The sequence below is a fragment of the Ranitomeya variabilis genome, chromosome 1 (genome assembly GCF_051348905.1).
Source record: "Ranitomeya variabilis isolate aRanVar5 chromosome 1, aRanVar5.hap1, whole genome shotgun sequence".
Lineage (NCBI taxonomy): Eukaryota > Metazoa > Chordata > Amphibia > Anura > Dendrobatidae > Ranitomeya > Ranitomeya variabilis.
Window position 1 is genome coordinate 695,172,910 of NC_135232.1, and position 72,089 is coordinate 695,244,998.

Here is a 72,089-nt window from a genome sequence, read left to right on the forward strand (position 1 = left end):
CCAGCTTAACACAGACATAGCTCTCCAGTCGAGGACTGGGTTATGAGATTGCAGCCATGGCAATCCCAGCACCAAAACATCATGTAGATTATACAGCACCAGAAAGCGAATAACCTCCTGGTGATCCGGATTAACACGCATAGTCACTTGTGTCCAGTATTGTGGTTTATTACTAGCCAATGGGGTGGAGTCAATCCCTTTCAGAGGTATCGGAGCCTCCAATGGCTCCAAATCATACCCACAGCGTTTGGCAAAGGACCAATCCATAAGACTCAAAGCAGCGCCAGAGTCGACATAGGCGTCCGCGGTAATAGATGACAAAGAACAAATCAGGGTCACAGATAGAATAAACTTAGACTGTAAAGTGCTAATTGAAACAGACTTGTCAGGCTTCTTAGTACGCTTAAAGCATGCTGATATAACATGAGTTGAATCACCACAATAGAAGCACAACCCATTTTTTCGTCTAAAATTCTGCCACTCGCTTCTGGACAGAATTCTATCACATTGCATATTTTCTGGCGTTTTCTCAGTAGACACCGCCAAATGGTGCACAGGTTTGCGCTCCCGCAGACGCCTATCGATCTGAATAGCCATCGTCATGGACTCATTCAGACTCGCAGGCACAGGGAACCCCACCATAACATCCTTAATGGCATCAGAGAGACCTTCTCTGAAAATCGCCGCCAGGGCGCACTCATTCCACTGAGTAAGCACAGACCATTTGCGGAATTTTTGGCAGTATATTTCAGCTTCATCTTGCCCCTGAGACAAGGACATCAAGGCCTTTTCCGCCTGAAGCTCTAAATGAGGTTCCTCATAAAGCAACCCCAAGGCCAGAAAAAACGCATCCACATTGAGCAACGCAGGATCCCCTGGTGCCAATGCAAAAGCCCAGTCTTGAGGGTCGCCCCGGAGCAAGGAAATTACAATCCTGACCTGCTGTGCAGGGTCTCCGGCAGAGCGAGACTTCAGGGACAAAAACAATTTGCAATTATTTTTAAAATTTTGAAAGTGAGATCTATTCCCCGAGAAGAATTCAGGCAAAGGAATTCTAGGCTCAGACATAGGTGCATGAACAACAAAATCTTGCAAATTTTGTACCTTTGTGGCGAGATTATTCAAACCTGTAGCTACACTCTGAAGATCCATTTGAAACAGGTGAACACAGAGCCATTCAAGGATTAGAAGGAGAGAAAGAGAGGAAGGCTGCAGTATAGGCAGACTAGCAAGTGATTCAATTAAGAGCACACTCAGAACTAGAGGGAAAAAAAAAAAAAAAAATTGTAGCAGACTTCTTTTTTCTCTCCTTTCTCAGCCAGTAATTTAACCCTTTTTTTTGGGCCGGTCAAACTGTCATGATTCTCAATGGCGAGAGAACATAGCCCAGCATATATGAGAACTAGCTCTTGGAAGATGGAAACTATACTGACCATGAACTAAACCTGCCGCACAACTAGAAGTGGCCGGGTAGCATGCCTACGTTTTTTATCCCTAGATGCCCAGCGCCAGCCGGAGAACTACCTAATCCTAGCAGAGGAAAAGACAGTCCTGACTCACCTCTAGAGAAATTTTCCCAAAAGGCAGACAGAGGCCCCCACATATATTGGCGGTGATTTTAGATGAAATGACAAACGTAGTATGAAAATAGGTTTAGCAAAATCGAGGTCCGCTTTACTAGATAGCAGGAAGACAGAAAGGGCACTTTCATGGTCAGCAGAAAACCCTATCAAAACACCATCCAGAAATTACTTTAAGACTCTAGCATTAACTCATAACACCAGAGTGGCAATTTCCGATCACAAGAGCTTTCCAGACACAGTAACGAAACAGCAGCTGTGAACAGGAACAAAATGCAAAAACACACAAGGACAAAAGTCCAACTTAGCTGGGAGTTGTCTAGTAGCAGGAACATGCACAGAAAGGCTTCTGATTACATTGTTGACCGGCAAGAAACTGACAGAGGAGCAAGGTTATATAGCGACTCCCACATCCTGATAGGAGCAGGTGAACAGAGGGGATGATGCACACAAGTTCAATTCCACAAGTGGCCACCGGGGGAGCCCAGAATCCAATTTCACAACAGCACACATTGTTAGGAGTTGAGTTCTCGCTGCTGCACAGGGGGAATCTTGAGCCGTGTCTGCTGCGGTCTCCCATTCTGCATCGGCCGCAGTGGAGCCTGCTCAGCGGAGACATCGGTCCCAGCGTCTCACTGAGTCTGATACTGTGCAAAGGGTTACTGCTGTCTCTCCAGGCTCTGCTATTGTACCCTGCACTGATCTGCGGTGAGCAGGCTTTTCTGGGACTAAGTCCTGCTTTGCACACACTGAGCATGCCCAGGGTAAGATCTCTCAGTGGAGATCAAGGGTCACATGCTCAGGTACTGCAGCAACTTCCATTGGTCCTCCAGGAAGGTCCTGTACCTGATCTAGTTCTGTTGCAGCCTTCCATTGGTCCTTCTTGGAAGGTCCTGTAGGTGCTGCAGCTATATAAGGTTCTCGTGACCGCACAGCCATGCGCTAGTGTCAAATATGTACGAGCTCAGCGCCAGTGTGGTCGTGTGTGTGGTCAGGGACCCGGCTGAAATAAGCCCCTAGAATGCTGGCACCTCCAGCGAGGAGTTTGGTGTATGCAGTCAGGGACCCGGCTGAAATAAGCCCCTAGAATGCTGGCACCTCTGGTGAGGAGTTTATGTGTGAATTCAGGGCTGGCTAATAGCCGATAGAATTCCGGCTCCACCGGAGAGGAGCTGCGTGTTGATTGGACTGAATGACCACTGTCGGCTCTACACAGTAGCTGTGTCCCCTGTGAGCTAAACAGGGCACAGCGTTCTCTTTACTATGGGCTCTGTGAAGTAACAGAGTTCGTTTATTCTAATTTGCTTCAACACCTTACTTAGCAGCAGGTTATTTCCTGCACGGTGGATCCGGGGTTGCGAACGCACCTATCCCATCTAATAAATATATTCAGTGCGTTCCGCCAACCCTAACAGTACACTAGCGCCAGGATCTGGCTAAGTAATGGCGGATGAACAGCGATTGCAGGGGTACATCCAGCTGCTGGAGGGCCGGTTGGCGTCTCTTGAGCGTGCAACCACGGCGGTGAATGTTACCGCAATAGCTGTTCAGGCTGCTAGCGTGGCTGCAGCAGCTTTACCCACTGCCACCTCTGTTCCGACTTTATCTCACCTCCCATTGCCTGAGAGATACTCTGGGGACAGATATTCCTGTAGGGGTTTTGTGAGCCAGTGTGGTATACACCTCGAGCTCCTGGCTGCATGTTTTCCCACAGAGCGGGCAAAGGTGGGATTCATAATCTCTCTCCTGTCGGACAGAGCGTTGGAGTGGGCTACGCCGCTGTGGGAGCGCAACGATCATGTGGTGCAGAGTGTTCCTCGGTTTCTGGACACTCTGAAACAGGTCTTTGTAGGACCTCAAGTCACCCATGATACAGCACTCCAACTGCTGGCTTTGACTCAGGGTTCAACCATGGTCAGCCATTTTGCCGTTCACTTCCGGACATTAGCGTCTGAGTTGGAATGGTCAGATAAAACCCTCATTCCTGTATTTTGGAGGGGGCTGGCTGACCATGTGAAGGACGCTTTGGCCACTAGGGAGATTCCCGACACACTGGAGGAGCTCATAGCTGTATCAACTCGCATAGACCTTCGTTTTCACAAGCAAAGGTTGGAGCGAGCCCAGTGTAGGCAGAGGTTTCGGCTGGCTCCCACCTTCGCCAGACCTTTGGAATCTCCAGTCCAGGAGTCCGAGTCACATGAGGCCATAGAGGTGACACGATGACACGAGCGGGATCCAAGTCCCAGTCCGCTCATGCACTTAAGGTCTGTCATGTTTGCCGGCAGTCAGGACATCTTGCCTCTAAGTGTCCTCAGCGGTCGGGGAAACGTCAGCGTCTAGTGGCAGTTGGAGGAGGTACACTAGACACGTCGACGTTTGCCTCTAAGTTGTCCTTCAACGGGACAATTACCATAGGCCCATCCTCTCTTATGGTAGAGCTATGCGTGGACTCTGGGGCGGAGGGTAATTTTATGTCATCCGCTTTCGCCCAGCATCACGCAATACCCCTGGTGATGCTCGCCAAACCAGTAACCGTTCAAGTGGTAAATGGGTCGACACTATCCTCACAGATTACCCACCAAACCATTCCTTTCACTCTTTCTGTGTCCCCATCACATCAGGAGATTATCTCCCTATGTGGATGTGTTCTCCAAAAGGGCTGCGGAGACCCTTCCGCCTCACCGCTCCTATGACTGTCCTATTGACCTCTTGCCTGGTGCTGAACCTCCCCAGGGTCGAGTCTATCCGTTATCTCTCCTGGAGATGGAGGTAATGTCTCAGTACATCCAAGAGAATCTGGCAAGAGGATTCATTAGGAAGTCAGTGTCACCTGCAGGGGCTGGGTTCTTCTTCGTACAGAAGAAGAGTGGAGACTTACGTCCATGTATAGACTACAGGGGTCTTAACGCCATCACCGTTAAGAACAAGTACCCATTACCCCTGATATCTGAGCTTTTTGATAGGCTACGGAGAGCAAGAGTATTTACAAAATTAGATCTGCGGGGTGCTTACAACCTGATTCGCATCCGTGAGGGGGACGAATGGAAGACGGCTTTTAACACCAGGGATGGGCACTATGAATATCTGGTGATCTCCTTTGGGCTCTGTAATGCCCCAGCCATTTTCCAAGACTTTGTGAACGACATCTTCAGGGATATGCTCACCACCTCGGTCGTAGTCTATCTAGATGATATTCTCATCTACTCTCCAGATGTTGACTGCCATCGGAGAGATGTTCGCAAAGTCTTCGACCTCTTCTGGGCAAACTCCCTCTACGCCAAGTTGGAGAAATGTGTGTTTGAGCAGGAGTCCTTGCCTTTCCTTGGTTACATCATCTCTGCCCAGGGTTTGGCAATGGATCCTGCCAAGCTACAGGCTGTGATGGACTGGCAGGAACCCCATTCACTTAAAGCGGAGCAGCGCTTTATGGGGTTCATTAATTACTATCGTCAGTTCATCCCACACTTCTCAACTTTAGTATCTCCCTTGGTTGTCCTCACCAAGAAGGGAGCAAATCCCAAGTTGTGGTCAGAGGATGTCCCCAAGGCCTTCCTCTCGGTTAAGTCACACTTCGCAAGCGCTCCCATTCTACATCGCCCCGATGTAGATAAACCATTTATCATGGAGGTGGATGCCTCATCCGTTGGTGCTGGAGCAGTCCTTTTCCAAAAGGATGCTCAAGGTCGGAAGCATCCATGCTTCTTCTTCTCCAAGACCTTCATACCGGCGGAGAGGAATTATTCCTTCGGGGACAGGGAGTTGCTAGCCATGAAGTTGGCTTTCTCAGAGTGGAGACATCTCTTGGAGGGAGCTCGCTTTCCCTTCCAGGTTTTCACTGACCACAAAAACTTGGTATATCTACAGACGGCCCAGCGGCTGAATTCTCACCAGGCTAGATGGTCCCTGTTCATCTCCCGGTTTCATTTTACTCTTCATTTTCTCTCCGGGGAGAAGAACTTTCGCGCCAACGCTCTCTCCCGCTCTGTAGTGTCATAGGAGGAGGAGGAGCCTCGGCTTATTGTCCCTTCTGAGAGCCTGAGAACTGTAGCTCCGGTTTTGCTAGAGTCTGTGCCCCCGGGCAAGACTTTCGTGCCAGCGAATTTGAGACCGGAGGTTCTCTTTTGGGCTCACTCGTCCAGAGTGGGTTGGCATTTTGGGACCAAAAGGACATCCGATCTTTTGGCGAGAACGTACTGGTGGCCGCATACGGCCCGTGATGTTGGGGACTATATTCGGGCGTGCGTTTCCTGTGCCCAGAATCGGTCTCCTCGGCAATGGCCTGCTGGGTTGCTTTACCCTCTACCGGTGGCAGACAGGCCTTGGGAAATGGTCGGGATGGACTTCGTGGTGGGCTTACCCAAGTCACGTAGCTGCACCGTTATCTGGGTTGTCACTGATCATTTCTCTAAGATGGTGCACTTGGTGCCGCTTCCACGGTTACCTTCTGCACGGGCCTTGGCGGCGTTATTCATAAAGCACATTTTCCGTTTACATGGAATGCCTGATAAAATTGTCAGCGACCGGGGTCCCCAGTTCGCGTCTCGGTTTTGGAGAGAGCTCTGCCGTTTACTCAGCATAGAGTTGAATCTCTCCTCATCCCGAGACAAATGGATTGGTAGAGAGGACCAACCAGTCTCTGGTGACATACTTGCGACATTTTGTCTCTGCTAGGCAGCATGATTGGGCATCTTTGCTACCTTGGGCGGAATTTGCTTTGAACAACGCCGTAGCCGATTCCACTGGGCAGACTCCTTTTCTCCTTAATTACGGCCAGCATCAGCGTGTCCCTGTGCCCATGCCTGTGTCATCCACCTATTCTAGGGTGGCAGACTGGGCGGTGGAGGCACATGACATCTGGGACCGCACACAGGATGCCATCCGGGCCTCCAAGGAGAGAATGAGGGTTTCTGCTGATACACACCGGCGCCCCACTCCGACCTTTGCTCCTGGAGACTTAGTGTGGCTCTCCGCCCATAACATCAGGCTGCGAGTTGAGTCCACTAAGTTTGCGCCTCGCTACATTGGCCCATTCAAGGTTCTGTAACAGGTCAACCCTGTGGTCTACCGTTTGGCTGAGCCTCCACGCCTTGGTATCACTGACACTTTTCACGTTTCCCTCTTAAAGCCCGTTCATTTGTCCCGGTTTTCTGAGTCATCTGCCGGGACATCGGGTTCATCCTCGGATGAGTTTGAGGTGAATGCTATCGTGGGGTGCAAGGTGGTATGTGGCAAGAAATGTTATCTGGTGGACTGGAGGGGTCACGGTCCAGAAGATAGAACCTGGGAACCTGTGGAGCACATTCGGGCTCCGCTGCTCATTGCAGCTTTTGAGTGTAGCGAGGCTCAGGGAGGGGGGGCCCTAGGAGGGGGGTGTAATGTAAGGAGTCGAGTTCCCGCTGCTGCACAGGGGGAATCTCGAGCCGTGTCTGCTGCGGTCTCCCATTCTGCATCGGCCGCAGTGGAGCCTGCTCAGCGGAGACGTTGGTCCCAGCGTCTCACTGAGTCTGATACTGTGCAAAGGGGTTACTGCTGTCTCTCCAGGCTCTGCTATTGTACCCTGCACTGATCTGCAGCAAGCAGGCTTTTCTGGGACTAAGTCCTGCTTTGCACACACTGAGCATGCCCAGGGTAAGATCTCTCAGTGGAGATCAAGGGTCACATGCTCAGGTACTGCAGCAACTTCCATTGGTCCTCCAGGAAGGTCCTGTACCTGATCTAGTTCTGTTGCAGCCTTCCATTGGTCCTTCTTGGAAGGTCCTGTAGGTGCTGCAGCTATATAAGGTTCTCGTGACCGCACGGCCATGCGCTAGTGTCAAATATGTACGAGCTCAGCGCCAGTGTGGTCGTGTGTGTGGTCAGGGACCCGGCTTAAATAAGCCCCTAGAATGTTGGCACCTCCGTCAAGGAGTTTTGTGTATGCAGTCAGGGACCCGGCTGAAATAAGCCCCTAGAATGCTGGCACCTCCGGCGAGGAGTTTATGTGTGAATTCAGGGCTGGCTAATAGATGATAGAATTCCGGCTCCACCGGAGAGGAGCTGCGTGTTGATTGGACTGCATGACCACTGTCGGCTCTACACAGTAGCTGTGTCCCCTGTGAGCTAAACAGGGCACAGCATTCTCTTTACTACGGGCTCTGTGAAGTAACAGAGTTCGTTTATTCTAATTTGCTTCGCCGCCTTACTTAGCAGCAGGTTTTTTCCTGCACGGTGGATCCCAGGTTGCGAACACACCTATCCCATCTAATAAATATATTCGGTGCGTTCCGCCAACCCTAACACACATGACCTGATTTTTCAGGCTTAAGTAGATCCTGTTCGTGATGCCAAGATTTTGGAGCGCCCCCACGTGTAGGGCCATGGGGTACTCAGTACCGGGTCCTTCGGTTCGGGGAATGTCACAGTGGCCCGACCTGGCCCGTGGCACTTCTGAGGGGTGTCCAATTAAAGGTGAAGTTTGTCTGGTGTTCGTGACGCCACCTGTGGTACTCGGTCAGGGTGACCGACGCTGCTCAGGGGGTCCGCTGGGGTGATGGAATGGCAGCTAGATGGTATACCTTCCCACAGGTGAAGTATGCCCCCAGGGCTTCCCAGATGTGTAGGTGGTGATGGTGGATGATGTAAGGTGCAATGAATAACGAGGACACAAAGGTTGCAGTCTCTTTACCTTTTACTGAAGACTTCAGCATCCACAGTCCAGAGTACCGTTCACAGGGCAGGCAGAATCCGGCCGGTCCAAAGGCACATCCAGAGTTACCTTATCCAGGTGGAAATCAGTAGCCTTCCTACTAGCGCCTGTGTGTTGTAGTACCTCCCTGCTGAGCACTACGGGATAGTCCTCACAACTTTCGTGGATGTTTCTGATGTTCTCTCTCTCTGTCCCCCAGATGGTATGGATAGGACAACCCGTATGATGGGGTAGGCCTGGAGCTTATTTATAGGGACTCTAGAGACGCCCCTCTCCCACAATTTGCCTCCGTGTCTTCTTAGGTATTAAGATCGGGCAACCAACTTGGAATTGACTGTCCTGCCGGTCTCTGAAGTAATACGTAGAGTCAATTACTCCCTCGGTGTTCCGGCCACCGGCTACGCGCCTCAGAAGGAGGCTGCCGATCTTGGGGCAGAACTCCTCCCGGTATTATCTCCTTGTGCTGTGACTTCGTTTCTCACTCTCTACAATACAATTCCTTTCCTGTCCTTTTTTAGGATGCTGCCGCAATGGGTGCAGGCGGAGCTCCGTAACGTTCTATCTCGTGCTTGGCCTCTGTCAGGATCCCACCCCTGACAGGTACCCTCTGTCTGCAGCTCAGATGTTCCTCCTTCTCCCCCTGTCTGCCTGACAGGTCCTCTCTGGGCCGAACCCAGGTAGCTTCTGACTGACTTCCTATCCAACCCACCAGTTTTACCCGTGTGTGAGGAGTGCCCTAATAGATAGAAGCAAGGCTCCCCCTGGTGGACTGGAGTGTGAAGTGTAGTGTGTGACTTGTGATACCTGGTCAGGTGAACTCCTTTAGTACCATCAGATGTAATATCACTCCCCCTGTTGGAAGAGCGACATTACTGCAACGACCAGGACTCTGGGGCACTGCAGAAACACCATAGGAAGCCCGTAAAAATGCAAACAAAAACTCAGCAAATCCACAAACATTTTTATACTTGCATTTTTGCTGCGGATTTGACTGACTCAATTGAAATCAATGTGTGGAAAACACTAAATATCCTCACACAGAATTGACGTGGTAGAAAAAAAAAGCACTGCAAATACTTAAGGAAATTTACTGATCAAGTGCACAACACTTCAGAACTAACATTGAATTAGCTTGCATAAGGATTCCATAGCGTTTTTGGCCCATTTCCGAGCGGAAAAAAAGATGCTAAAACGCATCAAAAACGCACATAGAGGCACATAGAGAAACTGTGCATCATGAACAATCCAAGGACTGTCCTATAGTAAACAGAAAAAAATTGACTTCTCTGAAATTGAGGAGCTTTCCTACCGACCATTCAGTTTTCATGGGGTGCTCCTGTGAAATGGACCTCAAAGAGATCAAGTTAATGAAAATGTGCCTAAAGTGGACATGCCCATGAGGTTTTGCAGTTGTCCCTGGAAAGATTACAGGAGGTAGTTAAGAAAAAGGACAACTCAAGCATTTATACTTAATTTATTTTTTTTTTCCATTGGAAATGCCCTTTGTACAGCATGTGTATCTAAAGAAATGATGATTTTGGTAATAATTATTATCTCTCATTACTACACTTTTACAACCATCCATACAATCATGACAAACACTCAACCGCCCACAACTTATACAGCTTAAGGATCTTAAATTGCTTTGCTGCTTAGCATTTAATTGACCATTTGCATGTTTTTAGCCTCTAATGATATGTATATTGCTACAACGGTCTGAGGTAAAGGAGCTAAAGCCTTTCCAACCTCAAACTGGTCATTGGGACGCAGCGATCGGACGGATCAATAATTAATCTTAACATTAAAAGGCATTTTCTTAGCTTGACAGAAAATAGATTGCTGGAGCCACAAAGAATTATGACTCTTTTAATCAATGGTAACTGTATAATTTCTGTCTATGATGTACACTTTCCCTGAACCGTCTGGATTTAGCCAAATATAGAGAGCAGCTCTCTGTGATGGATCACACACTGTGAAATGCTGCAATGATGACATTTAGCAGTGCGTTATTTAACTGGATATAGGTTTATTGGGCATGTAAACTCTTATGTATACTCCTAAAGAGGCATGTGAATTATAATTGAAGAAAATGTATATGTATATATAAATGTATATACTGTAAACAGAATATAGGGCCAGGAGTAGGAGGAAGGCACCACTGGAAAATGGGGCCAGTTCCATCATACTGTTTGTAACGCTGTGCTGCATCACCATGCTCTCGTTCAGTGAGCAAACTATGTCCCCTATGAACCCATCTACTGTATGCATCATGTGACGGCAATTAAATTGCACAGTTGACTTGCTCAGTGATTTTCCCATGACAAAAGTAGATTGGCTTGGTTGACTATTATCAGAATCCCTACAATGTGACTTTCGGCACCAAAATATATGAAATTGCATTATGAAACACAAAAGTGCACAAAAGATGCAATAGTCCATTACAAGCTCTTTCCAGAAGGAGAATAGCCCTCCAACAACTTTTTCCCTTTCTTCCATACCAGAATGCAAAAGCAGAGGTTGGACGTTGCATACACTCAGCCTAGACCTCCCAGTAGGGCAGCATATCATAAGTCCCCGTGACAAACAAACATGCACCAAGCTAGAAGATCATGCAAAGAAAAGCAAATGTGCTCTAAATGTGTGAAAGTGCCATATCCAGTGCAGTTCCCACACCCAGTCTGGTAAACCTACTGTACATTAAGTTATATGAACCAACCTGCTTACAAGCAGAAAGCATCAAAATAGTACTGATACTTATAAAAGCAAAAGTGGAACCCAGTGCCCAGAACAAGCAACTACTAATTTCAGTGAATTTGCTTATGTATAGACATGGGGAAAAGTCAACACTGAGACCAATTAAAAACTCTCCTATATTGTCCTATGTATGCCTGATGTCTTGATGGTGTCAATGGGGCAGATTCGTCCAAGCTTTTATGCCAATAAACAGGAGTAAAGCATCTTGAAAAGCCCAATTCTTTTGCATAATGTGGAATTGCACAAAAGTGTTATGACTTTTGCCATTTTCACATCAGTCTGAAGCAGCTCCACCAAAATGTAAAACGCTGGAGAAGAGAAGGGGCATAGATTCATCCACCCGTCAAATTCATTAAAAGGGCCAACATTTTCTTACACAAAAATGGTACTCCACTGCAGTAGTATTTCTGACGATGTGCACAGAGGTGTAGGGAGGCACATGCCACAGAAAAGATGTGCCAAATTCATTAAGTTGAGTGTGCCTCCACATGTGGTTGTCCTGAGGAAGAAGCCAGATTGACTTTGAAACGCGTTCACAATAAACCACTATTCCTCTATCTTGGTTCCTGGATCATGTTCTTTGGATTCCAGAGAACAGAATTGATCCACTTCCCTTGATTGTCTTGCTTTGCAATTTATTGTCTTCTGTGCAGCTCCCTCTATTACTTTTCATACCTTTACCAACATTGATACAACTATTTCATATTTCTTGCTCTCAAATTGTTCTTATGGCTGCTATTCTCACCAAGTAGATGTAACAAGGTGGCATGGGGTGGTAATCATAGCTGAGTCCACTAGGTCACAGGCAGTGAGCACCCCGGCCCCTTGCACATGAAATGACAGTTCTAATCCTAGCCCTGGTTCACGGTGGGTTACCTCAGTTCTGCGGCTGTTTTCCATGACAGGACAGTTTCCTCCAGATGAACCACACTTCACACTGTATAGGGCCCAACAGTTCAACTTGTATTTTAATGATGAGGAAGAAGAAATAAACAAGAGATTAATGATTCCTATTCTGTCCCTAGACACAGCAATGGCTGCAACAGCAAAATCCAAGACTCTCAATAAGCTCTCCAAAGCTCAAAGTCACTGGTGAGGCACACATTCAGTCCTGATGCCTGACAGTCCTGGCAGCCAGTATTCCCCCCAGCCCGGGGGTCCCTTCTGTCCCAGACAGGGATCCACTTATGCCCCAGATGGGGGCTCCTTCTGTCCCAGATGGGAATTCACTTATGCCCCAGATGGGGATCCACTTATGCCCTAGATGGGGGCTCCTTCTGTCCCAAGTGGGGACACACCTGTGCCACAGATGGGGACACACACCCTGCCTCAGGCTGTCCTGCCTGGGCTCTGAACAGGAAGCAGGAGCTTCCTGATCCCTTGAGGCTGCAAGTCCAGCCCCCTCAGTTAACTCTTTACTATCCCTAAACTACTAATACATACATTCCAATGATGCAACATTACGACAGGTCAAATACAGCACAGACATGACATCCCATTAATACATAAAGTAAACATTGCACATACATCAATGCAGAACCAATTGCAGGAGCACCGCATGGGGGAACCACATACAAATAAGGAGGGAGGGAGCAGCCGAGGGTCTCCACCACCTCCTTACACAGTGATGAGTGAAAATGCAAAAATTCAAATTCACCGAGAGGTTCAAATTAGTCTAGGAAATTAATTTCAATTGATTTTAGTAAATGCAAATTGAATGTGAGTTTTATGCTCTGGGTTCTTTCCAGACCTCAGATCATAATTCACATAGGTAATTAAAAAAAATAAAAGTTATTCTTAACTGGGCCACAGCTCCCTACCATACAGCTGAGATCTGTCTTCTGTGGTCCATACTTCACTGGATCATCTTCAACATCTTCCGCTGTTAGGTGTTGAAGATGGCAGGCAACAGGAGACAATGAAGATGGCCCAATGAAGACTGGAGCGAAGAAGACGGCCGAGCTGGAGTGAAGCTCTGTGGCAGGACAGGAGAATATAATTATTAATTTTTAAGCACTTTCCGGCCTTTAGTTATGCAGAAAAATTGCATCTTCTGTTCTGCTGGATTTCACTGAAGAAAACTGCAAATAATTTGCATTCATTTGAATACATTATTTTTAGAAGATTCAAAGTGAATTCAGTTCACTCATGTCCATCACTACTCACTTGTTGGTGATGCGTACAGTCACGCTTTCTTAGTGTCTTTGCTAACAAGGCTATAGGACTGTCATTTCCAGATTTGCTGTATCAAATTCTGGTTGTGTTGTAGTTTGATTTTTTTTTTTGCCCTTTGTTAATATATTTTCTTAAAATTGTTATTAAACTCCAAAATAGAAATTCATTTTCTTCTATTTTTTTTAAACAAAAGACATTTTTCTAGACACTGCGTGCGGTAAAGAAAAACAACATGTCTCTTGCAGCACTTTAGCAGCCATTAGTAGAAAAGAAGAGTAGACGAGAGAATTTTGAAGCATTTGGCAACACAATTTGTTTTGAAATAAATCCATTACAGATCGTGACTTTTATTTGGGGCTCGGCTGAAGCCACAACATGGCCCCGTTATTTACTTCTTTTACAAGGCGCCTGATGGTTAAGAGTGTTTGTTTTAGAAGACAATTTAATGCAGGACTCGTCGTTAAACAATGTGCAAAAGGTTCATTCTCTCAGAAATCACTTCACTTGATGTGTTTGTAGGTTATTCTATTTGTGAAAAAAATAAAAAACACAATATACATCTACAAAAAATGAATTCAGCAACTCTACGTTTCAAAATGAAGAATTTTTTTAATAGATATTGTTGTTCAATACCTACCAAAATGGGTCCAAATAACATCAACAAGTGACCAATGAAGTAGCAACCATCATGGCACCCAAAACTCAGTGATATAAAAAAAACACACCATGTGTGGACCACTACCATAAAAGAGCTGCAAAAAGCTTAAAAGGTTACTGCTGGCTATGATAGGAAAGTAACAGAACAAACAGAGCATGATAGCTTACTGTGTACGGGATAGCATAGCTAAAGACAGTCAGAGTCTCTTTGCTGACCTCTGTCCGCCTCTGAAAGTTCCTACCAACAAGCATGTGAGCTTCAGAATTGACTATGAAATAGAAAAAAATTGCCTGGTTTGATGAATCATGTTTTCTTTTACTTTTGGTGGATGGTTGGTGAATGTGTGTCATGTACCTGAAGAAGAGATGGCACCGGGATGCACTTAGCAAAGAAGACAAGCTGGCAGAGGCAGTCCAATGGGCAGATGAAAAACTACAATTGATGCAAGGGCTGTGATCGCACCCAGGTCCTGGAGCCTAAGTGGCCTTAAAGGCCTATAAGAAAACACTAGTACTATTAAAGACTTGTGACAATTGGTGGCCCAGAGGTTTTGCATTGGGGCTCAGAAGCTTTAAGTTACTTCATTCGCGATGCAAAGCATTTTACAGACCTAGTGTCCCCCCTTCATGGCAGTGGTGTTCCTCAATGGCAGTGGCTTCTTTCAGCAGGATAAAGCCCCAGCCATTCAGCAGCAGTCTGAGCAAGTGAGAAATAGTTAAAAGTGAGGACTTGTCCCCAAATTTCAAAGATCTCAATCCGTTTTATCATCTGTGGGATGTGCTGGACAATTAAGTGAATTCCATGGAGACCGCAACAATCAAATTACAAGATTTAAAGGATATGCTAACATCTTGGTGATAGACACCTTCAGAGGTCTTATAGAGTGTCTACGTGAGTCATAGATGTTTTGGTGGCACAAAGGGGGGACCTGCACAATAGATTTTTTTAACTTTACAGTACAACCTTGCCCATAGTTTATGTAGATTTCAAGCACAAAATGGTTATAAATAGTGTAACATTTTAGATTCTTGAATTAAAAAATACCAATCCCTAGAGACTATAAAAGGTAGGAGAAGACCACCTTGAAGGCAAATAATCATACACTCACCTAAGATCTTGTGACAATTAGTTTAATTTTATGAAATTGTAACCCCTTCTTTATTGTAAGCTCAATTGGAGCACCCCCACTGCCGCAGGGCCGAGGGGCACCCGGTACCGGGCCTCTGTGTCTCAGGTCTGGGGTTGTCACGGTGGCTAGGCCCGGTCCGTGACCCTGCTGAGGGGCGTCCAGTGAAAGTTGAGAATGTGAAGATGTTGTGATGTGGTGTAGGTCGCGGTGAATAACGAGGACAGCAGGTTGCAGTCTCTTTACCTCTTTACTGAAGGCTTCAGGATCCTCAGTCCAGAATACGGTTAACCGGGCTACCTGAGTCTGGCCGGTCCGATGGCACCTCCAGAGTTCCCTTTGCAGGTGGAAATCTGTGCCTACCTTCTAGCGCTTATGATGTTCTTCTTCGTCCCCCAGATGATATGGCTAGGACGCACCCGTATGACGGGTAGGCTCGGAGGTCTTCCGGGACCCTAGAGTCGCCCCTCTCCAAATGTTGCCCCCTGTGTCTGCTTAGGTGATTTTGGGTGAGACAGCCCGCCTATAACTGACTGTCCTGCCGTAGGTTTGAAGAAAGGCCTGGAGCTCAATACTTCCTCGGCGTTTCCGGCCACCGGCTATGCGCCTCAGTAGGATGTTGCCTCGTCTTACAGCACGACTCCTACTGGTGTTTCTCCTTGTTGCGTTGATCTCGTTTCTCACTCAGCACAATAAACCTCGCTTCTTGTCCTTTCTTGGGGTACCGCCGCAATGAAGTGCAGGCGCGGTCCCGTAACGTTCTTTCTGTTCGCTAGGCCTCTGTCAGGATCCCACTCCTGACAGGGACCCCCCTGAATCTTCCCCTGCAACACCCTCTGCCACAGGATGTTGCCTGGTTCCAACCCAGTCAGCTTCTGTCTAACTTCCTATCTAACCCCCAGTTTTACCAGATTGTGAGGAGTGGCCTAATACATAGCACCCTTAGCTCCCCCTGGAGGCCAGACTGTGAAGTGTATTGGTGTCTGTGATACCTGGTCAGGTGAACTCCTTCAGTGCCATCAGACGTACCATAGCCCCCCTTAGCAGCGGAGCATCAGTACTGCAACGACCAGGACTCTGGGGTGCTGCACTATGATATCCCAGCTATCCCCATATATTATCTATTCCATTCTCCAACTACCACGAGGTTAATGTGCCAAAGCTTAACTACAAAATAACCTCATTATCATTTCTATTATGGATCAATAGTCCATCGTTCTCTTTGAAAACCCAGATCCTTGAGATTTGCCTTCATTGTAATCCCAGCATTAGCTGCTGTAACATGAAAGTTCTCCAGTAAACCCCTGGCTCCTCTAAACATGAATGGCTCCAGTCCTCCAGACCCTTACAGTTTTGTAAACCATGAAAATGTGCTAGAGAAAAAGCTTGAGCTGGATATTGATTATCCTTTTGGCTTTTTTCTTGTGACATTTTCTCAGTTGACTCATCTATTCCTTTGGGTTTCTCTGTGGCATTAAGAATCTCTACGAGTCTGCACTAATAGCCGAGGCCTTCTCCCAGGTGATTCCTCTAGAATTGTTTGAAGTAGGCGATTGGAGCGTGGTCCACCAGCCCCCTTATGCTGGCATGTGGTCTCAAGCGGAGCATATGCTAACTGCTTGCTTAATTTGTATGTAATAAGAAAAACAGGATTTGTTTCAATTTGGGAATTTTGTCTAATTTATTGGACAAAACTATGCCATATCTGGAGATAGAAATACAAAAGACGCTGTTAGTGTTTTCCATAGGTTAGATGTTTGGTTATATTCTTTTATTGGCTAGAACATTACATAGGTGAATAAAAGACATTAGATACGAGAAAGATAAATAGATATTTAATAATTACTAGTTAAAGTTGTGACCATGTAGAAGAAGCTAAGGGGCACCAATTTTTTCACATTTTCTGATGGTATATCTGTCAAAAAAAATACAACTTCCTTCAGGATATTATTGGGTGGTGAAAAACTGCAAGTGTAATTTGTGTTTATGGAGTATTAGAAGGAAAAGCAGCACTCACCCATATCCTTAGGCAAAAAGTCCTTTATTTCATTGGTATGGACATCTTCTCAGCATTGTGCAGGTAAAAACAAAGGGATTACAGCAGGGGGGAGAGGGATGAGAAACATGGATTACGGCCGTATGGCGTCTGTCTGATGCTTTAACGGGTCCATTCTGACTTGCATCAACTTCCTTTTATAGGTAAGGGGACACAGTCATTGCATAACAAATTCTAAAAACATTTAAAAATGCAACGCTTTTCGGAATATATCTAATTTCTCATTTAACCCTAAAGGACCTTGGTCGTTTGTATCTAGTATCCATTTTGCTTCCTTTCTTAGAAGCAATCTATTGTGATCTCCTCCTTGTGCAGAATATTTCACATGCTCAATGCCTATATTAGATAAATTTGAGCTACTGTAGATAGATACTGTAGATATGAAATAGATAGACACAGGTAGTGGATAAAGTTGATTGCTTAGAGATATACATTATATTGCTAGATAAATTTGAAAGCATTCATACCCCGTGAACTTTTCCACATTCTTTTGTTTTACATCCTCAAACTTAAATGTATCTTATTAGGGTGCGTTCCCGCAAACCGCAGTACTAGTACGGCGCTGCTATTTCCAGTCATCACGCTGCATCGCGCGGTGATCTGGTGAGGATGGCTGCTGTTTCTGACAGCAGACCATCCCCGCACGTCACCACCAGGGGCTGATCTGCCCAACCGCATTGGTGATCGCTGTGATTGGCTGGTGAACTCTCACCAGCCAATCACAGCAAAGCCGACAATAAAGTTGTTAAAAAAAAAAGCATGTGACAGGCTGTGATCGGTGCTCTGTGACGTAGCACCAATCGCAGCCATTACAGTAAGTGTGGTGATCACCACGTCACCTCACCTGATTAACCCCTATGGCGCTGATTGGCTGAACAATAGCTTCTAGCCAATCAGCATCAAAGAGGTTAATTAAAAATAGCGTTTACCGCCCTGTACTCCATTTTTACCTCAGATTTGGCATGCAGACCGGTGTCTAAGCTGTTGTGAATTCTGCTCATGGGTTCCCTCCGGTAGTTGTTGGTAGTAATGCAGTTGTCCCTGGGTTGCAATCCTGGGCAGGTGTCCCTGCTGATTGCAGCTCTGACTGGGATATTTAGCTGTGCAGGATTCATTAGCCCTTGCCAGTTGTCCATTGTTCTTGGAGGTTTTGCATCTCTGTCTGGTTACTCCTGCCCTGCTGCCCAATCAGCAAAGATAAGTGTCTGGTTTTGTTTCTGCAGCACACATGCTGTGTGCTTTACAATTCAGTACTATTCAATGTTTTTTCTTGTCCAGCTTAGACTGTGTTTGGATATTTCAGGCAAGTTGGATTCTCAGGAGATGCAGATATACATTCCATGTCTTTAGTTAGATGGTGGAATTTTTGTATCATCTGCTGTGGATATTTTTAGGGTTTTAATACTGACCGCTTAGTATTCTGTCCTATCCTTTTCTATTTAGCTAGCGTGGCCTCTTTTGCTAAATCCTGATTTCTGCCTGCGTGTGTCTTTCCTCTAATACTCACAGTCAATATTTGTGGGGGGCTGCCTATCCTTTGGGGTTCTTCTCTGATGCAAGATAGAATTCCCATTTCCATCTTTAGGGGTATTTAGTCCTTCGGCTGTGTCGAGGTGTCTAGGATGTGTTAGGTACACCCCACGGCTACTTCTAGTTGCGGTGACAGTTTAGGGTTTGCGGTCAGTACAGGTTCCACCTACTCCTGAGATAGTCTCATGCGGCTCCAAGGTCACCGGATCATAACAGTACAACTGGCCAACAATGAGTTAAATGCATCTCAGAAGAAGGGAAGAAAGAGCCTTTTTTTCTGTAGCCTGCTTTGTCTTTTCTTCCCTCTTTTTCTCTGGGTGGCTGAGGAGTCTTGTGCTAGCATGGATGTTCAGGGATTAGCTTCTCGTGTAGACCAGCTTGCTGCTAGGGTACAGGGTATTTCTGATTATATTGTTCAGATTCCAGTTTTAGAGCCTAAGATTCCTACTCCTGATTTGTTTTGTTGAGTTTTAAAAACAACTGTAAACTGTTTTTTGCTCTGAGACCTCGATCCTCTGGTGATTCCATTCAGCAGGTTAAAATTGTCATCTCCCTGCTGCGTGGTGATCCTCAGGATTGGGCATTTTCCCTGGAATCTGGGAATCCGGCCTTGCTTAATGTAGACGCCTTTTTTCAGGCTTTAGGATTATTATATGATGAACCAAATTCTGTGGATCAAGCTGAGAAGACCTTGTTGGTCCTGTCTCAGGGTCAAGAAGCGGCAGAATTGTATTGTCAGAAATTTAGAAAATGGTGTGTGTTGACTAAATGGAATGATGATGCTTTGGCGGCAATTTTCAGAAAGGGTCTTTCTGAATCCGTTAAAGATGTTATCGTGGGGTTTCCCACGCCTTTCAGTCTGAGTGATTCTATGTCTCTGGCCATTCAGATTGATCGGCGTTTGCGGGAGAGCAGAACTGTGCATGCTGTGGCGTCGTCCTCAGAGCAGATGCCTGAGTAAATACAGTGTGATAGGATTCTGTCTAAAACAAAACAAAAGGGATTCAGACGTCAGAATAGGTTGTGTTTTTATTGTGGCGATGCTTCTCATGTCATTTCAGTCTGCCCTAAGCGGACAAAGAGGATCGCTAGTTCATTTACCATCAGTACTGTACAACCTAAATTTTTATTATCTGTGTCCTTGATCTGCTCATTGTCATCATTTTCTGTCATGGCGTTTGTGGATTCAGGCACCGCCTTGAACTTAATGGACTTTGAGTTTGCTAGGCGTTGTGGTTTTCCCTTGCAGTCTTTGCAGAACCCTATTCCTTTAAGGGGCATTGATGCTACACCTTTGGCTAAAAATAAGCCCCAGTTCTGGACACAGGTGACCATGTGCATGGCGCCAGCCCATCAGGAAGATTGTCGATTTCTGGTGTTGCCTAATTTACATGATGCTATCGTGCTGGGTTTTCCGTGGTTGCAGGCACATAATCCTGTGTTGGATTGGAAGTCTATGTCTGTGACTAGTTGGGGATGTCAGGGGGTTCATAATGACGTTCCTTTGATGTCAATCTCCTCTTCTTCCACTTCTGAAATTCCAGAGTTTTTGTCTGATTTTCAGGATGTATTCGATGAGCCCATGTCCAGTTCCCTTCCACCGCATAGGGACTGTGATTGTGCGATTGACTTGATTCCAGGCTGTAAGTTTCCTAAGGGCCGACTTTTCAACCTGTCTGTGCCTGAACATACCGCCATGCGGAGTTATGTTAAGGAGTCTTTGGAGAAAGGACATATTCGGCCATCTTCTTCACCATTGGGAGCGGGATTTTTTTTTTGTTGCTAAGAAGGATGGCTCCTTGAGACCCTGTATTGATTATCGCCTCTTGAATAAGATCACGGTCAAGTTTCAATACCCTTTACCTCTGCTTTCCGATTTGTTTGCTAGGATTAAGGGGGCTAGTTGGTTTACGAAGATTGACCTTCGGGGGGCATATAATCTTGTTCGTATTAAGCAGGGTGATGAATGGAAAACTGCGTTTAATACACCCGAAGGCCATTTTGAATACCTTGTGATGCCATTCGGGCTCTCTAATGCTCCATCTGTTTTTCAGTCCTTCATGCACGATATCTTCCGGACTTATCTTGATAAATTCATGATTGTATATTTGGATGACATTTTAATTTTTTCCGATGATTGGGAGTCTCATGTGAAACAGGTCAGGATGGTATTTCAGATCCTTCGTGATAATGCTTTGTTTGTGAAGGGGTCTAAGTGTCTCTTTGGAGTGCAGAAGGTTTCTTTTTTGGGCTTCATTTTTTCTCCCTCATCTATAGAGATGGATCCGGTTAAGGTTCAGGCCATTCATGATTGGATTCAACCCACATCTGTGAAGAGCCTTCAGAAATTTTTGGGCTTTGCTAATTTTTATCGCCGTTTCGTTGCTAACTTCTCCAGTGTGGTTAAACCCCTGACCGATTTGACGAAGAATGGCGCTGATGTGACGAATTGGTCCTCTGCGGCTGTCTCTGCCTTTCAGGAGCTTAAACGCCGATTTACTTCTGCCCCGGTGTTGCGTCAACCGGATGTTTCTCTTCCGTTTCAGGTTGAGGTTGACGCTTCTGAGATTGGGGCAGGGGCTGTTTTGTCTCAGAGGGATCCTGTTGGTTCCTTGATGAAACCGTGTGCCTTCTTTTCCCATAAGTTTTCACCCGCTGAACGCAATTATGATGTCGGCAATCGGGAGTTGTTGGCTATGAAGTGGGCGTTTGAGGCGTGGCGACATTGGCTCGAGGGAGCTAAGCACCGTATTGTGGTCTTGACCGATCATAAAAATCTGATTGACCTCGAGTCTGCCAGGCGGCTGAATCCTAGACAGGCTCGATGGTCCTTGTTTTTTTCCCGTTTTGATTTCGTGGTCTCGTATCTTCCGGGTTCTAAGAATGTTCAGGCTGATGCCCTCTCTAGGAGTTTTTTGCCTGATTCTCCTGAGGTCCTTGAACCGGTCGGCATTCTGAAAGAAGGGGTGGTCCTTTCTGCCATCTTCCCTGATTTACGATGGGTTATTCAGGAATTTCAGGCTGACAAACCTGACCGCTGTCCAGTGGGGAAACTGTTTGTTCCTGATAGATGGACTAGTAGAGTGATTTCTGAGGTTCATTGTTCTGTGTTGGCTGGCCATCCTGGTATTTTTGATACCAGAGATTTGGTTGGTAGGTCCATTTGGTGGCCTTCTTTGTCACGTGATGTGCGTTCTTTTGTGCAGTCCTGTGGGACTTGTGCGCGGGCCAAGCCTTGTTGTTCCCGTGCTAGTGGGTTGCTTTTGCCTTTGCCGGTCCCTGAGAGGCCCTGGACGCATATTTCTATGGATTTTATTTCTGATCTTCCGGTTTCCCAGAAGATGTCTGTCATCTGGGTTGTTTGTGACCGGTTTTCTAAGATGGTCCATTTGGTGCCTTTGCCTAAATTGCCTTCCTCTTCTGATTTGGTTCCGTTGTTTTTTCAGCATGTGGTTCGTTTGCATGGTATTCCGGAGAATATTGTGTCTGACAGAGGTTCCCAGTTTGTTTCTCGGTTTTGGCGGGCCTTTTGTGCTAAGCTGGGCATTGATTTGTCTTTTTCTTCCGCATTTCATCCTCAGACAAATGGCCAGACCGAGCGAACTATTCAGACTTTAGAAACTTATCTGAGATGCTTTGTGTCTGCTGATCAAGATGATTGGGTGGCTTTCTTGCCATTGGCCGAGTTTGCCCTTAATAATCAGGCTAGTTCGGCTACCTTGGTTACGCCCTTCTTTTGTAATTTTGGTTTTCATCCTCGTTTTTCTTCGGGGCAGGTTGAGCCTTCTCACTGTCCTGGTGTGGATTCTGTGGTTGACAGGTTGCAGCAGATTTGGGCTCATGTGGTGGACAATTTGGTATTGTCTCAGGAGGAGGCTCAACGCTTTGCTAACCATCGTCGGTGTGTTGGTTCCCGGCTTCAGGTTGGGGATCTGGTCTGGTTGTCTTCCCATCATGTTCCTATGAAGGTTTCTTCCCCTAAGTTTAAGCCTCGCTTTATTGGTCCTTATAGGATTTCTGAGATTATTAATCCGGTGTCTTTTCGATTGGCCCTTCCGGCTTCTTTTGCTATCCATAATGTCTTCCATAGATCTTTATTGCGCAAATATGTGGTGCCCGTTGTTCCCTCTGTTGATCCTCCGGCCCCTGTGTTGGTTGATGGGGAGTTGGAGTATGTGGTTGAGAAGATTTTGGATTCTCGCTTTTCGAGACGGAGGCTTCAGTACCTTGTTAAATGGAAGGGTTATGGCCAGGAGGATAATTCTTGGGTTTTTGCCTCTGATGTCCATGCTGCTGATTTGGTCCGTGCCTTTCATCTGGCTCGTCCTGATCGGCCTGGGGGCTCTGGTGAGGGTTCGGTGACCCCTCCTCAAGGGGGGGTACTGTTGTGAATTCTGCTCTTGGGTTCCCTCCGGTGGTTGTTGGTAGTAATGCAGTTGTCACTGGGTTGCAATCCTGGGCAGGTGTCCCTGCTGATTGCAGCTCTGACTGGGATATTTAGGTGTGCAGGATTCATTAGCCCTTGCCAGTTGTCCATTGTTCTTGGAGGTTTTGCATCTCTGTCTGGTTCCTCCTGCCCTGCTGCCAAATCAGCAAAGATAAGTGTCTGGTTTTGTTTCTGCAGCACACATGCTGTGTGCTTTACAATTCAGTACTATTCAATGTTTTTTCTTGTCCAGCTTAGACTGTGTTTGGATATTTCAGTCAAGTTGGATTCTCAGGAGATGCAGATATACATTCCATGTCTTTAGTTAGATGGTGGAATTTTTGTATCATCTGCTGTGGATATTTTTAGGGTTTTAATACTGACCGCTTAGTATTCTGTCCTATCCTTTTCTATTTAGCTAGCGTGGCCTCTTTTGCTAAATCCTGATTTCTGCCTGCGTGTGTCTTTCCTCTAATACTCACAGTCAGTATTTGTGGGGGCTGCCTATCCTTTGGGGTTCTTCTCTGAGTAGTGTTGAGCATTCCGATACTGCAAGTATCGGGTATCGGCCGATATTTGCTGTATCGGAATTTCCGATACCGAGATCCGATACTTTTGTGGTATCGGGTATCGGGTATCGCAACAACATTAATGTAATAATGTGTAAAAGAGAGAATTAAAATAAAAAATATTGCTATACTCACCTCTCCGACGCAGCCTGGACCTCAGCGAGGGAACCGGCAGCGTTGTTTGTTTAAATTTCGCGCTTTTACTTGGTTACGTGAAGTCCCGGCTTGTGATTGGTCAGGGCGGCCATGTTGCCGGGACGCGGACCAATCACAGCAAGCCGTGACGAAATTACGTCACGGCTTGCTGTGATTGGTCCGCGTCCCGGCAACATGGCCGCCATTAACCAATCACAAGCCGTGACGTCACGGGAGGCTGGACATGCGCGTATTTTAAAAAGCGCGCGTGTCCAGCCTCCAGTGACGTCCCGGCTTATGATTGGTCACGGCGCCATGTTGCCGGGACGCGGACCAATCACAGCAAGCCGTGACGAAATTACGTCACGGCTTGCTGTGATTGGTCCGCGTCCCGGCAACATGGCCGCCATTAACCAATCACAAGCCGTGACGTCACGGGAGGCTGGACATGCGCGTATTTTAAAAAGCGCGCGTGTCCAGCCTATAGTGACGTCCCGGCCTATGATTGGTCACGGCGCCATGTTGCCGGGACGCGGACCAATCACAGCAAGCCGTGACGAAATTACGTCACGGCTTGCTGTGATTGGTCCGCGTCCCGGCAACATGGCCGCCATTAACCAATCACAAGCCGTGACGTCACGGGAGGCTGGACATGCGCGTATTTTAAAAAGCGCGCGTGTCCAGCCTCCCGTGACGTCACGGCTTGTGATTGGTTAATGGCGGCCATGTTGCCGGGACGCGGACCAATCACAGCAAGCCGTGACGTAATTTCGTCACGGCTTGCTGTGATTGGTCCGCGTCCCGGCAACATGGCCGCCCTGACCAATCACAAGCCGGGACTTCACGTAACCAAGTAAAAGCGCGAATTTTAAACAAACAACGCTGCCGGTTCCCTCGCTGAGGTCCAGGCTGCGTCGGACAGGTGAGTATAGCAATATTTTTTATTTTAATTCTTTATTTTACACATTTATATGGATCCCAGGGTCTGAAGGAGAGTTTCCTCTCCTTCAGACCCTGGGAACCATCAGGAATACCGTCCGATACTTGAGTCCCATTGACTTGTATTGGTATCGGGTATCGGTATCGGATTGGATCCGATACTTTGCCGGTATCGGCCGATACTTTCCGATACCGATACTTTCAAGTATCGGACGGTATCGCTCAACACTATCTCTGAGGCAAGATAGAATTCCCATTTCCATCTTTAGGGGTATTTAGTCCTCCGGCTGTGTCGAGGTGTCTAGGATGTGTTAGGTACACCACACGGCTACTTCTAGTTGCGGTGACAGTTTAGGGTTTGCGGTCAGTACAGGTTCCACCTACTCCTGAGATAGTCTCATGCGGCTCCAAGGTCACCGGATCATAACACTAAGCCCCTCTGTGTCACCTGAGAGAAGGAATCCATTGGTGGCCAGTGTGATCAACCCGGCGATCTCCTGCCCTCCTGTGCTGTGTGCTGATCTCCTGCGATCTGCTCTCTTCTGCCATCTGCCTGCTGTGTGACTCCTGTGATCACAGCAGCAGAAGCAGCACCTCCCCCACTCCTTTCCCATCCCCCATCCCTGTTCCAGTACCCCACTTCCTCTCCTCCCTTCAATTTATTTTTTAGCACACTTTTTTGCGCATTTTTTCCTGTGCGCGGTGTTCCGTGCAGAGCATTCTTGCTCTTCCTGTGTCCGCAGCCCTTTGATCAGTATCTCTGCTGATCAGAGACTGCGCCACAGGACTTTTTCCTTTTTTAGCTAGTTAGCGTAGCAGACTTCGCAGTCTAAGCGAAGTCTGATTTTTTTTTTTAGAACAAATAATAATCGTAGTTAGCACAGCGTAGTTCCAGATGCAGCAAAGTACAGTAGCCAGCATCAGTGTTTGGGGTTCCCTTTCCCATCCCCCCTCCCTGTTCCAGTACCCCTCTTCCTCTCCCTCCAATTGATTTTTTAGCGCACTTTTTTGCACTTTTTCTCCTGTGAGCTGCATCCCGCACAGAGCATTCGTGCTCTTTCTGTGTCCGCAGCGCTTTGATCAGTATCGCTGCTAATCAGAGACTGCGCCACAGAACTTTTTCTTTTTTTAGCTAGTTAGCGTAACGGACTTTGCAGTCTAAGCGAAGTCCGATTTTTTTTTTTTTAGAAAAAATAATAATCGTAGTTAGTACAGTGTAGTTTCAGACGCAGCAAAGTAGTGTAGCCATCGTCAGTGCTTGACGTCGCCTTTCCCATCCCCCATCCCTGTTCCAGTACCCCTCCTCCCCCTCCCTTTCATTGACTTTTAGCGCACTTTTTGTGCTTTTTTCCTATGCGCGGCAACCCGCGCAGAGCATTCATGCTCTTCCTGTGTATGCAGCGCTTTGATCAGTATCGCTGCTGACCAGAGACTGTGCCACGGGAATTTTTCTTTTTTTAGCTATTTAGTGTAGCGGACTTTGCAGTCTAAGCGACATCCGATTTTTTTTTTAGAAAAAAATAATAATCGTAGTTAGTATAGTGTAGTTTTAGACGTAGCAAAGTAGTGTAGCCGGCATCAAGTGTTTGGTGACGTCCCCCCGTCCAATTGAATTTTTAGCGCACTTTTTTTGTGTGCGCTGCGTCCTGCGCAGAGCATTTGTGCTCTTCCTGTGTCTGCAGCGCTTTGATCAGTATCGCTGCTGATCAGAGACTGCGCCCTGGGAATTTTTCTTCTTTAGCTAGTCAGTGTATTGGACTTCGCAGTCCAAGCGACGTCCAAGTTTTTTTAGAAAAAAATAATAGTAGTTAGTACAGCATAGTTTTAGACATAGCAAGGTAGCGTAGCCGGCGTCACATTGTTAGTGACGACCGATCATCTTTTAGAGAAAAAAATTGCACAGCATAGTTTTAGTGGTAGCGTGGCAGTATAGCCGGCGTCACAGCGTTAGTGACGACCGATCTTGTTTTAGAAAAAATAAAAAAGTACAGAGTAGTTTTATAGGTAGGAAGGTAGCTTTTTTTTTTCTTGCATAAAAAGAGCAGGGAGCGTACGTCACATTGTTGGTGACGTCCGTTTTTCTTTTGTAAAAAAAAGAATTAGTTGCGTCGATTTACCTTTTCGCGAGTGCATTAGGGGAGCGTACGTCACATTGTTGGTGACGTCCATTTTTCTTTTGTAAAAAAGAATTTGCATCAGATAAATTTATAGGGAGGGCACTAGTGTAGTGAACGTCTGGTTTTTTTATACAAACTTTTTTTTATATATCTGATTTTTCTTTTCATTTTTTTCTTTTCTACATTTTATCTCTCTACTTTTTTATTCTTTCTGTTTTGTTATAATAAAGAGTACCCTATACACAAGCCCCACACATTACACATGTAAAAGCACCACTTTCATACACATCCCTGGGGTTTGGGAAAAAATAAAAATGACCCATTCGTCAACAAGGCGCTATTCACCAAAGGAGACTTGCTCCATCCTTGCGTCCAACACAGATTCAGCCAGTGAGGAAGATCCCACATTCCCAGGGCCGTATATGCCATTAGGCACTTGAGGGCACGTGCCTAGGGCGGGACGATGCCGGGGGGCGGCACCTAACAAGTTTTTTTTTCTCCTTTTTTTTTTAATTAAAGTCCGGGGTCACTTCCCGAACGCACGCCCCCCCGGCCGCCCGCCCTCCCGTCTGCCTTGCCTCCCTGCCTCCTTGAAGACGTCATACTCACCCTGCTCCAGCGATGCCTGCTATAAGCACAAAGCTCTCTCTGCAGCAGCCTCAGCTCACACACGCTGTTCAGGCTCCACCCCTGCCATCTGCACAGTCCAGTTCATTCACACAGTATATCCCAGGGGAGAAGCAGAACATTCTATCCTGCCAGACAAGGTGTTGCAGTCTCTTAAAGTAACAGCGTGTTCCTTACTGTCCATAACAGCACCACCCTCCTACACTACAATGGATGGCTTAGAGCAAAGCATATTCATGTATGTGAACGGCCCAGTCACAGTCCAGACCGAAATCACATTGAGATTCTGTGACAAGACATGAAAATTGCTGTTCACTTTTATCTCCTTCGAAGTGAGCGAGTGTGCAAAAAAGGAGGGGCAAAAATGGCATCCTGCAGATGTACAAAGCTGGTAGAGACAGACCCCAAAAGACTAAGTGCAGCGAAAGGTGGTCCTACAATATTGACTTAGGGGGCGGAATACAAATGCACATCCCAATTTTCAGATTTATATTTTTAAAATATATAGAAAACGATGTATCATTTCATTTACACTTCACAAATACTTTGTGTTGGTATATCACATAAAATCTATATAAAAACATTTACGTTTGTGGGTGTAACATGAAAAAAATATGGAAAAGATCATGGGGTATGAAGGCTTTTTCAAGGCACTGTGGATGTATTGATGTATAGATAGATAATAGATAGTGTTCATTTAACTGTCGGTTTAACTGTTGATAGCCCGAGAGTGGCATGTACTGTAAAGACCAAAAGTTTGGACACACCTTCTCATTTAAAGATTTAAAGTGTCACAGAGATGGTGTATTCAGGGTGATTTGTAGTGTAAATTTTCCACCAAATATAATGTTTTGCATTTAGCCCGAAAAGTTCCACTTTGGTCTCATCTGACCAGAGCCCCTACATGGCTTTTTGCAAACTGCAAATGAGACTGCTTGTGACTTGCTTTCACAAATTGCCTTCTTCTTTCCACTATTCCATTAGGACCAGATTTGTGGAGTATGTGACAAATCTTCAAGAGGTGACTACCTCTTGAAGATCATCAAGAGAATGCCAAGAGTGTGCAAAAAGCAGTCATCAAAGCAAAAGGTGGCTACTTTGAAGAACATAGAATATAAGACATATTTTCAGTTGTTTCACACTTTTTTGTTAAGTATATAATTCCAATTTTCATAATTTCCAATCATAGTCATGAAAATACAGAAAAATCTTTAAATGAGAAGGTGTGTCCAAACTTTTGGTCTGTACTGTACCATCAGAGGGAGGTCACCGTACCGTGGTTGATGGGCATAGATGAATTGGCCAATTTATGCGACAAGAACCTTCATTTTCATTCATTTCTGTAAGTACATTTTTTGAGTAGTAAAATCTAGAATGTTTTAATGTTTATTAGTGTTTTCACATGGCCTAAGCTTATGCACAGTTCTGGTGTGCCTTTCTTTTTTTAGATAGATAATAGATAGATATGAGGTAGATAGATAGATGATAGATAAGGCATAGATATGAGGCAGATAGATAGACTGTACATCACATACTAATGACTCTCTATCTTAAACAATTCCAGTTACAGAGTAAATGTATATTTATGCCACCACCACATCAAGTGAGATTATGTTAATTTCATCATTTCCCCGCTGATTTCCTGTTGTCCCGAGATTCCCTGTACATTATAGATCCAGATGGATGGAGACATGTCAGATACTTCCTTCCCTCTTTTACATTCACTAATCTAAATTTTAGCATACAAGATATAACACATAAATCCCTTTAAGCACTGAAAGGATGGATATCTGCTGTCTGTCACAGAGACAGCTTTAGGTTTAATTCAGGGTGCATGTCTATTGTTCTCTGCTGTCAGCATACAATGCGTTATCCATGTTTTAGTTAAAAAAATAAAGCAAGAAAATTCATAGAACTTTATTAAATGTTTTAGAACATGAGTCTTGAATGGTTTTCTATTAATAGTTTTTTGTAATGATGCTTTTGCTTCTTTATATATAGCAATATATAAAGTCTGGAATAAACTGCTGGACACCAGGGAGCAGCGGTGAACATATCATTATATGCAACCCAGGGGCCCAAGAGGTAAGGGGGCCATTTCTACCTCCAAAGCAGGTGCAATTTTGCATTTTTAGGAGCTCTTGGGCTGCAAAGGGCCCATATATTGTCCTTGCACAGTGGCCCATTTCTGTCTGTGTCCACCAGTTCCAGGGAGAATGGTGTAAATTCTTTCATAACCCTTGGCCATCACCAGGCACCCAGGCATATACTGTTTAAGACAACCTGAGATACAGAATTAAACTCCTTTAGAGCGAACGGTATGGACCACTGGAGATACGGGTATTAACCCTTCGCTGGCCAGACTTTAAGCCCTAGACCAATGTTTGTAGGTGAACAACCTTCTACTTAAACCAATGACATCTTTGTCCTCCCAAGGCAACGATCATACACTGTTAAAAAAACAGCATGAGCATCATTCAAGTAACCCCTAGGCATGTACCCTATAAATATATCAAATGTTGACAACCTCTTGATCCCCATGGATGCTGCCATTTGCCCCTTTTCAATTTTAGTCCAACAGGGATGCAAATATTGAATCGTTTTTAACCCACACCACCAGGATTGCAAACATGAGCTAGTTAATTTTCCTAGACCACTAGGGAAGTGAACATTGCCCACCACCCTACCCCCCTGAATAGCAGGAGGGCATCTAGAATGCACATCCCACGTGTTGAGAACCTCAAGTGATGGAAAAATGTGCCCAATTTTCTATCCTAGATCACCATGATGCAAACATTTAACCCATTGATTTCTTCCCACTAGCAGCGCTTTCACTAATGTGACCGGACACAGATTACCCCCATATTTGCAAGTGAATAGCTTTTGGGGACACAACAGGTTTTCCTTAGACCCTTTCACTGTCCTAGATCGAGGGATGCTTACATTGAGCCCAACTTTTCCCCAGAGCACATGGATGCAGACAAAGCCTCTCTACAACACTAGCCCACCAGGACTGTTTGCATAGATATTATAAAGCTGTTTCTCTAAGCACTGTATAAACTTATGGTTATTGTATGGCTAATTATTACTTACGGTAATATAGATTTTGGGGGTTTTCCAGTTCAGAAGAGACTGTTCAAAGCTACAGGGGCTTAGACTGTAACATCTTTTGGATCTCATATTTTGGAAATTTATCAAAAAGAGAAAGAGAAGCACTATATATAAAGATAGTCTCCTCTCTGTCCTAACCCAGGCAAAGTAAGTAAAAAGAAAACGATCACTGCAAGAACGTAAACTCTGAATAGTGGAACTATAAATAAATAATATAACTATAAACTGAAAAGAAGCAGGCATCATTCACACTGACAGCACGGCAAAGTAAAAGGAGATAACATCCTAATGTGGACAAATAACAAGCTACATGGGAGAGGCGGGAACGCAAGACAGATGGGTAAACCAGAAGCGAAACCCGCTGCTTTAAATACATATTAAATATAAATAAAATATATAGCGGGGGGTGAAAGTTTCATGAAGATTCCAGCACGTGATGGGTTAACATGAGATGTAAGACGGGGCAAGAAAGGACATTTCCTCACTGATACTGGCTTTACAGTCAGCACAATTCCTCATCTTCAAGGCAGGACTGGGACCGAGTATAAACCCGGTATATAAAGCAGAACATATGGACGCTGCCGAGCTGTAACCTCAGAGTAAAGCGCCCAAGCATTTTATGTAAGGCAGAAATATGGAGACACTAAATAACTCACTCGGAGAAAGGTTTGAGACATAAAACACTTTCACAAAGACTTTCCGATCAGTGTTAAAAGTCCAGTCCAAAACATGAGACTGATTTTTAAAATGGCAGGAGATAAGAAAAGTGTAGGTAGATTAATACAAAGCCTACTATAACCTTCCGTGTATGCAATTAAGTGAAGTTCAGTTTTAAAGAGTATCTATCAGATCTGTATCAGAGAGCTGCACGGAATGACACGGGAGATGCTGAGCTCAGGGATACATGGTTTTCCAGAATTTGACTTTTGAACGCTGGTGATTCCGCATGTGTTCACTGAACCGTGCGAAATCACTGCGCCCAATACATTGGATGGGATATTTATCTTGCGGAGACTGAGCACTTCTGCAAGATAAATTGACATGCTGCAGTCTCGAAAGACACGCCGCATGTCCGTCTCTGCAGGGAAGCCGGCGGTGTCCCTGCACGCATAGTGGAGATGGGATTTCTTCAAATCCCATCCACTGTGCTGTAACATCTGGACGCTGCGGGTTTACTGACCTTGGAAACATACCCTTACAGGCCAAGCAGTAAAAAAAAAGGTCTACAAATTAGCTCTTTCCCACAAGGAAGTATGCAAATTAGCACTTTTGAAGAACAAAATAAAATAGCACCCAAATAACACCTAGAAGAGGCAGCCACTTATTTAGTAAATGTTTGAATCTTTAACGAACGTTGCAAAAATGCTTAAGATAAATGCCAAGACAAAAGTTTATCTACATATAATCTGCACTTCTCCCCATTTATCTCTGACCAAGTTGCAAGTTTAAAGGGTCAAACATTGATTTATTGGGTAGCTAATAGCTACCACTCCTAGGTAGTACTTGTAAGATAGTATTTTATTCTGGGAAAGAACTATTTTGCATATTTTAATCCCATGCACAATTGTCTCTAAAAAGATATAAAAAGCTGTAAGCCTATGAGGCCCTAGGTAGTAACACAAAGGCTAGTATATAATATAACAACCTACAGAACAACAAAGGTCCCAAAAAACCATCAGGGCTAAATAAATTATTTCATTGAAGCAAAAATTACAAAAACACATAAGGCAAGGAAATGGCAGTACATTAGAATAAAAATGAAAAACTGAATGGAAATGTACATTTTGTCACCAATTTAGCTATAACCCGCAATGTTATGTGTATCAAGGAAATCATCCAGCCCTTTTTTTTAAAGCGGTTATAGTGTCAGCCATTACTACCCCCTGTGGTAGGGCATTCCACAGTCTCACTGCTCTAACTGTAAAGAACCCTTTCTTGTTTAGGAATATAACAACCGCAACACAGCCCCAGGACCGCAAGTGCCAACACCACTGGAACGGCACCGGCATTAGAGGGGAGTATAGGCCTTATCATTTTGGCGGGACCGAACATTTAGTTTAAGAAGGGGTTGTCCTAGTAGTGGGCAAACCCTTTAAGGATCATTGCTTAAAGCCTCCTGATGGTCTCTATAACAGTGCCCCTGTAGACCTCTAGGGAGAGCTCATACTGCTAAAGGCAACCCCCTGATCCACCAATGCTGTGTCCTGCAATGTGCTGTTCACGCTATGTGCTTACTCTGTAATGTCTTTATTGTCTGCACAAGTCCCCTCTGTAATGTAAAGTGCTGCAGAATATGTTGGCGCTAAAAAATGTAATTATTATAATGAGGGGAACAACTAGAAAATGCTGGGTCCTATGGTAAATTTGAGTCAAAACATCATGAAGAGCTGATCCATCTGCACATAATCTGTGCATCTTGCCCCATAAAATGACACTACGTTTCTGTGCTATGTATGGATAAATGTACCAATTTTCATAAATAAGTATTGAAGGGGCCTCGGCACTCACTAGAATATCATTGTAATTTTGCATTATTTAGCTCTCGGACCTTACTGTTTACTAAAGATTAGAGAATCAAATCGTATCTTGATATGAATTTCCCCAAATTTTACGATTCTGGGAACACTAAAAGTTTTAGCATTCAATTTGGATGAATTAATCAAAATAGCATGCTGACATTTTCCTGTCTTCTTTTGAAAACCCTTTTAACGGAATATATACCATTTTCTAGCTTTAGTAAAGATGTGCCGAATGCCGATAGTTTATATTACTTTTACGTTTGATAGTCTGTCTCTTTGCCGTATATGGGGATGGAAAAGGAATAAGTAGGTGATGAGTCTTCCACCTCGGAGCTTTCCTGAGACAGCCATCATTGCTCTCCCAGGCTATTGTTCTGAATCAGAGCTCCTGCAGAGTCCATACATGTTTGTCCTTATTTTAGCAGAGAAAGACAGATTTGCAAGCAGTGGTATAGATTTTCTTCCACTAAACCAATGACTGTTCATTAAATAAGCCAGTGGGACACTAGACAGAGGTTGGAGCTTGACTGCAGAGTACAGAGAAATAATTTAGACCGGAGGGCAGGAGAGACTCGGAAGGTTTTCTAAGAAAGCTTTTATTTCTATCCCAGAGGTCTGAGTGGCTGAGTGAGCCATGTCACCCCCTACTCGCCATTTCCAGCTGACATACCAAAATGAGGATGCGGGTATACGAGAATGTTCGACCTGAAGGAATCCCAGTGTCCTTGGCGTAGACAAATGTATAAGATGAAACCAAAAGACGCCGATGAGGTGTAGAGCAATAGTAATAATCATATAAACCTACTACATGCAGAGAAATGTTAAGGAAAGAATTTGTTTTTTATGGATGTAGCAGAATAGAATTTGGTATCTTATTCTTTTGGGTTGTATTTATAATTCATTTTCTGAGTTTAGATTATACAGTTATAATTGGCGCTCGTTGTAAAAACTACTCCAAAAAAGGCAAATAAACTAAATTCTGCACCATCTGATTCTAAAGACTTGGAGGAAATGGAAGACTTGTTCATGGTCATCATACCTTTTATACCGAGTATTTATCGCATTGCTGCATTTGACACTAAGGCTATGTGCACACGGTGCATTTTTATGTGTCTTCAAGGCATTTTTTCTGCCGGAAAATAGCCAAAAATGCTATGGAATCCTTATGCAAGTGAATTCAATGACAATCCTAAGGTGCTACGCACATGATCAGTAAATTTACTTATAGTATTTGTAGTGCGTTTTTTTTTCTGCAGCACGTCAATTCTTTGTGCGGATTTGTAGCGTTTTCCACACATTAACTTCAAGTAAGGCTGGTTTCACATTAGCGTTTCCCTGATCTGCGGACGGCTGCGGACTTCCTCCGTGAAGCCCCGCCCTCGGCCGCACCTCCGCCGCTAGCTCCGCCTACTTCTGCATGCCGCCCGCATGCGGCCTGCGTACCTATCTTTAACATTATGTACGCAGGTCGTGCGACTGTATGCGGAGGCTGCCGCATGCGTCGTTTTGACTATGCGGATAAAAAAAAATGCTACAGGCTGCGTCCTACACTGGTCGCTGCATCGTCAAAACGACGCATGCGGCAGCCTCCGCATACAGCCGCATGGCCTGCGTACCTAATGTTAAAGATAGGTACGCAGGCCGCATGCGGGCGGCATGCAGAAGTAGGCGGAGCTAGCGGTGGAGGTGTGGCCAAGGGCGGGGCTTCACGGAGGAAGACCACAGCCGTCCGCAGATCAGGGAAACGCTAATGTGAAACCAGCCTAAGTCAGTCAAATGCGCAGCAAAAACGCAGGTATAAAAATGTTTGCGGATTTGCTGAGTTTCTGTTTGTGTTTTTACCGTCTTCCTATGGTGTTTCCCATGCTGTCACCAGCACGGTGGATCTTATGGTCAGTAACGTTACCATCGGTAAGACCATAGGTCAGACAGACCGCTGCAGGGTCATGCTGTCAGACATCAGCGTAACCCTGCAGAGATTACGTAGTAGAGATTACTACTCCTCTCTTCAGCCTAGGTCTGCTGTCACTGATAACATTGATGGCAGGAGCCGCTGATGGGATACGTAGTCTCACACTTAAAAAAAATAAATAAATAAATAAAGCATGTAAAATAATTACAAACATGTTCAAATAAAATTAAAAAAACACATTATACTCACCTAACACCAAATCCTCGATGCCCTCATCTCCTAGAAAAATATAAAATAATAAACCACCATATACTCACCTGTCTGTCGTAGTCCACGTGTCCCGAGTGTGATCTCACATGTAGAACAGTCACATTGGCAGATGTGACTTCTCTTCCTGGCCGCCGGTGATGCACTGACAGAAGCTAATCGCTCCCACAGTGTATCACTGAGCTGCCATGAGAGTTTAGCAGAGTTCATCAGCTGATCAGCTCTGGTGATCTCCCTTGCGACACCACTGCTGCGTGAGAAAATTCTCAAGCAGCGGTGGTGCAGTAAGTGAGAGCACTGGAGCCGATCAGCTGATGAACTCCAGTGACCTCTCTCATGACAGCTGAGTGATACACTGCTGGAGTGATTACCTCCTGTCAGTGTATCACTGGCTGTCTTTGAGCACAGACACATCAACCATTACTTACCAACAGAAGGCAGATTCAGGAGATAAGGCAAGGTACGTGGCCCCTGCATTTTCACCTTCAGAAGAAACCGGGGACAGGGCGAGCTAGGGTGCCCCATAGTGTTATGGACAGGGAAGACACCCCTGGTCACAGGTGACCTGACAACAGAGTCGTGACACCTGCACGACAATATATTATTAATGTGGTTATGTAATTAACTCATATAGAATTTAATATTATGGGGATAGATCAGTAGCGTAGCTACCGGGGGGGGCAGAGGGTGCGGGTGCCCCGGGCCCGGTGCTCAGAGTGGGCCCCCCGGGAGCTACACTACTGTAACTGTATCGGCACGCACAGCGTGCCAAGACAGTTACCTTCTGTGCCAGAGCAGGGAGAATCGGTCTCCATGCTCTGCCACTATGGGGCCCCTGAGCACGCGGGGGGGCCCCGGTGCCAGCAGTGGGCCCCTCACCTGTCATCGCAGGGTCAGCTGTGCCAGCAATTAGCTGATACAGCTGACCACAATGATGAGGGAAGGAGCGCTGCAATGCGCTCCTTCCCCCATCATCCCTCTGTCAGCGTCTGACATCGGCGACGCTGACAGAGGGCGCGATGAGTCACTGCCTGGCGCCCGCTGTCAGGAGACAAGCGGGAGCTCAGAGCAGTGCAGGAACCAAGAAGAGGTGAGTATTTATTTATTTTGTCTTAGGGGGGCTGCCTTATATTACAGAATCTGCCTATGGGAGGTGTCTGCCTAATACTACAGGGTCTGCCTATAGGGGGGTCTACCTAATACTACAGGGTCTGCCTATGGGGGGTCTGCCTAACACTACAGGGTCTGCCTATGGGGTGGGGGTCTGCCTAATACTACAGGGTCTGCGTATAAGGGGTCTGCCTAATACTACAGGGTCTGCCTATGGGGTTTGTCACGATTCACACCGTGACTGTCACCAGTTGTCACGATCCCTTAGCCGCTGCCACCAATTGGTCACGAAATCCACAGCGATTCCTGACCACTGTCACCAATATGTCACGGATTGGGGTGACTTTAGACCAACAGACGGCTATCACATGTGCAGGGGGCTTATCTTAGTTATCCCTCCACTGCCACAATGTGATGAAAAAAGCACACACAAGGCTAGGGACCTCTTAGTTTACAGCAGGGGCTTATTTTAGGTATCCCACTGCTCTTCAATATACCACGAACTGCAGGGATTTTTGTGTATCCCGCTTACAGTTCCACTTAAACTTTACAGCTCTCTGGCGCCCCCCTTTCTATCAGGTCAGGTTAGGTACTGCACCTAGGGTAATTAGTCACCAGAAAGGCTGCCTGCTATGTACTGGCTATGGGGCACGCTGCAGCGATGCGATAAACTACTCCCACTCAGGCAGGAACAATAATTATCAAGCCGCAGTCGCTACAGTGACACCCAAAGGCCGGCACAGTACGGTATCACTGCCACCAGCTTCGATTAAACGGGTCCGAAGCTAACCCAAAACAGTAGCGTAATTTCCCTTCAAAAGACAGGGTACGTTTTTAGAGCATGGAGAAAGAACTGGCATGAAATAATATACCCCACAAAATGTAGGCAGTGCTTTATCAAAATATTTTACAAAGATGTTACAAATGAGACAATTGCAAATATGTACAAGGTAATTATGAAAATAAAAGGATTAAATGAAGAAAAGATAACACTCACATTTCTCAGATCATTGCATTGCAGGCAACCATACGTCCCAGCTCATTGGACGTGCTCAGGGCTCTCAGGAAATCACAAGAATGCTGAGCTGGGGATCCTGCTACAAACTTAAAACCAGCAGCTAGTGACATCACAGAAAGGCTGGCTTATCCAGACCCTCCTCTCTCTACATTCTGACTAAGTATAAGCTAAATCTTTCTAAGACTTGTAATTCCGCTACTGCACATATCATAGTTGTAACAAACCCAGCATTCATCTCGGATTACCGTGGGCTTTCTAATGAGATCAAATATGTCCTATTATTTACAGAGCAATCCCTACTTCTTCACCTGATGGAGTTAGACGCCCATGTTTAGAGTGATGCGTAGATCCACCGATGGAGAATAAGAAGATATATCTACCATTTTCCTATCTTACATCGTCTGCCTAATATCTTACAAAAATGGAACAAAAGACTTCCATGATTCCGGAATCTTCTCTAACAGTTCCAGCTAGAGCAGTTGGGAGGGGGCAAGTAACTTTCTTCAGAGCCATAAAACCCCCTTCTGCCTTAGATTCAGAAACTCACAGGGAAGCAAAGAGAACCAGAGAGAGGAGGGGTTTAGCCCCCGCAGGCTAGCAAGAAAACTAACTTATGATATTTCATACCATATCGTGACACCTCCCCCTTTTAGCGTGCGCTACGGCGGCAGAACCTCTCGGTATGCCTCCATGCGCACCTCCGTGGGTTCACCCTGGCGGGAGAGTCCATCTGCATTCCCATGCTCTTTGCCCACTTTGTGTTTAATGGTGAAATCAAATTGCTGAAGGGCAAGGCTCCAGCGTAGCAACCTGCCATTGGTTCCACACATGGTGCTTAGCCAGCGCAGAGGGTCGTGGTCGGTCACCACAGTGAAGGTGCGACCATACAAGTAGGGCTGCAAGAGCTGCAGGGCCCAGACTATGGCCAGGCACTCCTTCTCAATGGTGGAGTAGGCCACTTCCCTCGGCAAAAGTCTCCGGCTCAGGTACAACACGGGGTGCTCTTGGTCCTCCGAGTCAACCTGGCTGAGCACAGCACCCAGGCCAAACTCGCTGGCGTCGGTCTGTACCAAGAACGGTCGACTGCTGTTGACTGCTTTCAACACAGGGGTGTTGCACAGGGCTGTTTTCAACGCCTGGAAGGCCCCCTCACAGCCATCTGTCCATTTGACGATGTGGGGTAGCTTCTTCCGGGTGACGTCCGTCAAAGGTTTTGCTAGGCTACTATAGTGCTGCACAAAGCGTCTATAGTACCCCGCAGTGCCCAGGAAGAACATCACCTGTTTCTTGGTCCCAGGAGTGGGCCAGTTCACGATCGCGCCCACTTTCTCAGGCTCCGGTTTAGGGTGCCTCCGCCTACCCGGTGCCCCAGGTAGTGGACCTCCCTCATGCCCATCTGGCACTTTCCCGGCTTGATAGCCAGTCCAGCTCGGTGAATTCACCTGAGCACCTCCTCGAGATGCTGCAGGTGTTCATCCCAGGAGGGACTGAAGATGGCAATGTCATCCAAGTACGCTACGGAGTATGTTATGGTTCTCAATGGCAAGAGAACATAGCCCAGCAAACATAAGAACTAGCTCTTGGAAGGATGGAAACTAAACTGACCATGAACTAAACCTGCCGCACAACTAACAGTAGCCGGGTAGCGTAGCCTGCGTTTTATCCCTAGACGCCCAGCGCCGGCCGGAGGACTAACTAATCCTGGCAGAGGAAAATATAGTCCTGGCTCACCTCTAGAGAAATTTCCCCGAAAGGCAGACAGAGGCCCCCACAAATATTGGCGGTGATTTTAGATGAAATGACAAACGTAGTATGAAAATAGGTTTAGCAAAATTGAGGTCCGCTTACTAGATAGCAGGAAGACAGAAAGAGCACTTTCATGGTCAGCTGAAAACCCTATCAAAACACATCCTGAAATTACTTTAAGACTCTAGTATTAACTCATAACATCAGAGTGGCAATTTCAGATCACAAGAGCTTTCCAGACACAGAAACGAAACTACAGCTGTGAACTGGAACAAAATGCAAAAACAAACAAGGACTAAAGTCCAACTTAGCTGGGAGTTGTCTAGCAGCAGGAACATGCACAGAAAGGCTTCTGATTACAATGTTGACCGGCATGGAAGTGACAGAGGAGCAAGGCTAAATAGCGACTCCCACATCCTGATGGAAACAGGTGAACAGAGAGGATGATGCACACCAGTTCAATTCCACCAGTGGCCACCGAGGGAGCCCAAAATCCAATTTCACAACAGTACCCCCCCATCAAGGAGGGGGCACCGAACCCTCACCAGAACCACCAGGGCGATCAGGATGAGCCCTATGAAAGGCACGGACCAAATCGGAGGCATGAACATCAGAGGCAGTCACCCAAGAATTATCCTCCTGACCGTATCCCTTCCATTTGACCAGATACTGGAGTCTCCGTCTGGAAACACGGGAGTCCAAGATTTTTTCCACAACGTACTCCAACTCGCCCTCAACCAACACCGGAGCAGGAGGCTCAACGGAAGGCACAACCGGTACCTCATACCTGCGCAATAATGACCGATGAAAAACATTATGAATAGAAAAAGATGCAGGGAGGTCCAAACGGAAGGACACAGGGTTAAGAATCTCCAATATCTTGTACGGGCCGATGAACCGAGGCTTAAACTTGGGAGAAGAAACCCTCATAGGGACAAAACGAGAAGACAACCACACCAAGTCCCCAACACAAAGCCGAGGACCAACCCGACGCCGGCGGTTGGCAAAAAGCTGAGTCTTCTCCTGGGACAACTTCAAATTGTCCACTACCTGCCCCCAAATCTGATGCAACCTCTCCACCACAGCATCCACTCCAGGACAATCCGAAGATTCCACCTGACCAGAAGAAAATCGAGGATGAAACCCCGAATTACAGAAAAAGGGAGACACCAAGGTGGCAGAGCTGGCCCGATTATTGAGGGCAAACTCCGCTAAAGGCAAAAAAGCAACCCAATCATCCTGATCTGCAGACACAAAACACCTCAAATATGTCTCCAAGGTCTGATTCGTCCGCTCGGTCTGGCCATTAGTCTGAGGATGGAAAGCAGACGAGAAAGACAAATCTATGCCCATCCTAGCACAGAATGCTCGCCAAAATCTAGACACGAATTGGGTACCTCTGTCAGAAACGATATTCTCCGGAATACCATGCAAACGGACCACATTTTGAAAAAACAGAGGAACCAACTCGGAAGAAGAAGGCAACTTAGGCAGGGGAACCAAATGGACCATCTTAGAGAAACGATCACACACCACCCAGATGACAGACATCTTCTGAGAAACAGGAAGATCCGAAATAAAATCCATCGAGATGTGCGTCCAGGGCCTCTTCGGGATAGGCAAGGGCAACAACAATCCACTAGCCCGAGAACAACAAGGCTTGGCCCGAGCACAAACGTCACAAGACTGCACGAAGCCTCGCACATCTCGAGACAGGGAAGGCCACCAGAAGGACCTTGCCACCAAATCCCTGGTACCAAAGATTCCAGGATGACCTGCCAACGCAGAAGAATGAACCTCAGAAATGACTTTACTGGTCCAATCATCAGGAACAAACAGTCTACCAGGTGGGCAACGATCAGGTCTATCCGCCTGAAACTCCTGCAAGGCCCGCCGCAGGTCTGGAGAAACGGCAGACAATATCACTCCATCCTTAAGGATACCTGTAGGTTCAGAATTACCAGGGGAGTCAGGCTCAAAACTCCTAGAAAGGGCATCCGCCTTAACATTCTTAGAACCCGGCAGGTAGGACACCACAAAATTAAACCGAGAGAAAAACAACAACCAGCGCGCCTGTCTAGGATTCAGGCGTCTGGCGGACTCAAGATAAATTAGATTTTTGTGGTCAGTCAATACCACCACCTGATGTCTAGCCCCCTCAAGCCAATGACGCCACTCCTCAAAAGCCCACTTCATGGCCAAAAGCTCCCGATTCCCAACATCATAATTCCGCTCGGCGGGCGAAAATTTACGCGAGAAAAAAGCACAAGGTCTCATCACGGAGCAATCGGAACTTCTCTGCGACAAAACCGCCCCAGCTCCGATTTCAGAAGCGTCGACCTCAACCTGAAAAGGAAGAGCAACATCAGGCTGACGCAACACAGGGGCGAAAGAAAAGCGGCGCTTAAGCTCCCGAAAGGCCTCCACAGCAGCAGGGGACCAATCAGCAACATCAGCACCCTTCTTAGTCAAATCAGTCAATGGTTTAACAACACCAGAAAAACCAGCAATAAATCGACGATAAAAGTTAGCAAAGCCCAAAAATTTCTGAAGACTCTTAAGAGAAGAGGGTTGCGTCCAATCACAAATAGCCTGAACCTTGACAGGATCCATCTCGATGGAAGAGGGGGAAAAAATATATCCCAAAAAGGAAATCTTTTGAACCCCAAAAACGCACTTAGAACCCTTCACACACAAGGAATTAGACCGCAAAACCTGAAAAACCCTCCTGACCTGCTGGACATGAGAGTCCCAGTCATCCGAAAAAATCAAAATATCATCCAGATACACAATCATAAATTTATCCAAATAATCACGGAAAATGTCATGCATAAAGGACTGAAATACTGAAGGGGCATTTGAAAGACCAAAAGGCATCACCAAATACTCAAAGTGGCCCTCGGGCGTATTAAATGCGGTTTTCCACTCATCCCCCTGCTTAATTCGCACCAAATTATACGCCCCACGGAGATCTATCTTAGAGAACCACTTGGCCCCCTTTATGCGAGCAAACAAATCAGTCAGCAGTGGCAACGGATATTGATATTTAACCGTGATTTTATTCAAAAGCCGATAATCAATGCACGGCCTTAAAGAGCCATCTTTCTTAGCCACAAAGAAAAAACCGGCTCCTAAGGGAGATGACGAAGGACGAATATGTCCCTTTTCCAAGGACTCCTTTATATATTCTCGCATAGCAGCATGTTCAGGCACAGACAGATTAAATAAACGACCCTTAGGGTATTTACTACCCGGAATCAAATCTATGGCACAATCGCACTCCCGGTGCGGAGGTAATGAACCAAGCTTAGGTTCTTCAAAAACGTCACGATATTCAGTCAAGAATTCAGGAATCTCAGAGGGAATAGATGATGAAATGGAAACCACAGGTACGTCCCCATGCGTCCCCTTACATCCCCAGCTTAACACAGACATAGCTTTCCAGTCAAGGACTGGGTTATGAGATTGCAGCCATGACAATCCAAGCACCAACACATCATGTAGGTTATACAGCACAAGAAAGCGAATAATCTCCTGGTGATCCGGATTAATCCGCATAGTTACTTGTGTCCAGTATTGTGGTTTATTGCTAGCCAATGGGGTGGAGTCAATCCCCTTCAGGGGTATAGGAGTTTCAAGAGGCTCCAAATCATACCCACAGCGTTTGGCAAAGGACCAATCCATAAGACTCAAAGCGGCGCCAGAGTCGACATAGGCATCCGCGGTAATAGATGATAAAGAACAAATCAGGGTCACAGATAGAATAAACTTAGACTGTAAAGTGCCAATTGAAACAGACTTATCAAGCTTCTTAGTACGCTTAGAGCATGCTGATATAACATGAGTTGAATCACCGCAATAGAAGCATAACCCATTTTTTCGTCTAAAATTCTGCCGTTCACTTCTGGACAGAATTCTATCACATTGCATATTCTCTGGCGTCTTCTCAGTAGACACCGCCAAATGGTGCACAGGTTTGCGCTCCCGCAGACGCCTATCGATCTGGATAGCCATTGTCATGGACTCATTCAGACCCGCAGGCACAGGGAACCCCACCATAACATCCTTAATGGCATCAGAGAGACCCTCTCTGAAATTCGCCGCCAGGGCGCACTCATTCCACTGAGTAAGCACAGCCCATTTACGGAATTTCTGGCAGTATATTTCAGCTTCGTCTTGCCCCTGAGATAGGGACATCAAGGCCTTTTCCGCCTGAAGTTCTAACTGAGGTTCCTCATAAAGCAACCCCAAGGCCAGAAAAAACGCATCCACATTGAGCAACGCAGGATCCCCTGGAGCCAATGCAAAAGCCCAATCCTGAGGGTCGCCCCGGAGCAAGGAAATCACAATCCTGACCTGCTGAGCAGGATCTCCAGCAGAGCGAGATTTCAGGGACAAAAACAACTTGCAATTATTTTTGAAATTTTGAAAGCAAGATCTATTCCCCGAGAAAAATTCAGGCAAAGGAATTCTAGGTTCAGATATAGGAACATGAACAACAAAATCTTGTAAATTTTGAACTTTCATGGTGAGATTATTCAAACCTGCAGCTAAACTCTGAATATCCATTTTAAACAGGTGAACACAGAGCCATTCCAGGATTAGAAGGAGAGAGAGAGAGAAAGGCTGCAATATAGGCAGACTTGCAAGAGATTCGATTACAAGCACACTCAGAACTGAAGGAAAAAAAAAAAAAAAAATCTTCAGCAGACTTCTCTTTTCTCTCCTTTCTCTGTCAATTAATTTAACCCTTTGAGGCCGGTCAAACTGTTATGGTTCTCAATGGCAAGAGAACATAGCCCAGCAAACATAAGAACTAGCTCTTGGAAGGATGGAAACTAAACTGACCATGAACTAAACCTGCCGCACAACTAACAGTAGCCGGGTAGCGTAGCCTGCGTTTTATCCCTAGACGCCCAGCGCCGGCCGGAGGACTAACTAATCCTGGCAGAGGAAAATATAGTCCTGGCTCACCTCTAGAGAAATTTCCCCGAAAGGCAGACAGAGGCCCCCACAAATATTGGCGGTGATTTTAGATGAAATGACAAACGTAGTATGAAAATAGGTTTAGCAAAATTGAGGTCCGCTTACTAGATAGCAGGAAGACAGAAAGAGCACTTTCATGGTCAGCTGAAAACCCTATCAAAACACATCCTGAAATTACTTTAAGACTCTAGTATTAACTCATAACATCAGAGTGGCAATTTCAGATCACAAGAGCTTTCCAGACACAGAAACGAAACTACAGCTGTGAACTGGAACAAAATGCAAAAACAAACAAGGACTAAAGTCCAACTTAGCTGGGAGTTGTCTAGCAGCAGGAACATGCACAGAAAGGCTTCTGATTACAATGTTGACCGGCATGGAAGTGACAGAGGAGCAAGGCTAAATAGCGACTCCCACATCCTGATGGAAACAGGTGAACAGAGAGGATGATGCACACCAGTTCAATTCCACCAGTGGCCACCGGGGGAGCCCAAAATCCAATTTCACAACAGGAGTACTTCTCCAGTCCCTGAAGCAGGAGATTGACCATCCGCTGGAAAGTGGCAGGGGCATTCTTCATGCCGAAGGGCATGACCGTGGACTCGTACAGTGAGGGTGTGACTATTGTAACTCTCTACTAATTGGCCTACCTTTTACCAGACTCTCCCCGCTCCAATCTGTCCTGAATGCTGCTGCCAGGATCATATTCCTTGCCAACCGTTACACCGATGCCTCTACCTTGTGCCAGTCATTACACTGGCTACCCATCCAATCCAGAATCCAGTACAAAACTACTACCCTCATCCACAAAGCACTCCATGGCTCAGCACCACCCTACATCTCCTCTCTGGTCTCAGTCTACCAACCTACCCGTGCCCTCCGCTCTGCTAATGACCTTAGGTTAGCATCCTCAATAATCAGAACCTCCCACTCCCGTCTCCAAGACTTTACACGTGCGGCGCCGATTCTTTGGAATGCACTACCTAGGTTAATACAATTAATCCCCAATCCCCACAGTTTTAAGCGTGCACTAAAAACTCATTTGTTCAGATTGGCCTACCGCCTCAACGCATTAACCTAATTATCCCTGTGTGGCCTATTAATAAAAAACAACAACATAATCACGTTCCTCCATCATGTTCTCATACACTTTATGCAGTTAATAGCCTCTGTGTCTGTACTGTTACATACTTAGGCAGTTAACTGGTTCATGCAGCTTTACATGAACACCCGAGCCTTACACTATGGCTGGTCCAAATAACTAAAGCAATTGTCACCATCCACCTCTTGTGTCTCCCCTTTTCCTCATAGATTGTAAGCTTGCGAGCAGCAGGGCCCTCATTCCTCCTGGTATCTGTTTTGAACTGTGATTTCTGTTATGCTGTAATGTCTGTTGTCTGTATAAGTCCCCTCTATAAGCTGTAAAGCGCTGCGGAATATGTTGGCGCTATATAAATAAAATTATTATTATTATTATTATTATTATAAAGGCGGACTTCTCCTGCACCTCGGGGCTCAGGGGAATCTGCCAGTATCCGCGACTCAGATCCATTATTGTCAGGTATTTTGCGCCAGCTAACTTCTCAAGCAGCTCCTCGATGCGCGGCATTGGGTGTAATGGCGTTGAGCCCCCTGTAGTCCACGCAGAACCGGGTGGTCCGGTCCTTCTTTGGCACGAGAACTACAGGTGAGGCCCACACGCTCTTTGACCGTCGAATCACCCCCAGCTGTAGCATCTCATCGATCTCCTGGTGCATAATCTGCTGCACCTGGTCAGAGATAGGGTGTTCGCCGTAGTGGGGCGTGATTCCCGGTGTCCACCTCGTGGACGGCTAACTCAGTCCTCCCAGGTCGGTTGGAGAACACGACCCGGAAGGGTTCCAGTGTGGTTTGCAACTGCAACCGCTGTGGTTCATCTAGCGAGGCGCTTACCTCCACGTCCTCAATGGACCCATTGGCCTTGGCTTGGGCCAGCATGTCCAGGAGGGTGTCTTCCTCCCCGTCTTCGGGTGCTCTGCAGACCGGTAGGACGAAAGGTTCACGTTCGTGATGAGCTTTCATCATGTTGACGTGAAAGGCCTTTCGCCTACCCCGAGCGTGGTCAAGCGTGAACGGGTTGAGCTGTTGGTGGACGACGTACGGGCCCTCCCAGGCTGCCTGAAGCTTATCCGTTGGTACGGGCGGGGACCAGCACCCACACCTTTTGACCCACGTGGTAGGTCCGCTCCCGGGCGTTCTGGTCGTACCAGTGCTTCTGATCAGCCTGAGCCTGCGTCATGTTGTCATGCACCAACTGCGTCAAGGTCTGCATCTTGTCACAGAAGCGCACGACATGCTCCACTATGGACACTTCAGAAGGGTTCGGCTCCTCTTCCCAGGATTCTCTTACCAACCCAAGGGGTCCCCGGACTCGCCTGCCGTACAGGAGCTCGAAGGGGGAGATGTTGTGAATTAGACTTTTTTTGGCTCCCTCTTGTGGTTACTATTGATATGACTCTGGGATTTCCTTCCCTCAGTTTGCACCCAGCTGGGTCGTTACTTCAGGGGTGTTGCTATATAAACCTCCTGGAACCTTAGTCCAGTGCCTGGCATCAGTGTTATCAGACACATTCTGTTTGCTCCTGTTTGCTGGTCCTGGTTCGTGCTAAATTAAGCTAAGTCTGCTTCTTTGTTTTTTGGGTTATTTGTTTGCTATCTTTTTTTGTCCAGCTTGTACTAAATGTGATTCCTAACCTTGCTGGAAGCTCTAGGGGGCTGGTGTTCTCCCCCCGGACCGTTAGACGGTTCGGGGGTTCTTGAATTTCCAGTGTGGATATTTTTGATAGGATTTTTTGCTGACCATATAAGTTATCTTTCTATATTCTGCTATTAGCTAGTGGGCCTCTCTTTGCTAAATACCTAGCTCATTCTTATGTTTGTCTTTTCCTCTTACCTCACCGTTATTATTTGTGGGGGGCTTCTATCCAACTTTTGGGGTATTTCCTCTGGAGGCAAGAAAGGTCTTTATTTTCCCTACTAGGGGTAGTTAGCTCTCCGGCTGGCGCGAGACGTCTAGGATCAACATAGGAACGTTCCCCGGCTGCTGGTATTTGTGGTGCTAGGATTAGTTATATGGTCAGCCCAGTTACCACTGCCCTATGAGCTGGTTTTCTGTATTTACCGACTTATCATTATTCCTGAGACCCTCTGCCATTGGGGTCATAACAGTATGCCAGGCCAACATTGAATGTTTAAAGCATTGCAGAAGTGGGATAATAAGAAAGGAAATTCTGAGTTTTTTTTTTTTTTTTTTTCCTTCTCTTCCTCCCCTTTACCTTTGAGTGGCTTGTGTTTGCTGCAGACATGAATGTCCAGACATTGATTACAAGTGTAGACCAGCTGGCAGCTCGTGTGCAGGGTATACAAGATTTTGTTACCAGTAGTCCTATGTCTGAACCTAAAATACCTACTCCGGAATTGTTTTCTGGAGACCGATTTAGGTTTAGGAATTTCAAGAATAATTGTAAATTGTTTCTTTCTCTGAGACCCCGTTCATCTGGAGATTCAGCTCAGCAAGTTAAAATTGTTATTTCTTTTTTGCGAGGCGACCCTCAGGATTGGGCTTTCTCGCTAGCGCCAGGAGATCCGGCATTGGCGAATATTGATGCGTTTTTTTCTGGCGCTCGGATTGCTTTACGAGGAACCCAATCTTGAAATTCAGGCAGAAAAAGCCTTGCTGACTATTTCTCAGGGTCAGGATGAAGCTGAGGTGTATTGCCAAAAATTTCGGAAATGGTCCGTGCTTACTCAGTGGAATGAGTGTGCTCTGGCCGCAAATTTCAGAAATGGCCTTTCTGAAGCCATTAAGAATGTGATGGTGGGTTTCCCCATTCCTACAAGTCTGAATGATTCTATGGCGCTTGCTATTCAAATTGACCGGTGTTTGCGGGAGCGCAAAACCGCTAATCCTCTGGTGGTGTTGTCTGAACAAACACCTGATTTAATGCAATGTGATAGATTTCAGACTAGAAATGAACGGAAAAATCATAGACGTCAGAATGGGTTGTGTTTTTACTGTGGTGATTCTACACATGTTATATCAGCATGCTCTAAACGCCTAACAAGGGTTGTTGGTCCTGTCGCCATTGGTAATTTGCAACCTAAATTTATTTTGTCTGTGACTTTAATTTGCTCTTTGTCTTCTTACCCTGTTATGGCGTTTGTGGATTCAGGTGCTGCCCTGAGTCTTATGGATCTGTCATTTGCCAAGCACTGTGGTTTTGTTCTTGAACCATTAGTAAATCCTATTCCTCTTAGAGGTATTGATGCTACGCCATTGGCGGAAAATAAACCGCAGTTTTGGACACAGGTGACCATGTGCATGACTCCTGAACATCGGGAGGTGATTCGTTTTCTTGTTCTGCATAAAATGCATGATTTGATCGTTTTGGGTCTGCCATGGTTACAGACCCACAATCCAGTCTTGGATTGGAAAGCAATGTCTGTGTCAAGTTGGGGCTGTCAGGGAATTCATGCTGATTCCCCGCCCGTGTCTATTGCTTCCTCTACTCCTTCGGAAGTTCCTGAGTATTTGTCTGATTATCAGGATGTATTCAGTGAGTCCAGATCCAGTGCTCTGCCTCCTCATAGGGACTGTGACTGCGCCATAGATTTGATTCCAGGTAGTAAATTTCCTAAGGGAAGATTATTTAATCTGTCAGTACCTGAGCATGCCGCAATGCGTTCATATATCAAGGAGTCTCTGGAGAAGGGGCATATCCGTCCATCCTCTTCCCCTCTTGGTGCGGGATTCTTTTTTGTGGCAAAAAAGGACAGATCTTTGAGACCTTGTATTGACTATCGGCTTCTGAATAAAATCACTGTAAAATTTCAGTATCCTTTGCCTCTCTTGTCGGACTTGTTTGCCCGGATTAAGGTTGCCAAGTGGTTCACCAAGATAGATCTTCGTGGTGCGTACAACCTTGTGCGCATTAAGCAAGGTGATGAATGGAAGACTGCATTTAATACGCCCGAAGGTCATTTTGAGTACTTGGTGATGCCTTTTGGGCTTTCTAATGCCCCCTCAGTATTTCAGTCCTTTATGCATGATATTTTCCGGAAGTATCTGGATAAATTTATGATTGTTTATCTGGACGATATTCTGGTTTTCTCTGAAGATTTGGACTCACATGTGGAGCAGGTCAGGATGGTGTTTCAGGTTTTGCGTGAGAATGCCTTGTTTGTTAAAGGCTCAAAGTGTCTCTTTGGAGTACAGAAAGTTCCCTTTTTGGGGTTTATTTTTTCCCCTTCTGCTGTGGAGATGGACCCAGTCAAGGTCCAAGCTATTCATGAGTGGACTCAACCCACGTCAGTTAAGAGTCTTCAGAAGTTCTTGGGTTTTGCTAACTTCTACCGTCGTTTTATCGCTAATTTTTCTAGCGTTGTTAAACCTTTGACGGATATGACCAAGAAAGGTTCTGATGTTGCTAACTGGGCTCCTGCAGCCATGGAGGCATTCCAGGAGTTGAAGCGCCGGTTTACTTCGGCGCCTGTTTTGTGCCAGCCTGATGTCTCACTTCCCTTTCAGGTCGAGGTGGATGCTTCTGAGATTGGGGCAGGGGCCGTTTTGTCACAGAGAGGCCCTGGTTGCTCGGTAATGAGACCATGTGCTTTCTTCTCTAGGAAGTTTTCGCCCGCTGAGAGGAATTATGATGTTGGCAATCGGGAATTACTGGCCATGAAGTGGGCATTTGAGGAGTGGCGTCATTGGCTCGAGGGTGCTAAGCATCGTGTGGTGGTCTTGACTGATCACAAAAATTTGATGTATCTCGAGTCTGCTAAACGCTTGAATCCTAGACAGGCCCGCTGGTCATTGTTTTTCTCCCGTTTTGACTTTGTGGTCTCGTATTTACCAGGTTCAAAGAATGTGAAAGCTGACGCTCTTTCAAGGAGCTTTGTGCCTGACTCTCCTGGAGTCACAGAACCTGTCGGTATTCTTAAAGAAGGAGTTATTTTGTCAGCCATTTCTCCTGATTTGCGACGTGTGTTGCAGAGATTTCAAGCTGGTAGACCTGACTCTTGTCCACCTGACAGACTGTTTGTTCCTGATAAGTGGACCAGCAGAATCATTTCCGAGGTTCATTCCTCGGTGTTGGCAGGTCATCTGGGAATTTTTGGCACCAGAGATCTGGTGGCTAGGTCATTTTGGTGGCCTTCTTTGTCACGGGATGTACGGTCATTTGTGCAGTCCTGTGGGACTTGTGCTCGAGATAAGCCTTGCTGTTCCCGTGCCAGCGGGTTGCTCTTGCCCTTGCCTGTCCCGAAGAGGCCTTGGACACATATTTCCATGGATTTCATTTCTGATCTCCCGGTGTCTCGGGGTATGTCTGTCATCTGGGTGGTATGTGATCGCTTTTCAAAAATGGTCCATTTGGTGCCTTTGCCTAAGCTGCCTTCCTCTTCCGATCTGGTTCCTGTGTTCCTTCAGAATGTGGTTCGTTTACACAGCATTCCTGAGAATATTGTGTCTGACAGAGGATCCCAGTTTGTTTCCAGGTTCTGGCGATCCTTTTGTGCTAGGATGGGCATTGATTTGTCGTTCTCGTCTGCCTTTCATCCTCAGACTAATGGACAAACTGAGCAAACTAATCAGACTCTGGAGGCTTACTTGAGGTGTTTTGTTTCGGCAGATCAGGATGATTGGGTGACCTTCTTGCCGTTGGCTGAGTTTGCCCTAAATAATCGGGCTAGTTCCGCTACTTTGGTTTCGCCATTTTTCTGCAACTCTGGTTTCCATCCTCGTTTTTCCTCGGGACATGTGGAGCCTTCTGACTGTCCTGGGGTAGATTCTGTGGTGGATAGGTTGCAGCAGATCTGGAATCATGTGGTGGACAACTTAAAATTGTCACAGGAGAAGGCTCAGCGTTTTGCCAACCGCCGCCGCGGTGTGGGTCCCCGACTTCGTGTTGGGGATTTGGTGTGGCTGTCTTCTCGATTTGTTCCTATGAGGGTCTCCTCTCCTAAATTTAAGCCTCGCTTCATCGGTCCTTACAAGATATTGGAAATCCTTAATCCAGTGTCCTTTCGCTTGGATCTTCCGGTTTCGTTTGCCATTCACAACGTGTTCCACAGGTCTTTGTTACGACGCTACATTGTGCCTGTGGTTCCTTCTGCTGAGCCTCCTGCTCCGGTGTTGGTTGAGGGCGAGTTGGAGTACATGGTGGAGAAGATCTTGGATTCTCGTCTCTCCAGGCGGAGGCTTCAGTATTTGGTCAAGTGGAAGGGTTATGGTCAGGAGGATAATTCCTGGGTGGTTGCCTCTGATGTGCATGCAGCCGATTTAGTTCGTGCCTTTCACGCTGCTCATCCTGATCGCCCTGGTGGTCTTGGTGAGGGTTCGGTGACCCCTCCTTAAAGGGGGGGTACTGTTGTGAATTAGACTTTTTTTGGCTCCCTCTTGTGGTTACTATTGATATGACTCTGGGATTTCCTTCCCTCAGTTTGCACCTCCTGGAACCTTAGTCCAGTGCCTGGCATCAGTGTTATCAGACACATTCTGTTTGCTCCTGTTTGCTGGTCCTGGTTCGTGCTAAATTAAGCTAAGTCTGCTTCTTTGTTTTTTGGGTTATTTGTTTGCTATCTTTTTTTGTCCAGCTTGTACTAAATGTGATTCCTGACCTTGCTGGAAGCTCTAGGGGGGTGATGTTCTCCCCCCGGACCGTTAGACGGTTCGGGGGTTCTTGAATTTCCAGTGTGGATATTTTTGATAGGATTTTTTGCTGACCATATAAGTTATCTTTCTATATTCTGCTATTAGCTAGTGGGCCTCTCTTTGCTAAATACCTAGCTCATTCTTATGTTTGTCTTTTCCTCTTACCTCACCGTTATTATTTGTGGGGGGCTTCTATCCAACTTTTGGGGTATTTCCTCTGGAGGCAAGAAAGGTCTTTATTTTCCCTACTAGGGGTAGTTAGCTCTCCGGCTGGCGCGAGACGTCTAGGATCAACGTAGGAACGTTCCCCGGCTGCTGGTATTTGTGGTGCTAGGATTAGTTATATGGTCAGCCCAGTTACCACTGCCCTATGAGCTGGTTTTCTGTATTTACCGACTTATCATTATTCCTGAGACCCTCTGCCATTGGGGTCATAACAGGGAGAACCCCGTCGAGGCCTGCGGAACCTCTCGGTAAGCGAATAGCATGTGTGGGAGGTATCGCTCCCAGTCATGCCCTTGAGTCTCAACCAGCATGCATAGCATCTGTTTGAGGGTACCATTGAAGCGTTCACACAAGCCATTGGTCTGTGGGTGATACGCACCTGATACCAGGTGCTTCACCTGCATTTTCTTACAGAGAGCCTCCATTAGGCGAGACATAAATTGGGTCTCTTGATCAGTAAGCATTTCCCTGGGAAATCCTACACGTGAAAAGATAGCCAACAGGGCATCCGCCACCTTATCTGCCCTAGTTGACGACAGAGCTACTGCCTCTGGGTACCGGGTAGCGTAGTCTACCACAGTAAGGATGAATTGCTTTCCAGAGCTGCTGGGGACGGCCAGCGGGCCCACAATGTCCACCGCGATCCTCTGGAAAGGCTCCTCTATCACTGGCAAAGGGATCAGGGGAGCCTTAAGAGCAGGCCCCGCCTTTCCCACTCTTTGACAGGTGACACAGGAGCGGCAGTAGTTTGACACATCTGTCCCCATCTTAGGCCAATAGAAGTGTTGAGACAGCCGGGCCTTAGTTTTGCTGATCCCCAAGTGTCCAGCTAGCGGGATCTCATGGGCAATCCGCAACAACTCACCCCGGAATTGCTGCGGGACGACCAGCTGTCTTTCCCTCAACCACTCCTTTTGTGCTTCTCTGGGTACTGTCTCCCGGTACAACCTTCCTCCTTCCCAGAACACCTTCTCCTTATCAGTCTCGGAGAACGGCGTCCCGGCGAGTTGTCTCAAACTCTCTAGGCTTGCATCTGTGTGCAGAGCGGCCTGAAACTCCTGGCTAGGGGAAGCCAGAAGTGACGTCGGGGTCCCTTCCCCATGGGAACCCTCTGGAACCTGCTCTGGGTCCACCTCTGGTTCAGTCATACTGATGACTGAGGAGGGTCCGGAAGGCAGACAGTTATCTGCGTTCCGGGCACTCTGACTGCGGGTGACAGCAGCTACGTAGGCTGTCTCCCCGGGGGTTTCTACAGACCCATCAGCCGACGCTGCTACGGGTTCTGCCTTCCCATCCACCCCCATTACCTCAGGAGCATTGCTACTTATGGGCCAGTTACCTTCCTCGGTGGCACTGGTCAATTGCATGGCATCACCTTCCTCACGGTTCCCATGTATCTCCCCATTTCTTGTAGCACCGACACTTGCCCCTGCTAGGGGTTCCTCAGCCGTCTCACTCCGCAGAGCGACGTGGCTGAGCACTCCTGTACCTACGGACACATCAACTTTCACAGAAACATCATTATAAGATTCAGTTGGCCCAGGTACAACATTTTCACCATCAATCCTAAGGAAAAAATGGTTAACAGATGCATCACTACAAGATAAAGCATGGTCAGGTAACACATGCGATTTACCATCATCATCATCATCATCATCATCAGGGTTAACTTTACCCTCAGTAGTAGATTGGGGAGGGGTGTCAACGTCGTAGTATGCAACCAACCTCCCCAAATCAGTCCCCAACAAAACATGAGTGGGCAAATTATCAGACAGCCCCACTTCCTTCACCCCGCTCCCAGCACCCCAATCAATATAAACCCGTGCCATTGGCAAGGGACAGCTGATGCCCCCAATCCCAGTGACAGTTAGGGTTTTCCCCGGAATGATTTCTTCAGGGGCCGCCAGTTCGGGTCGGATGAGGGTTCGTTCAGCCCTGGTGTCCTTGAGGCCTGTAGCAACATGACCTCCCACAGTGACGTGCTGTATGTTGTCACACCCCCTCCCAGCCACACCACCCACCAAAAGAACTGCTGCATTAGGCCCTGGGGCCTTGGATGAGGGGTTCTTCTGCTTGGCTGGACATTGGGGACTGATATGACCAGGCTGCCTGCAGTGGTAACACTGTTGAAGTTCGGTGGTAGGTCTGGTGCTGTTGGCAACGGGGACAGGACCTCTGGTGTGTTGGCTGGCAGGGGTACTGGCGTTGGATGCAGGCTTACCCCCTCTCCAGCTGGAGGTGACTGGCTTCCGCACTTCCGATCTACGGTTGGCCTCATAGGCATCGGCAATCTGCACGGCTTTTGTCACGTCTTTGGGTTCTCTGTCTATCACGAACTGTCGCACCTCAGCTGGGCAAAGATGAAAGAACTGGTCTTTGATCATCAGGTCTCGCAGCTGTGCAAAGGTGGTCACTGACAATCCTTGGGTCCACTGGTCAAAGTGGGTCCCCAGTCCATGCACCACATCACTGTAACTGTCGTGTGGGCCACGTTGGAGGGTCCGAAACTTTTTACGGTACACCTCGGGTGTAAGCTGGTACTTGGCTATCAGAGCCTGCTTGATGGCCTCATAGTCACCATCTTGTTCTTGAGGGAGGGCAGCAAATGCCTCCAGAGCTTTGTCTCTCAGCCCTGGTGTCAGGTATCATGCCCATTCTTGTGTAGGTAGCTGGTACTGCCTGCAGGCTTTCTCAAAGGCCCGCAGAAAAGTGTCCAAGTCCCCATCCTTTTCCATAACCGGAAAGTGGTCGGGCCGGGGCTTTGGTGTCTGAGCGCTGCTGGGCTCACGGCTCTGGGATGACCCCTGCATTTGCAGTTGGGCCATCTGCAGCTGGTACTCCCGCTGCGCGTGGGCCTCTCGCTCGGCTCGCTGGGCCTCTCGCTCGGCTTGCTGGGCCTGGGCCTCTCGCTCGGCTCTCTCTTGGTATTGCTGGATCAGCTGCAGACGTTGGACCTCTGCTGCAGCACCATGTTCGCTTGTGCCGGTTTCTGCGGCCTCTGGGCTCTGTGGCCTGGCTTGGTCTGCTTCGAGTTGCACCAGTTCAGCGACCATTTGAGTCTTGGTCATGCTGTGGGAGTTCAGGCCATGGTACGTGCATATCCCAGCAAGAGCGTCCCTCTTCTGCTGGGCGTACCAGGCTTCTCCTTTCGCAGCCATGGTTGCCAAATAAAAGATAGGATAGAAAAACGAAGAGAAAGGGAGGGGATAATTACAAGTACACAATTGTCTCACAACTAATAAGCACTGAGTTCGTTCTCCCAAACTTATTTGCGCAGAGTTCTCGCAAGAACTTTCTGCAAGTTTTTAGTGAGAGGAATGATTGCTCAAACCAAATCACTAATGCTCTAATATCCCACCGCCTTGCCAACAATTGTCACGATTCACACCGTGACTGTCACCAGTTGTCACGATCCCTTAGCCGCTGCCACCAATTGGTCACGAAATCCACAGCGATTCCTGACCACGGTCACCAATATGTCACGGATTGGGGTGACTTTAGACCAACAGATGGCTATCACATGTGCAGGGGGCTTATCTTAGTTATCCCTCCACTGCCACAATGTGATGAAAAAAACACACACAAGGCTAGGGACCTCTTAGTTTACAGCAGGGGCTTATTTTAGGTATCCCACTGCTCTTCAATATACCACGAACTGAAGGGATTTTTGTGTATCCCGCTTACAGTTCCACTTAAACCTTGCAGCTCTCTGGCGCCCCCCTTTCTATCAGGTCAGGTTAGGTACTGCACCTAGGGTAATTAGTCGCCAGAAAGGCTGCCTGCTATGTACTGGCTATGGGGCACGCTGCAGCGACGCGATAAACTACTCCCACTCAGGCAGGAACAATAATTAGCCGCAGTCGCTACAGTGACACCCAAAGGCCGGCACGGTACGGTATCACTGCCACCAGCTTCGATTAAACGGGTCCGAAGCTAACCCAAAACAGTAGCGTAATTTCCCTTCAAGAGACAGGGTACGTTTTTAGAGCATGGAGAAAGAACTGGCATGAAATAATATACCCCACAAAATGTAGGCAGTGCTTTATCAAAATATTTTACAAAGATGTTACAAATGAGACAATTGCAAATATGTACAAGGTAATTATGAAAATAAAAGGATTAAATGAAGAAAAGATAACACTCACATTTCTCAGATCATTGCATTGCAGGCAACCATACGTCCCAGCTCATTGGACGTGCTCAGGGCTCTCAGGAAATCACAAGAAGGCTGAGCTGGGGATCCTGCTACAAACTTAAAACCTGCAGCTAGTGACATCACAGAAAGGCTGGCTTATCTAGACCCTCCTCTCTCTACATTCTGACTAAGTATAAGCTAAATCTTTCTAAGACTTGTAATTCCGCTACTGCACATATCATAGTTGTAACAAACCCAGCATTCATCTCGGATTACCGTGGGCTTTCTAATGAGATCAAATATGTCCTATTATTTACAGAGCAATCCCTACTTCTTCACCCAATGGAGTTAGATGACCGTGTTTAGAGTGATGCGTAGATCCACCGATGGAGAATAAGAAGATATATCTACCATTTTCCTATCTTACATCGTCTGCCTAATATCTTACAAAAATGGAACAAAAGACTTCCATGATTCCGGAATCTTCTCTAACAGTTCCAGCTAGAGCAGTTGGGAGGGGGCGAGTAACTTTCTTCAGAGCCTGGAATTTATGGCACGGCCATAAAACCCCCTTCTGCCTTAGATTCAGAAACTCACAGGGAAGCAAAGAGAACCAGAGAGAGGGGGGTTTAGCCCCCCGCAGGCTAGCAAGAAAACTAACTTATGATATTTCATACCATATCGTGACAGGGATGTCTGCCTAATACTACAGGGTCTGCCTATGGGGGGTCTGCCTAATACTACAGAGTCTGCCTATGGGGGGGTCTGCCTAATACTACAGGGTCTGCCTATGGGGGGTTTGCCTAATACTACAGGGTCTGCCTATGGGGGTCTGCCTAATACTACAGGGTCTGCCTATGTGGGGTCTGCCTAATACCACAGGGTCTGTCTATAGGGGGTCTGCCTAATACTACAGGGTCTGCCTATGGGGGGTCTGCCTAATACTACAGGGTCTGCCTATGGGGGGGTCTACCTTATACTACAGGGTCTGCCTATGGGGGGTCTGCCTAATACTACAGGGTCTGCTTATGGGGGTCTGCCTAATGCTACAGGGTCTGCCTGTGGGGGGGTCTGACTTATACTACAGGGTCTGCCTTTGGGGGTCTGCATTATACTACAGGGTCTGCCTATGGAGGTCTGCCTTATACTACAGGGTCTGCCTTTGGAGGGTGCGGCCTTATACTACAGGATCTGCCTATGGGGTACTGTCTTACACTACAGGGTCTGCCTATAGGGGTGCTGCCTTATAGTACAGGGTCTGACTATAGGAGTGCTGCCTTATAGTACAGGGTCTGCCTATAGGGGTGCTGCTTTATACTACAGGGTCTGCCTATGGGGGTGCTGCCTTATATTACAGGGTCTGCCTATAGGGGTGCTGTCTTTTACTACAGGGTCTGCCTATAGGAGTGATGCTTTATACTACAGGGTCTGCCTGCGGGGTGCTACCTTATACTACAGAGTCTGCCTATGGGTGCTGCCTTGTACTATAGAGTCTGCCTATGGGGGGTGCATTATACAATATAGAGTAGGCCTATGGGGAGTGCATTATACTATATTGAGGACTATCTGCTACATTATACTATATTGAGGATGATCTGGTGCATTATACTTTATGGAGGCTTTCTAAAGGGGCATCATACAGTGTGGGGATTACAGTGTTGGAGCCATCAAACAGTTTGGAGGCTACTAAGGGGGCATTGTTTTGTGTATAAGAGAGCATCATGCTGTGTATAGGGGAGCTGTACAGGAGGCAGATTCGGGACATTATTAACCCCTTTCTCACATCGGACGTACTATCCCGTCGAGGTGAGGTGGGCCCGCATGACCACCGACGGGATAGTACGTCCAGCGCGATCGGCCACGCTCACGGGGGGAGCGCGGCTGATCGCGGCCGGGTGTCAGCTGACTATCGCAGCTGACATCCGGCACTATATGCCAGGAGCGGTCACGGACCGCCCCCGGCACATTAACCCCCGGCACACTGCGATCAAACATGGGGGGCTCCCTGCATGCTTCCCTGAGACCCTCGGAGCAACGCGTTGCTCCAAGCATCTCTTACCTCCTATCCTTGCAGGCCCCGGATCCAAAATGGCCACGGGGCTGCATCCGGGTCCTGCAGGTTCTACTTCCGGGTCCAGAGCAGGCGCTGGTAACCCTGCAGCACTGGAAGTCAGATCGCTGATCTGACAGAGTGCTGTGCAAACTGTCAGATCACCGATCTGTGATGTCCCCCCCTGGGATAAAGTAAAAAAGTAAAAAAAAAAATTCCACATGGGTAAAAAAAAAAATTAAAAAAAAATTCCTAAATAAAGAAAAAAATATATATATTATTCCCATAAATACATTTCTAAATTAAAAAAAATAAAATTAAAGTACACATATTTAGTATCGCCGCGTCCGTAACAACCCAACCTATAAAACTATCCCACTAGTTAACCCCTTTTTCTGTAAGAAAAAAAAAAACGAGGCAAAAAACAACGCTTTATTATCATACCGCCGAACAAAAAGTGGAATAACACGCGATCAAAAAGACGGATATAACAATCCATGGTACCGCTGAAAACGTCATCTTGTCCTGCAAAAAATGAGCTGCAATACAGCATCACAAGCAAAAAAATAAAAAAGTTATAGTCCTCAGAATAAAGCGATGCCAAAATAATTATTTTTTCTATAAAATAGCTTTTATCGTATAAAAGCGCCTAAACATAAAAAAATGATATAAATGAGATATCGCTGTAATCGTACTGACCCAAAGAATAAAACTTCTTTATCAATTTTACCAAACGTGGAATGGTATAAACGCCTCCCCCAAAAGAAATTCATGAATAGCTGGTTTTTGGTCATTCTGCCTCACAAAAATCGGAATAAAAAGCGATCAAAAACTGTCACGTATCCGAAAATGTTACAAATAAAAACTTCAACTCGTGCCGCAAAAAGCAAGACCTCACATGACTCTGTGGACCAAAATATGGAAAAATTATAGCTCTCAAAATGTGGAGACACAAAAACTTTTTTGCTATAAAAAGTGTCTTTTAGTGTGTGACAGCTGCCAATCATAAAAATCCGCTATAAAAAATGCTATAAAAGTAAATCAAACCCCCCTTCATCACCCCCTTAGTTAGGGAAAAATAATAAAATTAAAAAAATGTATTTATTTCCATTTTCCCATTAGGGTTAGGGTTAGGGCTAGGGTTAGGGCTAGGGTTAGGGCTAGGGTTATGGTTGGGGCTAGGGTTGGAGCTAGTTAGGGTTATGGTTGGGGCTAAAGTTAGAGTTAGAGTTGGGGCTAAAGTTAGGGTCAGGGCTAAAGTTAGGGTTAGGGTTGGGGCTAAAGTTAGGGTTAGGTTTGGGGCTAAAGTTAGGGTTAGGGTTGGGGCTAAAGTTAGGGTTAGGGTTTGGATTACATTTACGGTTGGGATTAGGGTTGGGATTAGAGATAGGGGTATGTCAGGGTTAGGGGTGTGGTTAGATTTTCGTTGGGATTAGGGTTAGGGGTGTGTTTGGATTAGGGTTTCAGGTAGAATTTGGGAGTTTCCACTGTTCAGGCACATCAGGGGCTCTCCAAAAGTGACATGGCGTCCGATCTCAATTCCAGCCAATTCTGCGTTGAAAAAGTAAAACAGTGCTCCTTCCCTTCCGAGCTCTCCCGTGCGCCCAAACAGGGGTTTACCCCAACATATGGGGTATCAGCGTACTTGGAACAAATTGGATAACAACTTTTGGGGTCCAAGTTCTTTTGTTATCCTTGTGAAAATAAAAATTTGGGGGGCTAAAAATAATTTTTGTGGGAAAAAAAAGATTTTTTATTATCACGGCTCTGCGTTGTAAACTGTAGTGAAATACTTGGGGGTTCAATGATCTCACAACACATCTAGATAAGTTCCTTGGGAGGTCTAGTTTCCAATATGGGGTCACTTGTGGGGGGTTTCTACTGTTTGGGTACATCAGGGGCTCTGCAAATGCAACGTGACGCCTGCAGACCAATCCATCTAAGTCTGCATTCCAAATGGCGCTCCTTCCCTTCCGAGCTCTGCCATGCGCCCAAACAGTGGTTCCCCCCACATATGGGGTATCAGCGTACTCAGGACAAATTGGACAGCAACTATTGGGGTCCAATTTATCCTGTTACCCTTGGGAAAATACAAAACTGGGGGCTAAAAAATCATTTTTGTGAAAAAAAAATATATATATTTTCACGGCTCTGCGTTATAAACTGTAGTGAAACACTTGGGGGTTCAAAGTTCTCAAAACACATCTAGATAAGTTCCTTAGTGGTGCTCCTTCCCTTCCGAGCTCTGCTATGCGCCCAAACAGTGGTTTACCCCCACATATGGGGTATCGTCGTACTCAGGACAAATTACACAACAACTTTTGTGGTCTAATTTCTTCTCTTACCCTTGGAAAAATAAAAAATTGGGGGCGAAAAGATAATTTTTGTGAAAAAATATGATTTTTTTATTTTTACGGCTCTGCATTATAAACTTCTGTGAAGCACTTGGTGGGTCAAAGTGCTCACCACACATCTAGATAAGTTCCTTAGGGGGTCTACTTTCCAAAATTGTGTCACTTGTGGGGGTTTCAATGTTTAGGCACATCAGGGCCTCTCCAAACGCAACATGGCGTCCCATCTCAATTCCAGTCAATTTTGCATTGAAAAGTAAAATGGCGCTCCTTTCCTTCCGAGCTCTTCCATGCGCCCAAACAGTGGTTTACCCCCACATATGGCAACAACTTTTGGGGTCCATTTTCTCCTGTTACCCTTGGTAAAATAAAACAAATTGGAGCTGAAATAAATTTTGTGTGAAAAAAGTTAAATGTTCATTTTTATTTAAACATTCTAAAAATTCCTGTGAAACACCTGAAGGGTTAATAAACTTCTTGAATGTGGTTTTGAGCACCTTGAGGGGTGCAGTTTTTAGAATGGTGTCATACTTGGGTATTTTCTATCATATAGACCCCTCAAAATGACTTCAAATGAGATGTGGTCCCTAAAAAAAAATGGTGTTGTAAAAATGAGAAATTTCTGGTCAACTTTTAACCCTTATAACTCCCTAACAAAAAAAAATGTTTTTCCAAAATTGTGCTGATGTAAAGTAGACATGTGGGAAATGTTACTTATTAAGTATTTTGCGTGACATATCTCTGTGATTTAAGGGCATAAAAATTCAAAGTTGGAAAATTGCTAAATTTTCAAAATTTTCGCCAAATTTCCATTTTTTTCACAAATAAACGCAGGTAATATCAAAGAAATTTTATCACTATCATGAAGTACAGTATGTCGCGAGAAAACATTGTCAGAATCACCAGGATTCATTGAAGCGTTCCAGAGTTATAACCTCATAAAGGGACAGTGGTCAGAATTGTAAAAATTGGCCCGGTCATTAAAGGGAACCTGTCACCACGTTTTTGGAAGATGGGATAAAAATAGCGTTAAATAGGGGCAGAGGTGGGCGTTACATTAGTGTGTGTGTTATGCGTTTATTACCCACCTAAGTTGCCGAAATAACTTTGCAAAGTCTCCGTTTTCGCCTGTCAATCAGGCTGGTCAGGTCGCATGGGCGTTGTCTTCCCCCAGATTTGGCGTAGTTTTCCGTTGGTGGCGTAGTGGTGTGCGCATGCCCAAAGTCCGGAATCCTCTTCCAGGGGATTTAAAATAGCGCGGTGTTCGTTATTGCATTGGTGATCAGTGGGCGCGGCCATCTTCCTTTGGCCGCGCGTGCGCAGAAGCGGCGCTCTGCTGGCCGCGGCTTCAGGAAAATGGCCGCCGCGATATCCATCTGCGCACGCGCGGCATCCCGCGGCCATTTTCCTGAAGCCGCGGCCAGCAGAGCGCCGCTTCTGCGCACGCGCGGCCAAAGGAAGATGGCCGCGCCCACCGATCACCAATGCAATAACGAACACCGCGCTATTTTAAATCCCCTGGAAGAGGATTCCGGACTTTGGGCATGCGCACACCACTACGCCACCAACGGAAAACTACGCCAAATCTGGGTGAAGACACCACGCCCATGTGACCTGACCAGCCTGATTGACAGGCGAAAACGGAGACTTTGCAAAGTTATTTCGGCAACTTAGGTGGGTAATAAACGCATAACACACACACTAATGTAACGCCCACCTCTGCCCCTATTTAACGCTATTTTTATCCCATCTTCCAAAAACGTGGTGACAGGTTCCCTTTAACGTGCAAACCACCCTTGGGGGTAAAGGGGTTAAATGTAAAGTGGGCACTTATTGTTATAGGGGAACTCAGGTTACTGTGACTATCAAAGGGGCACACAGGGCAATATTACTTTCTAGGGGGCAAAATAAGGGCACTGTTTTCTAGGGCATTTGCACCCAGCATAACTGTATGATCGAGGGGTGCCTTAGAATTTAGAAGGCACACAGTACCACACAGCAGGGGCAGTAATAGGGACACAAACAGCAGCAGCGGCTCAGTATTGGGGTATCAGGGGCAGTAATAGGGACACATACGGCAGCAGCAGCTCAGTATTGGAGTACCAGTAGGATGAGGAGTTTGTGCAGGTTGGGAATAGATGGTGAATGATACCTGGAATATGAGAAGTGAAACGTGTCTTTGTTGTAATCTCTGCAGCCGAGTCATTGCTGGAAGAAATTGTCAGGTCAGTCTGGGCAGATGGAAAAGACGGGAAAAGTGACGATTCCATCATAAAGAACATCAGTGGTAAATCATTATGTGTAACTGTGCTGCGATCTATGTTCTGTAGGACTGGTATCTACCACTGACCATATGGCGGTAATATCCATGTTGGTCGTTACATAGAGATTATCTTCAGTAATAGCGTGGTCATCTGCTGAGGTCCTCCAGTATTAGGACGCTTCACCGAGTTGTAATCAAGATTACCTGGTTAGGGGCCCACTGAGAAGCTTCGCCCCCCCTGAACCAAAACCCTAGCTATGCCTCTGGGATAGATGGATGGTTGATAAGATAGATAGATAGATAGATAGATAGATAGATAGATAGATAGATAGATAGATAGATAGATAGATAGGCTATCTATCTATCTATGTGGAGAAAAGTATTTGGATAGAGTGTAGTCAATAATTTAAAGATTTTCATTCAGCCACATTGCCCCCAATGTATAACATCCAGTCCCCCGCCAAGGCATCTGCCTTTACTAACACAGAACGGCAAGTAGGGCAGGGCTCACTGATACCAGCGCACGTAACAAGTCTGTTCATGATATTTCTTCTTTCCTAAAACTTCCCCCATCACCTGTGAGCGATATTATTGAGAAGTGGAAGGAACTGCAGCAACTCAGCCACGGACATGATGAACAAGAGAGGCCGTGCATATTATGGACATCAACACCAGGTGAGCCAGGCCCTCTACATATTGTACTTCAAGTTAGTGGTAACATTTCTTCGATATTACTTGCGATTATTTATGAAAAAAACGGAAATATGGCGAAAATTTTTAAAATTTTGCAATTTTCAAATTTTGTATTTTTATGCCCTTAAATCAGAGAGATATGTCACGAAAAATAGTTAATAAATAACATTTTCCACATGTCCACTTTACATCAGCACAATTTTGGAAACAAAATTTTTTTTTGTTAGGGAGTTATAAGGGTTAAAAGTTGACCAGCAATTTCTCATTTTTACAACACCATGTTTTTTTTAGGGACCACATCACCTTTGAATTCATTTTGAGGGGTCTATATGATAGAAAATAACCAAGTGTGACACCATTCTAAAAACTGCACCCCTCAAGCTGCTCAAAACCACATTCAAGAAGTTTATTAACCCTTTACGTACTTCACAGGAACTGAAACAATGTGGAAGAAAAAAATGAACATTTAACTTTTTTTTGCAAACATTTTACTTCAGAACCATTTTTTTTAATTTTCACAAGTGTAAAAACAGAAATTTAACTACAAATTTTGTTGTGCAATTTCTCCTGAGTACGCCGATACCCCATATGTGGAGGTAAACCACTGTTTGGGCGCACCGCAGAGCTTGGAAGTGAACTAGTGCCGTTTGACTGTTTCAATGCAGAATTGGCTGGAATTGAGATCGGACGCCATGTCGCGTTTGGAGAGCCCCTAATGTGCCTAAACAGTGGAAACCCCCCACAAGTGACACCATTTTGGAAACTAGACCCCTTAAGGAATTTATCTAGATGTGTGGTGAGCACTTTGAACCCCCAAGTGCTTCACAGAAGTTTATAACGTAGAGCCGTGAAAATAAAAAATCGCATTTGTTTTCACAAAAATGATTTTTCGCCCACAAATTCTTATTTTCACAAGGGTAACAGGAGAAATTAGACCACAAAAGTTGTTGTTCAATTTCTCCTGAGTACGTCGATACCCCATTTGTGGGGGTAAACCACTGTTTGGGCGCACCGCAGAGCTTGGAAGTGAAGGAGCACCGTTTGACTTTTTCAATGCAGAATTGGCTGGAATTGAGATCGGATGCCTAAGTCGCGTTTGGAGAGCCCCTGATGTGCCTAAACAGTGGAAACCCCCCACAAGTGATACCATTTTGGAAACTAGACCCCTTAAGGAACTTATCTAGATGTGTGGTGACTGGTGAGCACTTTGAACCCCCAAGTGCTTCACAGAAGTTTATAACGTACAGCCGTGAAAATAAAAAATCGCACTTTTTCTACAAAAATGATATTTTTGCCCCCAAATTTTTATTTTAACAAGGGTAACAGGAGAAATTAGACCACAAAAGTTGTTGTGCAATTTCTCCTGAGTACGTCGATACCCCATATGTGGGGGTAAACCACTGTTTGGGCGCACCGCAGAGCTTGGAAGAGAAGGAGTGTCGTTTTACTTTTTCAATGTAGAATTGGCTGGAATTGAGATCGGACGCCATGTCACGTTTGGAGAGCCCCTGATGTGCCTAAACAGTGGAAACCCCCCACAAATGACACCATTTTGGAAACTAGACCCCTTACGGAACTTATCTAGATGTGTGGTGAGCACTTTAAACCCCCAGGTGCTTCACAGAAGTTTATAAAGTAGAGCCGTGAAAATAAAAAAATCGTATTTTTTCTACAAAAATGATCTTTTTGCCTCCAAATTTTTATTTTACCAAGGGTAAAAGGAGAAAATGGACCCCAGAAGTTGTTGTACAATTTGTCCTGAGTACACCGACACCCCATATGTGGGGGTAAACCACTGTTTGGGCGTATGGCTGAGCTTGGAAGCAAAGGAGCGCCATTTGACTTTTCAATGCAAAATTGACTGGAATTGAGATCGGACGCCATGTCGCGTTTGGAGAGCCCCTCATGTGCCTAAACAGTAGAAACCTCCCAAAAGTGACCCCATTTTGGAAACTAGACCCCCCATGGAACTTATCTAGATGTGTAGTGAGAACTTTGAATGCCCAAGTGCATCACAGAAGTTTATAATGCAGAGTCGTGAAAATAAAAAATATTTTTTGTTTTAACAAAAAAGATTTTTTAGCCCCCAAGTTTTTATTTTCACAAAGGTAACAAGAGAAATTGGACCCCAAAAGTTGTTGTCCAATTGGTCCTGAGTATGCTGGTACCCCATATGTGGGGGTAAACCACTGTTTGGGCGCATGGCTGAGCTCGGAAGGGAAGGAGCGCCGTTTTGGAATGCAGACTTTGATAGAATTGTCTGCTGGCGTTATGTTGCGTTTGCAGACCCCTAATGTACCTAAACAGTAGAAACCCCCAACAAGTGACCCCATTTTGGAAAATATTCCCCCAAGGAACTTATCTAGATATGTGGTGAGAACTTTGAATGCCCAAGTGCTTCACAGAAGTTTATAATGCAGAGTAGTGAAAATAAAAAATATATTTTTTTCCCACAAAAAATATTTTTTAGCCCCCAAGTTTTTATTTTCACAAGGGTAACAAGAGAAATTGGACCCCAAACGTTGTTGTCCAATTTGTCCTGAGTATGCTGGTACCCAATATGTGGGGGTAAACCACTGTTTGGGTGCACGACAAAGCTCGGAAGGGAAGGAGCGCCATTTTGGAATTCAGACTTTGATAGAATTGTCTGTGGGTGTTATGTTGCGTTTGCAGAGAACCCCTGATGTACCTAAACAGTAGAAACCCCCCACAAGTGACCAAATTTTGGAAACTAGACCCCCTAAGGAACTTATCTAGATATGTGGTGAGAACTTTGAATGCTCAAGTGCTTCACAGAAGTTTATAATGCAGAGTAGTGAAAATAAAAAAATATTTTTTTTCCCACAAAAAAGATTTTTAGCCCCCAAGTTTTTATTTTCACAAGTGTAACAGGAGAAATTGGACCCCAAAAGTTGTTGTCCAATTTATCCCGAGTACGCTGATGCCCCATATGTGGGGGTAAACCACTGTTTGGGCGCACGGCAGAGCTCAGAAGGGAGGGAGCACCGTTTGACTTTTTTAGCGCAAAATTGTCTGTCGTGTTTGGAGACCCCCTGATGTACCTAAACAGTGGAAACCCCCCAATTCTATCTCCAACCCTAACTCCAACACACCCCTAACCCTAATCTCAACCCGATCCATAATCCTAATCACAACCCTAACGATAATCACAACCCTAACCCCAAAACAGCCCTAATCTCAACTCTAACCATAACCCTAATCAAAACCCTAAATCCAACACACCCCTAACCCTAATCTCAACCCTAACCTCAAACCTAACCCTAATCCCAATACACCCCTAACCCTAATCCCAACCCTAACCTTAACCCTAATCCCAACCCTAACCCTAATCCCAACCCTAATCCCAAACGTAACCCTAATCCCAACTGTAACCCTAATACCAACCCTAATCCACACCCTAACCCTAATCCCAACTCTATCCCTAACTTTAGCCCCAACCCAAACCCTAACCCTAATTTTAGCCCCAGCCCTAGCCCTAACCCTAACTTTAGCCCCAATCCTAACCCTAAATTTAACCCTAACCCTAGCCCTAACTTTAGCCCCAACCCTAACCCTAAGGCTACTTTCACACTTACGTCGTGTGACATCCGTCACAATCCGTCGTTTTGGACAAAAAACGGATCCTGCAAATGTGCCCACAGGATGCCTTTTTTGCCCATAGACTTGTATTACCGACGGATGGCCACACGTCGCGTCCATCGTGCACTGGATCCGTTGTGTTTTGGCGGACCGTCGTCACAAAAAAGTTCAATGTAACCTATTTTCTGTATGTCGCGTCCGCCATTTCCGCGCATGCGTGGCCGTAACTCTGCCCCCTCCTCCCCAAGACATAGACTGGGCAGCGGATGCGTTGAAAAACTGCATCCACTACCCACGTTGTGCACAATTTTCACAACGTGCCTCGGTACGCCGGGCTGACGCATTGCGACCGCCCCGTACCGACGCAAGTGTGAAAGAAGCCTAAGGCTACTTTCACACTAGCGTCGTACTCGGCCCATCGCAGTGTGTCGGGCCGATGTACCGACGCTAGCGTTGTAAGCGCCGCACAACGGGTGCAGAGGATGCTGTCTTTTCAACGCATCAGCTGCCCCATTGTGAGGTGCGGGGAGGCGGGGGCAGAGTTCCGGCCGCGCATGCGCGGTCGGAAATGGCGGACACGTCGCACAAAAAAAGTTACATGTAGCGTTTTTTTGTGCCGACGGTCCGCCAAAGCACGACGCATCCGTCGCACGACGGATGCGACGTGTGGCAATCCGTCGCAATGTGTCGCTAATGCAAGTCAATGGAGGAAAAAACGCATCCTGCAAGGACTTTTGCAGGATGCATTTTTCTCCAACGACGCATTGCGATGGAAGCCAAAAAACGCTAGTGTGAAAGTAGCCTAACCCTAACCCTAGCCCTATCCCTAAATTTAGCCCCAACCCTAGCCCTAACCCTAGCCCTAACCCTAGCCCTAACCCTAGCCCTAACCCTAACCCTAACCCTAGCCCTAACCCTAACCCTAGCCCTAACCCTAGCCCTAACCCTAGCCCTAACCCTAGCCCTAACCCTAGCCCTAACCCTAACCCTAGCCCTAACCCTAACCCTAATTTTAGCCCCAACTCGTCTCTCCTGTCGGCCAGCAGATGGCAGCCGATGGCGGGCGCACTGCGCATGCGTCCGCCATTTTCTTTGCAGTGGAAGAAGCCGGCCGGCAAGAGGAGACGCAGGAGGACCCGGGGACACCGGGTGAGTATGATAGGGTCCCCGAATCCCCCTATTTCTCTGTCCTCTGATGTGCGATCACATCAGAGGACAGAGAATTACAGATCGCTTTTTTTTTTTTTTTGCGGTCGCCGGTAAACAGTTAATTACCGGCGATCGCAAAACAGGGGTCGGTAAATTTTTTCCCGGAAACAAGATGGGGGCGCCCATCGGGAGCCACGAGGAGCACCGGGGGAGATAGGTGAGTATTGGGGGGCTATTGGGGGCCATCAGGGACACTATTTCTCTGTCCTCCGATGTGCGATCACATCGGAGGACAGAGAAATTAAATGGCAAATCGCGTTTTTTTTTTTTGTTGCGACCGCCGGTAAACGGTTAATTACCAGCGATCGCAACTCGGGGGTCGGTAAAACCCCCCCGAATCATGTTCTCTGGGGTCTCGCCTACCCTCGGCAACCGAGACCCCAGAGAAAATCCGACTCTGGGGGGCGCTATTCACTTTTTCCACAGCACCGTTAATTAACGGCGCTGTGGTTTAAGTACCCTTAGCGGCCGCCGTTAAAAGGCGTATTGGCGGTCGTTAAGGGGTTAAGGAAAAACAAAACATAATACAAAGCACAGTCCTTGTCATTGTGAGGATCTGACTGCTCAGGAAAAATAACATACAATGGTTCAGTCTTCTTTATGAAAACCCACAGCACTGGAGTTCCTATTCCCATGCCTACCAAACACCTAATGACTAGTGTTGAGCATTCCGATACTGCAAATATCGAGTATCGGCCGATATTTGCTGTATCGGAATTCCGATACCGAGTTCCGATATTTTTGCGATATCGGAAATCGGAATCGGAAGTGTTCCCAGTCATCTTCGGCGTGTGCGGTGCGTATGGTTCCCAGGGTCTGAAGGAGAGGAAACTCTCCTTCAGGCCCTGGGATCCATATTCATGTAAAAAATAAAGAATAAAAATAAAAAATATGGATATACTCACCCCTCCGAGAACCCTGGCTGTCACTGCTGCAAGCGTCTGCCTCCGTTCCTGAGAATACAGAGGGTGAAGGACCTTCGATGACGTCGCGGTCTTGTGATTGGTCCGTGACCGCTCATGTGACCGGTCACCTGACCGCGACGTCATCGAAGGTCCTTCACGCTCTGCATTCTTAGGAACAGAGGCAGACGCTTGCAGCGGTGACAGCCAGGGTTTTCGGAGGGGTGAGCATATCCATATTTTTTATTTTTATTCTTTATTTTTTACATGAATATGGATCCCAGGGCCTGAAGGAGAGTTTCCTCTCCTTCAGACCCTGGAAACCATCCAGGATAGCTTCCGATACTTGTGTCCCATTGACTTGCATTGGTATCGGGTATCGGTATTGGCGCTATCCGATATTTTTTGGATATCGGCCGATCCCATCCGATACCGATACCTTTGAGTATCGGAAGGTATCGCTCAACACTACTAATGACTCAAAAGGTTGGCTATTTATACCCCAGATCACACCCTGGGGTGGAGATAAGGTGAACAACCTCCAACCCACTCTATGGTTGTCCGCAAAAACCCAGCCCTTAAAATGGCCTATTAACCCCTATCAATACATAGTGTGCTAGAGCAAACTTCTAGGTTTCAAATCACTGAAGCTAATAGCCTCAGTGAAACATATCTCCCCTGTAGTACTTTGTAAGTGACTGTCACATACCCCCCTGCCCAGAGCCAGGAGTTTTGGCACCTTCAATCACAAAACAGGGCATCTGCATTACTATGTAGCTTCCCAGGCCTTTGCTCCACATAAAAACTAAAGTCCTGGAGCGCTGGAAACCACATAGTCACCCAGGCATTCTTCCCCTTCCTTTCCCTCATCCATCTCAGGGGTGCATGATCTGACTCTAGCCTGAACTTCCGGCCTAACAGGCGCCTAACAGGCGCCTAACAGGTAGTACCTGAGTGTGTCAATTGCCCATTTGATGGCTATGCACTCTTTTTCCACAATGTAGCTTTTTCTCACAGGGAGAGAGTTTTTTGCTTACATAAAAGATGGGATGCTCTTCCCTGTTTACTTCTTGGGACAACACTGCTCCCAACCTCAGAAGCGTCCATCTGGACCACAAATTCTTTACTGCAGTCAGGTGCGATAAGAACTAGCAGGGCAAGCTCCAACTCTTGAAATGCCATCTCAGCATCAGAAGACCATATGGTCATCAATGTCTTTGTGCGCTTACGAAGATCGGTCAGGGGTGTGACTATCATGGCAAAATTTAGCAAAAATAGCCAATAGTATCCCACAAATCCGAGAAACGCCTGAAACTGTTTCTTGGAGACTGGTTGTGGCCAATCTTGGATTGTCTCCACCTTATTCACTTGTAGCTTAATTTTGCCCCTTGCCCAAGTATTTTGCCTCTTCTTTCCCCATGGCGCACTTCTTTGGGTTTATGGTAAACTCTGACTTACTCAGTGCTTCCAGTACCACCTGGATCTTCTGCAGGGGACTTCCACAATCCAGGCTCAAGATCACAATGTTGTCCAGGCAAGCTGCGGCATACTTTTTTTGAGAAGCTAGAATTTGGTCCATGGCCCTCTAAAAGGTAGCTGGGGCTCCCTGTAGATGGAACGGCATCCTGGTATACTGAAAGTACCAGTTAGGTGTAGAGAAGGCCGTCTTCTCATTGGAGACAGGAGAATTTGCCAGTATCTTTTCGTTAGGTCTAGGATTGTGGTGTATCTGGCTGACCCAAGCCACTCAATGAGTTAATCAACCCAGGGCATCAAATATGAGTCAAATTTGGACACCCCATTTAGCTTCCTATCAATGTTACAGAAACGTTACTCTCCATCTGGCTTTGGCACAAGGAAAATGGGGCTGGTCCAGCCTCTCTTTGACTTCTCGATAACGCCCAGGCTCAGCATTCTCCTCACCTCCTTCAAAATAAATTTGCGGTGGGCTACTGGGATTTAATATGGCTTTTGATTCACATGCACATGCGGTTCCATCGAGATCTCACAAACGACAGCCTGCGTACGTCCTGGCAACTCGGAAAACAGGTCTTGGTTCCGCTGAAGCAGATACTGGCACTGTTGTTTTTAGGCTGGTGATGGTGTCTCTGCCACTATGACATCCTCGACCTTGGCTGCAGGATTGGCTCCCAGGCACATTGCTTCCACCGGTTCCCTGTCTCGCCTCGGTTTAAGCAGGTTGATGTGGTGGTATACCTAGTACAGCTTTCCTCTCCATGGCTGGTGAACCTTGTAGTTAACGTCACTCAACTTCTCAATTTCCTCATATGGCCCTTGCCACTTTGTCAGGAACTTACTTTCCACCATGGGAATCAACACCAACACCCGGTCTCCAGGGCTAAACTGTCTCAGTTTCGCTGACTGATTGCAAACCCTTGTCTGAGCCTCTTATGCTTGAAGGAGGCTCTCCCTCACAATCGGCATCACCTTTACGATCTTGTTCTGGGCCACATGCTCATTGAAGCTCCGCTGGGGTGTTACTTCTGCTTCCCAGGTCTCCTTCGCAATGTCCCGAAGTCCTCGAGGGTGCCATCCATATAGCAGCTCGAACGATGAAAACCCCATAGAGGCCTGTTGAACTTACCTAACAGAGAATAACAGGTACAGGAGTAAGCAATCCCATTTTTTGCCATCACTCTCCACAACCTTTTTAAGCATGGCGTTTAGGGTCTTGTTCATCCTTTCCATCAGGCCATCTGTCTGCGGATGGTACACTGACATCCTGAGTTGTGTAATCTGGAGAACCTTATACAACTCCCTCATCACTTTTGACATAAAAGGAGTTCCTTGGTGTGCCAGGATCTCCTTTGACAGGTCAGTCCGAGAGAAAATATGGACTAGCTCTCTGGCTATAGTCCTGGCCAAGGAGTTTCTCACTGGTACCGCCTCCAGGTACTGTGTTGT